Source organism: Phragmites australis, chromosome 18 (genome assembly GCF_958298935.1).
Source record: "Phragmites australis chromosome 18, lpPhrAust1.1, whole genome shotgun sequence".
NCBI lineage: Eukaryota > Viridiplantae > Streptophyta > Magnoliopsida > Poales > Poaceae > Phragmites > Phragmites australis.
The window spans coordinates 2,816,467-2,876,352 of NC_084938.1; the positions used below are offsets into that span (position 1 = coordinate 2,816,467).

General features: G+C 42.0%; 6 protein-coding genes and 2 non-coding genes across 8 annotated transcripts; 4 read left to right on the top strand and 4 right to left on the bottom strand.

Annotated features, from left to right (window-relative positions):
• Positions 1 to 9,498: 9,498 nt before the first annotated feature.
• Positions 9,499 to 13,076, bottom strand: LOC133899056 (RNA polymerase sigma factor sigA-like). Its single transcript, XM_062339968.1, has 10 exons — positions 12,799 to 13,076; positions 12,058 to 12,728; positions 11,552 to 11,750; positions 11,323 to 11,415; positions 11,060 to 11,188; positions 10,832 to 10,885; positions 10,658 to 10,735; positions 10,500 to 10,562; positions 10,117 to 10,235; positions 9,499 to 9,906 (listed from the first exon to the last, which is right to left on the bottom strand). The coding sequence occupies exons 2-10, from the start codon at positions 12,717 to 12,719 to the stop codon at positions 9,798 to 9,800; spliced, it is 1,506 nt and encodes a 501-aa protein (XP_062195952.1). The 5' UTR covers positions 12,720 to 12,728; positions 12,799 to 13,076; the 3' UTR covers positions 9,499 to 9,797.
• Positions 13,077 to 21,568: 8,492 nt separating this feature from the next.
• Positions 21,569 to 22,544, top strand: LOC133899156 (uncharacterized). Its single transcript, XM_062340115.1, has 2 exons — positions 21,569 to 21,899; positions 22,000 to 22,544. The coding sequence occupies exons 1-2, from the start codon at positions 21,758 to 21,760 to the stop codon at positions 22,212 to 22,214; spliced, it is 357 nt and encodes a 118-aa protein (XP_062196099.1). The 5' UTR covers positions 21,569 to 21,757; the 3' UTR covers positions 22,215 to 22,544.
• A 126-nt stretch (positions 22,545 to 22,670) lies between these two features.
• Positions 22,671 to 28,180, bottom strand: LOC133899155 (MOB kinase activator-like 1A). Its single transcript, XM_062340114.1, has 7 exons — positions 28,027 to 28,180; positions 27,470 to 27,518; positions 26,267 to 26,375; positions 25,991 to 26,084; positions 23,449 to 23,582; positions 23,182 to 23,345; positions 22,671 to 23,034 (listed from the first exon to the last, which is right to left on the bottom strand). Exons 1-7 carry the CDS (start codon positions 28,047 to 28,049, stop codon positions 22,960 to 22,962), a joined length of 648 nt encoding a protein of 215 aa, XP_062196098.1. The 5' UTR covers positions 28,050 to 28,180; the 3' UTR covers positions 22,671 to 22,959.
• Positions 28,181 to 31,791: 3,611 nt separating this feature from the next.
• On the bottom strand, positions 31,792 to 32,575 carry LOC133899434 (uncharacterized). The gene is made up of 4 exons (XM_062340420.1): positions 32,560 to 32,575; positions 32,399 to 32,480; positions 32,153 to 32,285; positions 31,792 to 31,996 (listed from the first exon to the last, which is right to left on the bottom strand). The coding sequence occupies exons 1-4, from the start codon at positions 32,573 to 32,575 to the stop codon at positions 31,841 to 31,843; spliced, it is 387 nt and encodes a 128-aa protein (XP_062196404.1). The 3' UTR covers positions 31,792 to 31,840.
• Positions 32,576 to 52,273: 19,698 nt separating this feature from the next.
• LOC133899524 (small ribosomal subunit protein uS3x) lies at positions 52,274 to 54,710 on the top strand. Its single transcript, XM_062340516.1, has 5 exons — positions 52,274 to 52,436; positions 52,528 to 52,847; positions 53,917 to 53,971; positions 54,069 to 54,200; positions 54,321 to 54,710. The coding sequence occupies exons 1-5, from the start codon at positions 52,407 to 52,409 to the stop codon at positions 54,468 to 54,470; spliced, it is 687 nt and encodes a 228-aa protein (XP_062196500.1). The 5' UTR covers positions 52,274 to 52,406; the 3' UTR covers positions 54,471 to 54,710.
• LOC133899846 (small nucleolar RNA snoR143) lies at positions 53,123 to 53,291 on the top strand. Its single transcript, XR_009906453.1, has one exon. It is a non-coding gene; the product is annotated as a small nucleolar RNA snoR143 (small nucleolar RNA).
• Positions 53,532 to 53,690, top strand: LOC133899845 (small nucleolar RNA snoR143). Its single transcript, XR_009906452.1, has one exon. It is a non-coding gene; the product is annotated as a small nucleolar RNA snoR143 (small nucleolar RNA).
• Positions 54,711 to 55,312: 602 nt separating the features above from the next.
• LOC133899523 (probable polyamine transporter At1g31830) lies at positions 55,313 to 59,108 on the bottom strand. Its single transcript, XM_062340515.1, has 2 exons — positions 58,853 to 59,108; positions 55,313 to 57,056 (listed from the first exon to the last, which is right to left on the bottom strand). The coding sequence occupies exons 1-2, from the start codon at positions 58,853 to 58,855 to the stop codon at positions 55,581 to 55,583; spliced, it is 1,479 nt and encodes a 492-aa protein (XP_062196499.1). The 5' UTR covers positions 58,856 to 59,108; the 3' UTR covers positions 55,313 to 55,580.
• Positions 59,109 to 59,886: the final 778 nt, after the last annotated feature.

The window sequence follows — 59,886 nt, forward strand, 5'->3', positions numbered from 1 at the left end:
TATGATCTTCAGTCGACATCTTCTTTGGCTTAGAACTCAGCTCCAATGGTCGAGATGTCCTCGAAATCCTCATCTTCTGAGCAGTATCAATAAGTTGAGAGAAAGCAAGCATGAGTATATGGAGTACTTAGCAAGTCTGAAAAAATATGATATGAAGGCTTAAGATAAGGAAAAGCTTGACTCTGGTTTACTGCATATATGTCAATCTAAATTAGGACTCAAAAGATATAGCAACCCTATTTACTATATGTGACGATACTAACATTTAAGGGATAATTTATTGGATTCCATCTAACTACCAGACTCACCAGATATCCCAAATCCAGCTACCAACTCATCGGGGTTCCACCACCCGACTACCCAAAACCAACCATTCAAGGTCCCCACTAATTATGAAGAAGTCCAAACCTGCTCTTGACCGTGACCACGACTGATCGATCAGTTTTATACTTTGCAAAGTTTGCATACTTTACCCACCAGTCGTGATTCCCGTTTTGGCTTTACACTTCCGGGGTGTAGAGCCGGGGTCTCACTGCAAGGCCTTTACAAAGCACCTCCAAATTCATATGCACCCACTAAGTTTTCACCGCTAACAGGGATTTCATCCACTGAAGATGCCCCCTCTTGTGTCACTCAACCGTTCATTGGTGCATACAGAATAAGAAGGACATCTAATTAATTGGCCAGACCGTACCCACATAAGCCTTATGGTTACGCCGTTATACCAGATTACAGGCTTCACAAACCGGTCTTGAGGATCTACAGCAGGTACTTGCACATCACCCAATATGCACACAACATCTATACCAATCAAACCAACCTACCTAGATCCCTATGATCGGAGTTGCTACAAAAATTACCCAAACCGGTTCATGTTGCATAGAACATTATTCAGATCAATATTTAATCCACCCGACTCGACAGTACAACTAAGCATTTCTACCCTTGATACTCAAACTATAACACAGGTGACAAAGACAATAGCGAAAGTACTAATAAAACCCTAAACATGGGATTCATATTGACAAGCATGTATCTAAAAAAATAAAAGCTACACTTTTATACAATGGAGTCAAAGTGATCAAAGACACTTGCATTCAACCGCGGGTTATTCAAACTACTCGAACGTCTGGTCCTGCAAGTTCACACACTGCTCATCTTCTATAGCAATCGCACACATCGGAAACAAACAAACACAAGTATCTAAGAATAGTATACAAAATAGTAGCAATGCACTATAAAAAGATTACTAACGGATAGTATTCGCTGCTAAGATCGTGGGAGCGCAAGAATCGTCTAAATCGGAGCTCGTATGAAAAAGTTATGAGGTTTTTAAGCTGTAGGGGCTTTTCTGAAAAAGTATAAAGGCTAAATTATAAAACAGAAAGTTTTAGGGACTTATTTGTAAAATTTAGGGACCTACTTGTAATTAAACAAAAGTTCATAGGGCTAAAAGTAAAATAACAGTACTGACCAAGGATATAACTGTGAAAGCAGAAAAGTTTGGGGGCCTATATATAAAATTACTAATTTCAGGGAATAAAAGAATTATTTTTTATTGAAAAATTCTAATTATCGTGTCAGCATGCTGACTGGGCTAAAAAGGGGTGACGTGGCCATGCCACATGGGACAAAGGTGCACGCGTGGCATGCACACGCGGCAAAGCTAACTGGATTAGGGCATTTAAATCTAGGGCGCACGATCTAGATTGGACGGCTGAGATTTAAAACGCGAAGGGGTATCCGGGCTTCTAATCTCGACCGTACATGATACATCGGACGGCCGACAACAAAGGGGGAAAAACGGGCAGCCGGCGGCGGCGACGCCTCGGACATCACCGGAAAACGGCGAAAACGTCGTCGCTGGGCACGATTCACGACGACGAGTAGCTGGGGAGAAAGAAGAGCGGACGGCGAACCTGTTTTGGCGCATACCTTCGACGGCGGGGCACGGGAGGGTGGTCGACGGCGGTGAAGGCAATGGTGGCGCTCGAGTTGATGTCGAGGAGGCGCTTCGATGGCTGAGAGGCAGTGGGAAGGAGTCAACGGCCTTGCTCTCTAGCCTGCGAAGCTGGTGAACCGGTCGGCGAGGGCGGAGCGGCACCAGAGCAGTGGCGACGCGAGCTTGGGGGTTGTGCGACAATGGAGCTAGGTGGCGACGGCTAGGGCTGCGGAACCAGATAAAAAAAAGGAGGGGAGACGCGCACATATATAGAGGAGGAGATGGATAAGTGCGTGGGAGTCGAATTTGGTTGACATTCTGTTGGGATTCAGGTTCGGGGAGGCGGTGGCACGAGCTCAATTCGACTCGATCAACGCGGCACAGGCGGATACGATGGTACTGACAAGTGGGCCTAGCGAAAAGACATCACATCACACATACTTGTACCTGTCAATTTTTACATGTTCATAGGTATACCCATGAATACTTGCAGGGGAAGAGTGACCTCGAAACCCGTCACCCATAGATATCTGTCACCCGTGAATATACCCATTTACTCGATGGCCATATACGTACTTATTTGAATATTAACTTTGTATTTGGACTTGTCACAATAAAATTCATAGAATTGCTAACAAAACTCAAAAGAAAAATAAAGACTACGACCTTTTTAGATACTAGTATTGTTCATATCAGTTATCTAAATTATTTATCCATTTCATGTAAGCATATCAAGATTAATTACTTGCTGGAACACAATCTATCAAGATTCAAAGTAGTAGATGTAGAAACACATTCTACAAAGACTACGAACACTAATTTAACATATTTCTAATATTGACTGCACCCTTATAAACTTTAGAAAACAAATTGCTATCCATACTGTATTGTACGAGTCATGAGAAAAAATAACAATCCAATCGGAATGGATTCTAACTCAACAAACCCACCCCATCACCCCATCACTCTATGCACACCAGTGAGATAGCGTTGCAATCCCATGGATCCTCCACGCACCCCATCACTAGCCCCAACGCCATGTACGAGATCCCAAAGCTCACCACCCGCCTTAGCTATCATTCCCCGTTCTTGCCCTCGCCGCCCATCGGGCTAGCTGAGCTACGCCTCATCGCGACCACCCACTGATCTGCTCCCTCTCGCTCTTGCTACGGATTTGCATGGGGTGGAGTTGGCGAGGAAGAGTAAGAAGATGATGCCAAATCAGTTGAAGATGGCGGCGGGGAGCTAGGTGGCAGAGTGTTGGGTAGTGATGGAGAGCTCTTGGGTGGCAGGGATCCACATAACGGGTTGGGGTGGAGGGGGTGGTGGCGGTCGACGGAGGGAAGAAGGGGACCGGGAGAAATTCATTGTGGCCTGATGGGTGGCGGTGGGCGTGAGGATTCAAGTAGAGTTGGACTCGGGAGTGGGAGCATGGGGCTATTGGATTGGACCCACTTGTCATATGGATAGATGGGTAAACAAGTTCCCAGGGTATAAATAAGTCTTACTCAAATCTATACCCGTATACTCGTCGAGTAGTGTTTTTTCCTATGAGTATATCCATAGGTACCAAATATGATACATATATGATCCTATTAGTGTATTTATCTACGGGTAAACGGGTAAAATTGACATCCCTATATATAATATTTTACGTTGGATTTTGTAAGATCATACGTGATAATTATTACAACATCAATTATTATAACGTCGTGCTATTTAACAACGGCACCAACAGTCACCACTCCGGAAAAAGGACTCAATTTTTTTACATTGTATCCCGTAGCGGCACGTGTAGAAAAAGATTTTGAAAAGAACCCAAATCTAAAAATTCCCTTGTTTCACCGACATGTGGCTCCGGCCTAACACCCTCCCTTTGGCGGTTTTTGACCTTTGTACACACGTACACCCACCCGCAGATCCTGGTATAATCTCTGACGGATTCGATTGTCCCAATAGATTTATGCTACAGCATTATAGGGAAAAAAATCCAACACTTTAGCCCCGACATGATATGAGCTGCCACCGATGATGAGCACACACGTGTACCCATGCTTGAACACAGATGCATCGTGTTCCTAGTTCCAAGGGTGCTTGGCTTCTGAGTTTTCTATTAGTAGAAGGGGAAAATGCAAGCCCTTCAAAGTCACTTTGATTTTAAGATTCCTCTTTAAAAATTGTTTTGTTGCAAAGATTTTCTTGATTTTATGTTAGTTTAATAATATGCATGAATTTGATTTGAAAGATTTCTTGATTCATATTAAACCAATATAAAAGCTAATTATTTTGAAATATATTTGAATCCAAATATGTCTAATTATTAAACCAACATAAAATCAAGGAAATATATAAGAATATATTTATATACATGTATGTATATATTCAAATATATTATTTTGGCTAAATGCATAAGCTCAATTTATTGCAAGGATTAATTTAGAATTTAATTTGATGTTCTTTGGAATACTTAGCCAAAATAATATATTTGAATATATACATACATGTATATATATATATATACACACGCACATATATATTTGATTTTATGTTGGTTTAATAATTAGATATATTTGAATTTGATTCATATGTTGGTTTAATATGAATTCTTGGGGGGGGGGGGGTCTCAAAACCAAAGTGAATTCTGGGGGAAAATCAAATTCATATATATATATATATATAATATATGAATATTTAAAATCAAATTCAAATATATTTTAGTTGAATTTCAATCAAATTCAAATTAGGAGAATCTGAAAGCCAGACTAACTTTTGGGGGTTTTTTGCAACAAAACAACTTTTGGAGGAATCTCAAAATTAGAGTGACTTTTAGGGTGGGGGAGGGTTACATTTTTTCCCTTAGTAGAAAGTTTTGAGATTTTGTTTGTTAACTAAGTAAGGGAACTTTCCAGAATAATATGCATCCCTCGTCTAGACAAACCTTTGATATGTTTATGGAAGCTAGCTAAATCCCCGTGAACTGATATGGATAAAAAAAAAAGAGATTGCTATACTCCAATCAGGTGTTTCTCACCCCTTTCACACCGGATTTCTTTTCTCCCTCATCTTCACCTTCCTCTCCAACTCAGGCGATCCGACCACATCTCCGTTGAGATATGTGCTCATCTATGACGAGCTTAGGGTTTAGGGTTCGAGCTCCAGCAAGCTCCCTCTAATCCCCCAGTTTAGAGGGAGGTCGTGGGAGGCAGGCTAGCTCGATGGTAGTTGTGAACGTGAGTGCGGGGCGGCGAGGCGATAGAGACGTTGCCAGTCTCGAGCGACATAGGACAATCGGTTAGGAAAAGTTAGGACGAGGACAACAATGAATCAGATTAGCACGACGCACATGTGGCAGAAGCGGGTTCTACGGCGGGAGCCATCAGAGATGACTTGAGAAGGGCAGGACAGGGGCAACAGCGAGTTAGATGGGCCTCGGTGCCAGACACACAAGAACTGAGGAAGAAGACCGGAGGAGAAGGAAAGAGAGAGCGCACTCAGATGAGCAATAGATGAGAGATCAAACGATCCAAAATGAGTTGAGCCAAAAATACCCGGATGGGCTATAGGCTGGACCTAAAAATATATGGAGTATTATCTATGGTTGTGCCACAATATTTTCTTTGAGCAACGCACGGCCGCGCTTGCCACGGTTCGCATAGAACCGTAGGCATTGGGGAAAAAACTCCCCTGTTCTTCCTACTAGCTAAATGACTACACTTTGCAGCGAAACAACAAATATTAAATAGGGTAACATCAAATATAAACTCGACGTATGGAAATATGGATGGGCTATGAAAGTACTGCCAAACAAATAGTTGGGAGCGATACCGTAGGTTAATTTTAGATAAGATTAAAAAAAGAGAAAGATATTAACCGCTAATTTTCTTCTCAATTTCTTTATTTATTTTCATTTGTAAAACTGATCATATATCTATAGACAGTAACGAGATAAGAGGTTAGAGAACGATAGTGTACGATAAAAATAGATAAATTATATGAATTTTAGGATTATATATGAAAGGGTGACATGAAAACCAACAACTTATATTTTCTATGGTAGATATTTTCTTTAGGGTTTATACGGTAGATATTGATCGGGACGTGGTATGTTCCACGCCTTCAGTTCCGCTGCTACAGAGCCAACCGAAGCTGCCTTGTAGCTTCTCTCAAAAAAAAGTCAATGCGGCGCCATGATTAATGTTCAGCTTATGACCGATGAAAATGCAATAACCATAAGGAATGCGTGAAAAGTAGGCTTACAAATTTTGAAAATTTCTATAAAAATGACTAGAGATAGGTTCGTTATATTTTATATATCCAAGTAAAGTCTCAGGATAGAAAACACTTACGTAAATACTTAACAAGCAGTGAACACTCAATATGCACAAAATGTTTTTCTAACTTTAATCTTCCAATTGAAGTTGAGTTTGCCCTTGAAACTCTATGGAGATATAAATATGGCGCCCCCCAATTTCAAGTAATTATGTGAGAATTTCTTAGAACTTCTACCCGGAGGTAGGATTGCCAATGAGCCCAGCTCAAGCGAGCCCGTTCTCTCGAGCTTGACTTTAATAGAAACTGGAGCAAGTTTGATAAGATATTAAGATTTGGTCGAGCCTATAACCATATTTGAACTTAACTTGTTAGGTCTTGAGTCGAGCTCGAATTGAGTCTAGAGTAAGTCAATCTTGAGTAGCTCGCGAACCTTAAGCTTTTTGTAAATCCGATCTATAAGGCATATGTGTATATAGCTACGTGGCTTTCAGTTTGAGCGATTGAACTTTGAGTTAGATGGTAAGATTAAAAAAATAAACTTGACTAAAGTGAATGGATATCGGCTCTGTCTCGATGGATAATAGTTGGAGTTAGTCGAGCTTTTGACAAATTATTTGAGCTTGAGCTCGACAGGCTCGTGAGCTTATAGCTATGCTTGAGTTTGGCTTGTTAGGGTGTCGAGCCGGGCTCGAATCTAACCTATAATGAGTTGAGTTTGAGTAACTCGCGTGTCTCAAGTTTTTTTTATAGTTCTATCTAGTGGTGTACCTAACCCAAAAATTAAGGGGAGCATATCAATAATGAGACTTTTACAACTTCAAAAAGGGCTAACTGCATTGAAGTTCACTAAAAACAAGAAATTAAGCGGGACGTATGCCCTCGATCGCTATACGCTGAGTCCACCCATGCTTCTACCTTGTTCTCAAGCATTTACAATAGCTAATATATTTTCACTGGATATGTCACACGAATCAGAAACTCCATTTTTTATAGTAGCAAGGAAGATATACTTGATACTATTCACTATTCATAGGATGTTGTCGAGCGCTTTTGCCTTTCCCCCCTTCCAATCCGCACGTGTAATCCAGTCGTCGCCTGTTATAATTTCGTCAAGTTTTGTTGGTTATATGGTCCCATCGTTTGGATCAGACGGAACTTTTTTCCTTTAAGGAAAAGATGAGATGGAACATAAGTACATAACTGTCATTTTCTGATGAAATAACTGAATAGGACCTCCAAATGAGCATGGAATAAAGAGAAAGTTACACCTTCATCATACTTTGAGCGCATGTTAGCCAGTCCACCCTTTCTCAAGATAGTCTATTTGAGAAAGCTCTTTCTGATTTAAAATCTTTAAGAAAGTGATTATGTAAAGAAAGTAATTTTATGGCTAAAATTAATTATTTAGAGTAAATTCTATGAAGAAAGTGATTTATAGAGGAAGTGAATCAGGATAAACTAATTTTTTAGCTCTTAATATCTTGTTCATTTCAAAGAACCACTCAAACGAAATTACTCTAGGAGCTAAAAATTGTAAACTATCGTTTGACAGAGCTTCCACTGATTTCACTCTAAGAGCTGATTTGAGAGCTCTGCAAAATAAACCTATAAGAATTTTCACAAAGGGTTCACAATTCTTAAGAAACTTTGTAAAATTTTGCACCGATCCTAGCCGGGCTTGAGGTTTAAGGTTGTATCCATCTTAGTTTCAGCTATGTCCCCTTTGTGAGGTGTCGAGTTGATCATTCTTCATCGGTGTCTCGTCTCCTTCCGGGATATGTGTTTGTGTTTTTTACTTCTTTTGCTGTGTTTCCTCTCTGTGGATGGTGCATTCTCTTCTTTCTGAACCTACCCTAGGTTTTTTTTTTAAAAAAAAACTCAGTTCTGACCGAGACCAGTCTACCGACTTCTACTAGTCTTCTGAAACTGAAAGCAAAAGGCGCATGTGTCCAGGACGACAACGGCAGGGCGCGATTGGCATGAAGGGCAGGTGCAACAGAAACGTATGCTGCCGGCCTGCTGCTTCTGAATGATTGGGTATCTTCGTTTTCCACACCAACATGGATATAAATTTGCCTCCAGCTGAAAGCAACAGCTTCACAATTGGACAGTTACTAGCTTCACTTCCTTGCCTCTGCTCCCCCTGCTAGTTTTTTCATGTGCTGTTCAGTTCAGGCACTGAGAGTGAGAGTTGGAGAAACACAAACTGATGGATTCATGGACAAACATGGTCACTGGTCAGCTTGTTTTTCTCCAATATCTCACCTTCAGTTAAGTGCTTGATGTTTGTCTATGTATACTATAACATATGTGTATGACGGTAGTTTGCCACGCGTATGCGCAATCCCCCGATATACATCTACACATATAGAAAAAGAAACAAAGAAAAAAAGAAGAGAGCCGGCCGGTCTTTTGGCTCGCTCGGCCCGGACATAATTAACCAGCGGCCTCACGAGGCCCTAGGAACTAGGACAATAGTCACCGAGAAAGTTTAGTCAGATAGCGTGTGCGTTTGTATGTGTGCGTGTGTATGACATTGTAATTGAATGAAACCGTACTTTATGATTTCGATAATGAATGAATAAAGTTACATGTTTTCAATTACAATTGTCTCTGTTTCTTTCGTATACTGGCACACCTGTAATATATACAGTTACAATATAGCAATTCGAACACAATGACATGTTCCGGATCCGCGAAACAATATGAGCTGATTAATAGGACTACGTGCCATTTGAAGTTTGAAATAGAGGAAACTGAACCGTCAATGGGAAGCAAAAAGAGTGAGGGTTCAGTTTCCTCTAATATCTCACCTTGAATGGTCCATCCATCTGGTAACCGGTTTTAGCATTGATACATATGATCGAAACTGAAGAACTGGAGGAAAATGAACTCTAAGCACTGGCACATATTTGTTGATCTACCTGCAATGTCCTGACTATATTCGTTGAATTACTTGATGTATCGACAGCCCTGCAGCAAAAGATGAACACCAGATACTGCAGATACATGTCAGTCATGCTTCAGGCTGTTAACTCTATCATCATCTTGCAAGAATTTACTTTGATAAAACTAGGAACAGAACCAAAAGTTCAGGCATAAATGCTGCATCATACGCACATTATTGCAGAATATCCACCCCCTGCAAAAGTTCTCTGTTTATAAATTCCTCCATAGCTTATATCGCAGCCACATGCAAATACCCCACATTTACTAGCAAATTTGCTAGCCGCGTAATCTTGTAAGCATTTTCTTTCATGTAACTTGAGTAGAACACAGATCCAGGACAGAAATGTTGTTGCTCTACTGATTAAGGTGCTAAATGATTACATATACATATACATATATTACAGAAAATTTGTAAACCTTCCAAGGAAAAAGCCACATCTCTTTTTTCTGGAACGCCTTAATGACTACGCAAGCATAGGTATCTTGATCATGCACGCCTATTGTCACAAATGTACATGTATAATTATCTGCAGAGTGAGTGGCGGTAAAGCCTTTCAAGGATGATGTACCCTATGTTTCCGAGTATATACAACCACTGCTGTGTGGAACTGACTCAAATGAAAAACATCTCAACTCAATAATCCTCAAGCAATGCATCCAAATGTTTCCTCCTTGCGGCATGCTTCAGCTTCTCCATCGCAATGAGTCCTATTTGCCTCACACGCTCCCTCGACAACCCAAACCTGGACAATATATTTTCCATGCAAGGATTATAACATCATATTCTGAGAAATGCTCTGCAAATTGTCATGGTTGTGCTGATGATACGGGCAGACTGTAAAAACCCATTTAAGAACTTTTTTAAGGTGAGCAAATAGACCTGCTTATGGGTATAACAATGCACAAACAAATTGCTCTTCATCTGTCAAGACTCAAGAAGACTAAATACTTACTGTCTGCTAATATCTTCCCATGTATGGCACTGTTTTCCTAATCCTATGCCATGATATAACCGGATAATGTCCATCTCACGCTCGTTGAGAGTTGAATTTATAAGATTGTTGACTTCCTCCTGGCATCAGCAGAATAATTATGTTAAAACAGATTTGGTAGTGTCTTGGAAGGACGATCTTTAATTTGCTAGGTATGTCAGAAACAAAATGGCGTAATTCTCTGTGGATACTAAGGTAGGGTCATGAATCACAACCGACAATGAATTGGAAGCTGTAATAATTGTTTGATACTAATGGACATATCGTTGCCCGAAAAAATAAAGAAAACTATAGCTAGTTAGTAGTCAGAGGTATTCTCTTTGGAAGAACGTTAGTATGCATACTTTGAGATACCCCTCCTCAAATCCGTGCCACGGATCATTTGCGACGTTTTGATCCTCTATATACTGAAAACGAGGAGAAAAGGGGAATAAAGTTAGTTTCTAGCATGTCTCAAGTCAAAAAGATAAAACACTTTTAAAGTGGTTATATAACAACTTACACTATGGAGTGTCTCTCCAGGTAAGCCGTTTAAGGAGGGGAATGCCTGTTGATCCAGTGAAAGAACCTTGTTCACAGCCTGCATTTGCAACCAGAAGAATGCTTGTAAGAATGGCAGGATGTAAAAAAAACATTGACCACAAGAAACTCCACCAGGTACGATGAAGATATTTACCTCTGTAGCATTGTGTACTTTCTTTTCCGATATATTGAGCGACTCTGCGATGTTCTGAGGATAACCACAAAGGATAATAAGAAACCATGAAATAATTGTGTTTGGAATTTATTTTTTATTTGAGAACCATATAAAATTGCAGCTAAATTAACAAAAGCAACATGGTAAAAATACACGAGTTTGCCGAAACAAAACTAGCCAAAATTTTGAGCAATATAGCCTCTTTACCTCTACTGTAGGAGCAATTCCTTGATCTTCCAATGTATACTTTGCACCACGAATCGCGATCAGCCTCTCATGCAAATAAGTAGGAAGCCTGAATGTTTTCGAATTCTCAGCCAATTCTCTTGAAACACCCTGGTAACAAAGCAAATGAACGAAAATCTCAATTGAGTTATGCTGTCATTAGCCCGATTGACATAAAAGATTTAGTATTCCTAGGCATTTATGCGACCACATGGTACTAATGAAATGAGAGGAGTTGCTCTCACCTGACGAATCCACCAGTACACATAAGTGGAAATCCTAAATCCCCTTGAGGCATCAAATTTTTCGATCCCACGGAGTAACCCTATCAGACCACCCTGCAGCATCAATGGAGATTGCAAGACGTGCCATGTTCAAATATTTATTTCAAGTAGACTAAATGCCTTAGTGCAACAAAGAGAATCGGAGTGAGCAGATAACAAGTCAGCTGATCAACACAGTTGATGTCAATACCTGAATAAGGTCTGCCAACTCGACGCCAAGGTTATCATACTTCTGGGCAATGGATATGACCAAACGGATGTTGCTCATTGTTAGCATTTCCCTCGCGAGAAATGACTCGCGCATCCTCGCGCGCAGCTCGGGAGCTGATATCCGTAGCGATTGCGCCAGCTGCTTGTATGACGGCTCATTCCCCAATTTCTCCTTCAACCTGAATTCAGAATTGAGGCATGGGTCAACCAAAGAGGGAACTGAAATTCCTTAGCAAACTGCAATAGTACATTCCAGCATAGATAGCTAAATTTAAACAGAACCTACAAGATATCGTTAACTAAAATGCAGAATGGCAAGTAATTTCAGTGATTCTTTATGGCAAGCATATGCGCAATTCAGTTTCAGACTCATTGCATTGTAACTATGTTTTTTTATACGTTGCATTGTAACTATGTTGATGATGCAAACACTGTCAATTTTCAATTCTCATTGGCGTTGAGAGTAATGGGCAGTTTTTGGATTACTTTGATCGTTGGTGCTGGAGCCACATGCCGTCCTTGATCTTCTTGGAGAGTTGGACGACCTGCTTGTGCGTGAGGAGCTCCTTGCTGACGGTGCCCCTAAGGTAGATCCGGTTCCGGCTCTGCATCAGCTCCGGGCTGATGCTCACGCTCTTCCGCCCAGCACCCCGCCGCCGCCCGCTCATCCGCCGGTGCCGCGCCGACACGCCCGACCGTGCCAACACCACCGCCGACTTGCTAGCGCTCTTTATCTCCTCCTCGTCCTCGGTGTAGGAGATGTCGTCCTCGAATGGGAGCTCCCACTGCTTCTCGAGCATGGACCGCTGCAGCAGAACGATGGCCTCGAGCGACGACTCGAACTCGAACTCCGCCTCCACCGTCGCCGCGGCGGGGTCAGCTGCCGCTAGTGGAGGCGGAGGAGGCGCCAGAGCGGGCGCGGAGTGGTTCCTCAGCGCCCGGACGGTGTGCGCGCGGGCGCGGCCGGCGGGGGAGGAGCCGCCGACGTGCGGGGAGGAGGAGGGGCGGTGCGCGACGACGGTGAGCTTGGGCGTGGCGGTGGCGGCGAACTGCAGCGCGGGGGGGTGGGCGTTGTCGGTGGGTCCGAAGGAGGTGGTGAGAAGGCGGTTGCCGGCGCTCAGCCCGATCACCGCCGGCGTCGCCGTCATGATGCCCACCTGCGCACCCCCCCTGGTCGTAAGCTATGCTTATATACACCTAAAGAGAGAAAGAATCGGCAGGCGTTACCTGCGCGACCGAGGCGGTGGCGGCGGCAGCACGAGGAAGACACCTCAGGGACGACGGCAGACAGCGCAGAAGCAAGGTGCGGAGGCAGCAACCAAGAACTGAAGTGAGCCGAGCCTAGGCAGGGGAAACAAGAGGACAAGCGGAACCAGGGAACCTGTGGACGCCACACGCCGAAAGGCCGAGAGTGTCTAGAGAGAGAGGAGAGAGAGGGGGGGGGGGGTGCTGGTCCGCTAGTGTTTACGGAGGTGTTACCGCGGCATGGAGGTTGGGGGGGGGGGGGGGAATGCTCGGAGCCGGCCGGGGGAGGGAGGGAGAGGATAGGGTGGGGGGAGCGTGAGGGCGGGAGAGATTGTGGCTGCCCCTCGTCGCTTTCTGCCCTTCCCTTGCTGCGGTCGCGCCTCCGCCACGAGATCGCCTGCGCCTCTGGCTGGCCCGCGCGCGGTCACCGCACCGGCACGCCAGCGCCAGGGAGGGAGAGGGGAGGCAACCAAAAGATCGCGCGCTGCCTCTACGCGTACAGTCTCCCCGTGCGCTTTTGCCTGGTCCAGTGGGACCTTCCGCGCGGTGGGCTGCTGATCCAACGGCCCACGGGAGTTGGCCTGGCCTGGCCTGCTCTTAATGACGAAACCAAAAGCCTCCTCGAGTTTTTTTTTATTTTTATATTTTCTAACTTAAAATATTAAATAAATAGACTCAGTAAAAAGATTTTAAAAAATAGACCTACCGCTCTCGCACCTTACCGCTCTTCGAAGGGCGGTTAGCCTGTCGGATCAATCGTAGAAAATACTGTTCATGGCTATTATTTTGTCTCACATATGCTCTATTTAAAATAGTAGTTTTGTTTCATAATCCATGTGCAATCAATTTTAATTGGATTCATCCAAAAAGATTACATAGAATTTAAACTAAAATTCTTCAAGAAAAAAGACTAATTTTATAAATTCTAACAATTGTTAGGGTCTCAAATAAATTTTCAAAAATCTGAAAAAATTCACTAATATTCTTTTTATATGATGGAATAATTTCTAAAATTATTTCCAGCCATAGTTTATATAGTGAAAACAACATCACATGGAATTTTGTAAAAGTATTTCCATCCTATACATAAAAATTATTTACATTTGATATATTTCCAATGGCTAAAATTTGTATATGTTTGAATTTTCTTTGAATTCAAATTGAATTAAAAGATTAATATCACATGAAATGATAAAAATACATATAAATAGAGTATTATAAAGGAACTTACTTTTCACCATATAAACTATGGCTAAAAATAATTTTAGAAATTATTCCATCATATAAGAAGAATATTAGTGAATTTTTTCAGATTTTTTAAAAATTATTTGAGACCCTAACAATTGTTAAAATTTATAAAAGTAGTCTTTTGGAGAATTTTAGTTTAAATTCTACGCATGTTTTTTTGGATGAATCCAATTAAAATATGTTGCACATTGATTATGAAACACATTAAAAAAAGTTATAGAATTTTTGAGTAACAGAAGACTAATTTTTTTAATAGAGCATGTGAGAGACGAAATAAGAGCCATGAACAGTAATTTTGACGACTATTGTTCATCCGATGAGAGGGTCACTGACTGCTTGCCACCCTCTCAGGGCCATAAGAGTTTAGCCACTCTATGAGAGGGCGATAGGCGTTTATTTTTTAAATCTTTCTATCATAAGTCTATTTATTTAATATTTAAGTTAGAAAATATAAAAACAAAAAAAACCTCAGCCTCCTCTTATGTTTTCTTTTCCAATGGAAATAGCTAAACTAGCATGGAAAAAGTCCATATTATCTTCCTCAACTATTACTCGAATATGTTTTTTTCTCTCACATTCTCTAACTATTCAAATCGGTGCAATTTACCTCCTTAACTGATATTGATCGTGGTTTCGTCCTATGTGGTGCTGACGTGGTAGTGGGACTCACATGTCAGATGGCATCTCATCATCTTGTTCCTCTCTCTTCTCTCTCACTGTCTTCTGCTCACGCGTGTGGCTTAAAGAGAGGAGGAGACGCCTCGTCCCACGTCGTCGTCTCCCATTGTCTCCTGTCACAACACCGACACGCTGGGCTATGGCCACATGCCCACGACATTGTTGCCCTATGAGCATGTGGTGCGCGCCGACTATCTCGGTGTAAGACCACCACTCTCGGTATCTCATATGCCTCTTGTATCAATCCATAGATCAAGTAGTTGATACGCACAATATAACAGTTGTAGTATCATAGTCAAATTTTGTACATATGTATTAAGGTTTAGAGTAAAAAAGTGTACAAACCATACAATATATTACAAACCTATCGAACGGTCAACAAAACAAATCAAAAATAAAAACCCAAGCCACAAGCAGCTAAGGTGCGAACGCGGCCTCTAAGACTACTCTTCATCCTCGCTTTCACCTCCGACGAAGTTTGGCATCGGCTTCCTCATCTGAATGACAACAAGAGTGATAACTGAAGGTACTTAGCAAGTCCTATACTACTTCAAGGGGTTGATAGATGTATAAAAAGGGTAATTCAAGGATAAGACTTTATGGTTTTAGTTTTAGTTTTAGCGTAAAGCAGTTTTATGCAGGTATTCAATTACATCATCTATTATTGACTTTAAAATAGTTTGAATAGTTCAAAACAAAGTTACAAGCTATATCTCAAGGGCGGGGTTTCGATCCTGGGAGAAGCTACACCTCGCTTCGTAGTCTCTATCATCATATTTGGTAATACCTCTAGTATCACATAGCCCATGGTGGGTTGAGCCATCAATCTCATCACACGGACATCTAGTCCACACACTCACTCATCAAGATACACTCACCTAGAGTCTAATCAAAAAGGTTCTACATTCGCATGTCCATGCCCATGGACATGGCTATTTGAATAGGTTTACACTCTGCAGAGGTTGTACACTATACCCACGTGATGTGCTCAGCCTCTAACCATTATAAGCAGATGAGCGAATCATACCGAGACCCTTCAATCACCTTTTCTATCGGACTTTTTTACGATATTTATCCCTAAGTACTAGTGGTCTTGTACTAAATACCAAGTTTCCTTTTTAAGCATTCGCCGGTTTCTACATATTCAAACCGAGGGCCACATAGTCACTTGACTGCTCGCTACTCCCAGCGTCCTAATATGATGCCCAACTCAGTTCGATGAAAGAGAAGTCAAGTCCTACCCATTCAGGACGCATGGTTGCACGAGGTTGCTTAAGCATTGCGATGAATTGACTCGGTCCTTAAGCAGTCAGGACAGGTATCTTCTAGCAATGAATACCACAAAAGGTAACTCAAGCCCCCAGGAGCATCATCGTCCAGAGTACTACTCCACCTGCCCCTGCCAAAACAATTTCACTTATTTCTACACATCACCCTCCACATCCCACATGGCATCAAGAATTTCACAACCATCATGGAATTTACAACCATCAAGGATTCATGGTTTATAATTTTTCATTGATAACAGTAAATCTCATCTCCAAGGAGAGATATTTTAAAAGCGATGTCTCTAAAGAGAGGTATTCAATCCTAAGCATGCTAGATATCAAGTCGTTGTCTATTATTAATATAGATAATAACATGTTATCTGAAAACATAGGTTCAATATGATCAAGGAGATATGACATGTCTTCTCTAAAGTTTTCTTCAATGTATTGGTTGTAGTCAGGATCCTTCTCGCTCCTGACGCTTCTCGCAAGCACACGCAGAATTCTTGTGGTTCTGCAATTGTGACTACGATCAATAATGAACTATACTAGAAAAAAAACCAAATAACACCAATGGGAAGCCAAATGAGCCCTAATGGATATCACATTGTGATAGTTGGGTGTATCTCAAATTTAGATGAATTTCAGCAAAAGAAGCGCTGAAATCGAAGCCAGAACGGAAAAGTTAGGACTCCCGAAAGATGTAATCTAAAATTAAATCAAGAAAATATTAAATGATAGTATTTATGAGTGGGACCCACATAAACAGTGCCCAGTTTGGCCGAATTGGGCTTGGATTTGGGCCAGGTCTGGGCTGGGCTGGGCTTGACCTGCATAGTATTGGGCTACATAGTATTGGGCCTGCTCGGTTCGAGCCGACTAGTTCGCAGGCTATGGAGCTGGGCAAGCCCACTGAGGTGTGCCCTGTTGGCGGCTGGGGTTGGCCAGCACGATTGGGCTGTGCAGGCGCGAGAATGGCCTGGCCACGCGTTCACATGCACGCGGGCGCATTGGCCCGAGCAGAGCGGTGAAGGGGGGATCGACGGTGAGTGATTGTGGCGAAGCGACGCTGGAGGGCTCGCCGCAATCACTCACCTGCCAGGGTTTTACAATGATGGATGGTCGTATGGCTTCTAAGGGCTTAGCGATGGCGGGTCAGGGCCAGAGCGGCGCCAGACAGCTGCTGGAGTTGGCTTAAGCGGTTGCACAAAAACCAGGCAACATCTCCCCTACTCTAGCATGCTCTGGGCCACCTGCAGGCCTATAGCTCGGTCCATGTGACTAACATGGTGCGAAGGCTAGCTTAGGAGAAGTCTAAGGGTCACCAGCGGCGAGGAATTACTGCGGCAGTGGGGAAAACTCAAGGCAACACGTGGTTATGCGAAAAGAAGGCACGGGGATGGCTATACGTTAGCTAAGGGGATACGTGAGGGGACGAGGATGCTCACCAAGTTCAAGGCCGGCAAGAAGCTGGACGGCAGCTGGCAATGTGACGTAGCGGTGGAGGCGAAACAGCTCGGCTACCGGCGCGGGCGGGCTCTGGTGGGCTTCTGATCAATGGATAGCAACACAGGGACGGTGGCGTTCTTTGGGTGCTCCTCAGTATCTCACGGGGGCAGAACAACGACGACGAAGATACTGCGGAGAGGAATGGCGTGATAGTGGTTGAATAGGGAAGGGGGGAAGAGATAGGACCGGGGGCTCTATTTATAAAGCGAGAGGGAGCAATGAGGTGGTGCGACGCTAGTGACGTCGTGCAGTCGTCAACGAGCGGTGCGGCAGTGAGGCGGCGCCCATCTCATTTCCTACAGCATGGGTGCACTGCGTTGTCCATGCACGTGTGTGGGCGCGAAATAGTTGTGCAGTTGTAGGTGCATGGATAGCGTGCTTAGAGGGTAGAGAGAGAAGGGAGAGAGAGCGCAGAGGGGTGTCGCGGCAATATTTCTTGGGGAGGGAAGGGAGAGGCGGCTATCGTGATGGCGAGTGTGTGGTGCTACGTTGTGCTGGAGGAGGAAGGAGAGGGCACAACGAGCGACAGTTGGATGGGCGACATGTGGACGACTGAGATCGCGTGTGGGTAGGCATGCCAGCATGCATGAGCGGTCGGGGAGGTGAGCTGGTGGGCTGAGCGAAAAAAAACGGAACCAGGCCGGTTGCTGGCTTTCTAGGCCGCGCAAAAGAGAAGAGGAGGGAGATTAAGCTCGGGTGGAAAAGAGAGACTGAAAAGGAAAAGTGGTTTTGAGATTAATTCAAATAAGGAATTTGAATTTAGATTTAACTTTGGACTTGACATAAATTCAAAAGGGGTTTTTGAATTTGGATTTTGGAGTAAAGCTCTGAAGTTTGAAAGATGATTTGAATAAAAAAGATTTGAATTCCAATTGGATTTGAGGTGAATGGAAACTAAGAATAGATTTGAAATAGAGAGACATTCAATTGTATGTCTCCACACAAAGAACCATAAAACCATAAACCAACGTATAAGAACCAATTTAATGCATGGATCATTTTGCAAATAATTCTAGTGCATTTTGGAATACCTAGTGAACTTAACATATTTGAATATATATTTTCCTTGATTTTAGTTGGCTTAATTAATCACAAAAAGTTTTTATTTGGAGTGAAAATTGCAATTAATTAGTATGCTAAAACTCATGATGTTACACTCATAGTGGTCGCGCCCCAGGGACAGGAGCTCGGTTCGGGAGGCGGTGCTAACCACTACTCTCACGGGAGAGCAAGAGGGTGTCGGGCGAGGTTGGCGGGAGGAAGAAGATGAACATGGCAAAAATGGACTACTTGCGATGCCCTACTTCCTCCGGGTTATCCACGGCATCTAGTCCTCCGAGATTTGGTAGAGAGATAGAGGAGGGAGAGAGGGGAGAATTTGATTGGTGTGGATCAAACTATAGTGTGTGAAATCACAGCGAGCGGCAACAGCTTGAATTTTCAGCTGCCAGAGGGGAAAGGGGTGACCGGGGGTCCTCAGCCAATTAGGCCTGGATAGAGCAACTAGAGGCCAGGATAAACGCATGTCCGAGGGCTGGATTAGGTCTAGGGGTTCTACAACGAGCTAGCAATGGTGAGCTACATCCGGCCATGTCGCAACATGGTGCAGGCTCTACTCGATGGCACAATGTACAAATTGAAGCTACGAGGAGCTCACATAGAGGAGGGGTGGATTGGGAAGTGGAGCTACCTTTGGCGGATAATCAATTTCCTTTTGTCGAGGGTTTTTTTCTGACAATATGTTCGTAAGAATAATGGAGTTATCTTCGTGATCTAGGAATCAAACAAGATACGAGGCACACGTGATGTATACAGGTTTAGGCCCCTAATTGAAGTAATGTCCTACGTCCTGTGTGGTTGATGATGTACCTGTATTCACTCGAGTACAAGCAATATGTCTAGATCTATTACAAAGAGTAGATGGGATCTAAACTAGACTAATGACGAAGTCGCTGAGTATCTCCTATGCTCTAGTGTTTGCGTCGAGTTACATATGAGTTGTGTTCCACTAGAAAGAGAGCCTCCCTTCGGGGGTCTGGGTCCCTACCTTAAATAGGGGTTTTGTACTGCCTCCTATCTTGCCGTAGTCGATAGGGAGTCCTTCATCTTATCCAACAAGAAATATCAGATGAATTCGGTTAGGATGCTAGTTGTTCTGAAGTTGGGTAACCAATCGAGACCTTTCTAATATGCGCCTACTAGATCTCTGAGAGTATTAGATACGGTAGATTCGATTATGTAATATCCAGAGTTGTTAAGTATGCATACAACATACATTATCCGTATATGATATACTCTTTATGCGTATATACCCCATAGTTAGATATTTGATGGTAGCCCCCTAACTCTGCCCGAGAGGAAGGGTTTATGCAATTTTCCACTTGAGTACTGCCAAGTCTAAGCCTGGTCCGCTTGGTCTTGTGATAGGGGCCTGAGCATGAAGAAGAGGAGATTTCTGAAAGAAAAAAAGAATGAATCTCCTTAGGGAACAGGTTTAGGCTTGCAATTAAAAGAATCAAGTAAGAATGGATCCTATTCTGAGTATCGAGTGAAAACATAATCGAATCAAGCACCCTGCTGCTAACCACACTCAAAGCTGAAGAAAGGACTAAAAGCTCAATTAGTTAACATCCGATTTTGAGTAAAGTTAAAAAAAACTTTCAAAATTTGAATCGATGGGTATATGCGCATTTAATGCGTGCAAAGATTAGCATGATATTATCACTTCGCCTTTCACGCCAATCGAGGCACCATAGAGATGGGAGTGGTTGCCAAAAGATAATAAGTTTTGGGCTATTTACCCATACTAACCAGAACTGTAGAAGTTATTCCTTGCTCTCATCGCCAGCCTTCTCGCATAGGCCTCCATCTTTCTTCGCTCATACACTGGCCGCCATCGGGAAACCATGTATTCTGGTTCTCCTTCGAAGACCCCCGCTCCCTCCTCACCGAAGGAGGGGTCCAACGTGAGGTCCGCTGATACTTCGCCCAAGCAGCTTGACGAGACAGAGCTCCTAACTGAGACATGGTCAGCCTCTGTGATGCAAGAATCAAGGCTGAAGGAACAGTGCCCCATCGCGATATGGTTGAATGGAGGCTTGCATCCGGTGAGGAGTTCCCAACCTGCAAAATTGATCATGAATTCGTGGTTTTGGAATCGTTTTTCTGTGGTGGGTTCAACGTCCCTCCTTCCAAGTTCTTTTTGAATGTACTCGATTGGTACCAAATCAAGTTTCACCACCTAAACTCGAACTCCATCACCATGCTTAGCATTTTTGTTCATCTCATTCCTCGGCATTGAGCCAACTTTGAATTTGTTCCAGTACTTTTACCGGATGAAAAGGTTTAAGGAGAATAAAAGTGTCGGGAATGTGGTTTTCAATTGAGAAATGGAAAGAAGAATTCCTATATCACAGTTCCTCTAATCTCCTCCTGGTCTAAAGATAGGAAAAAACTTTAATTTTTTTTCTCCAATCCTAACCCGATCGAGTTCCCTTAATCTATAGAGGCCTTTTCCCTATCAAATCCTATCTTGGATGAAGAAACATCGTGAGATCAGTCACACCTCCTACTATGCCAATCGAATCGGCATGCTCAAGCAATTCAGCCTAAGAGGGTGGTATGTAGCCAAAGATTTTATCAGTTGGAGGTTGAGCGGCGCGGGAACACTTGGCCTGGGAGGACAATGGAGTCAAAGATAGCTCCAGGGATGCGACCGAATGTAAAATTTAATTAGCACTTTGCAGCATTTATTATTGCAGTGAGCTCTTTCAAATAATTTTCTTCATTTCTATTTCAATTCTGTCCCCGCAAGAAGTTACTTGAAGATCGACCACAAACGGATGGAAGTTCATGAACGTCGCCCAAATCGTTCTACCGGACGCAGAGCAACGACACGTGAGGAACGTTGTGCATCCGGGTTTTCTTTTTCTTTTTTGAAAGCCATGTGGATAAGCGTACAGAGGCACAAAAATTGACGGTCGGATGGGATTGGATTATCCGAGAAGGAACCCCATCCGTCGGTCCGCGTTCCAGCACACGAGAGTCGAGTAGGGACGAGGAGACGCCCATTTCAAAATTCAAAATTCGAATCGATTGCCGTCCATAACGGCCGCAGCGCCGCCGCGAGCCACCACCATATAAGCCGCCTCCCCCTCATCACCGTCCCTCATCTCCACCTCCGTCGCATTCCGTTCCCACCAGCTTCCTCCCAAAGCACCACCACCTTCGCCGGAGCCATGACGAGGGGTGGCGGCGGCGACATGAAGTCCTTCTTCCGGCAGCAGAAGGCGCACACCGGCGCCGCCGCCGCCACAAAGCCCACCGGCGGCGTCTCCAAGGAGGCGTCGCGCCACCACCAAAAGCCAGCACCCGCCCCAGGTGACCCTCGATTCGCCCATCCAATCTCTATTCGCCGATCGCTATTCACCGCGCCATCACCACTGACTCGACCGATTCGATTCAACTCTCGTCACCGCAGATCACGGCGCTGACGCCGACGCGAGGAGCCGGCAGGAGGAGGAGCGGGAGAGAGCGGCCCGGGAGTTCGACATGGACATGCGGTACGGGCCCTGCCTTGGCCTCACCCGAGCCCAGCGCTGGCGCCGCGCCTCCGCGCTCGCCCTCGCCCCGCCGCCGGCCCTCCTCGCGCTCTGCGCCGACGACCAGCCCTGCCTCTGGGAGGGCCGCGTCTAGGCCAAGGCGTGCGCCGCCCTCGCCTCGCTCCCAGTAGCAGCTTGTGTTAAGCCGCAGCATCCGATCCATTCTGCTTCCAGCATCCACACCTCGTGGTAGTATCACTGGTCCCAACCATCTCTAGTAGTTTACTGTACCGTCGTCTTTTCGTCTCCATCTTGCGGTTTCCTCCATGCCAATCGAAGCTTATGTGATGCCATGCCATGGCAAGTGATGTGATGACCTCTTGTACTTTAGTGTCTGGTGTGTTACTGTGATCAGAATTCAGAGCAGAAAATGGCATTTCTTTCTTGTGTTCTTGTTGTAGCAACATGGCATTTCTTTCTTGTATTCTTATCGCAGCAGCCATGGCATTTTCATTGGATTGACTACTATTTCTCCATTCTTCGGGCTGTGACATTCTTTACATAAACAGCTTGGAGAAATGAAGAAACTTCCTTAATGAAACCCCCCAAAAAAAAAACACTTTGCCACACTTCATACATTCATTGATTGGACCGAGCTGTTTGTGTTTTCTTTCATAGTACATCAATTGCGCTATGGCTGATACAACAGTACAGGCACACTTACATGACCAATATAGAATCAGGGAAAGAGAACACGGGTACACGCAAATATAGCATTAGCAACGTCACATGTCCTTTTTATGTCTAATAATTGGAACAATAAGCTCTATGCCAGTAAGTGTTGTCACGAATAGATTATTTTCTCAGTCAATCAGTTCAGTACAGTCGGAGTACTCTTCTCAGTAAGGAACGATGATGGATTCGATGAGGTCCTGGAGTGGAGCCAGCTCTTTCTTGTCAATCAAGCCAAACTCCTGCATCACAAATCATGGCGTGTAAATTTTGATGCCGCTTTCCTTTTTCTCAGCTATGAAAGTATGAAACTATTATGTGACATTGTGATGAATAATGATAGCGTAAATAATGATAGCGTACAATTGTGATGAATAATGATAGCGTACATTTGTAAAAAGAATGAAGTGCTTGAAGCAGGTGTTGAGATGAGCCTCCTCCTTGAGGCTGACAATCTTCTGAAAATGAGAATGATATATGTGGGCATAAACACGAAACGAGCGCTTGAATATTGTCTTTACTACTTCCTTGAAGTTTGGTGGGAATGGGGTGCCTGGAGAAAGGGGAAAAGATCAAATCAGTCATGCTCGAATGCTCCAATATCAAGTTCGCATGAAACTACAGGTGCCCCATGCATCATGATAAGAGCAACATACCAAGCTTTTGAGGAAATATGGATTCATCATCAAGCTGGCCTTCAATCCAATCCATTAGATACTCCACATATTTTGGCGCTGAAACCTCTATGGGCTTCTTTATCTGTACACCATCAGCCCATCTGTATTCATACCTACATAAAAATCATGTCTGTTTTAGGTGGGGTTATGGTGTACATAATAATTTACTTCCTAAATACTTGGCACTACAGAAGACAACTGACGCCAACAAAGTTTTTTGGGAAATTTCCTATCAGGAAAGTTCAGACCTAACTATAGCAGGCCATGTGCAAAGGAGCAAGGCACTGAAGAGAAATGCCAAGTGCAAAAATAATAAAACGCAATCATGAAGCACACATTACTTGGTGCACCAATATTTTTTTTAACTATAACTTTAATGCCCTAATCCTAATAGCTGATAATTAGATAAATGCTGAATCAAAAGTAACAGCAGAACATCTTTTTTCTATACTTCAATCATGATAAGTTGCCACTTGCATAACCTTTATATATAATCATTTTTCACCCACTGCTAATTCAGTGTCATTGCGAAGCCAGAAAAAAATTTGATGATAACATAGTCACCTGTTAGTTGTTAGAATGGAAAATGAAATTAAACAGGTCAATAGTGGGAATTGATCACTAGGCATGTGATCAGTTTCTCATAAGTTAAATATTGTGGAACTGGATAACTGAGATAAATAGATTGTCCTGATTATCACGCTCTGATCCTTTCTTTGGTTATTTCTGGCTTACCTATTATAAACTAGACTCCTCTTTATATAGAGGCTAAAGGCTCTAAAACATGGAAAGTTTTATCTATAGAAAGACTAACAATAAAAGGACGGCTAAGGATATAAAAGGACTATTAGTCCGAAACTTGTAAAAGGAAACTAATATGTCGATTGCTTTCCATAACATTTCTCCCTTGCCATGAAATAGCTCGTCCTCGAGCTGAATTTCTTGCGCCTAAGAATCAGCCATTATCGTTGCATTGATATGTAGCCATATCTTCTTCTAATTCCAGAAAATGCATTTCCTTGATTGAACATTGACATAGGTGATCTTTAGAAAATGGCTCAAGACAACTGAAGCATAACCCTTTTGCATGGCGATCAGCCATCTTATGTGTAGTCAGATGGCGCATGCATTGTCCAACAACGGGAGTGGGAGAAGGAACTGCAAGAATTGTAAAGGATTGACAACCTTGCTAACCTTCATGGTGAACTACTGGAGTTAACCTTAGGCTTGCTGCTACGGCGGTTGTTGTTACTATTGTTGCTTGTGTTGTTTTTGCTGTTGTTGGGCGAGAATAGCCTTGATGAGAAGGGTTTTCTGATTCCTTGCAAAGGTGTTGTTCATATGCACTTGACAAACTTATGGCTTTCTCAAGATCAGATGGATTCTGAAGCTCAACATCGGTGCTAAGAGGTTTTCCAAGTCTCACTGTGAATAAGTTGGCTTATTGCTTGGGAACGAGAGATGAAGTAACTCGAGAAAGAAGGGCCAAAACTTCTTTTGATATTCATGCACTGATTCTGTCTTCCTGAGAGTAGCCAACTCATTGCGAATTGGAAGACCGATGCGCATGTTGACGTAATGCTAAAAAAAGGACCACTTTATTGTGCCATGATCCCGTTCAAACTACCTATACCACTGTTGAGCATTGCCGGTCATATGATAAGAAACTAGCCATACCTTGTCATTCTCCGATGTCTGTTGCCCACAAAAGAACTACTCACAACTGTTCAACCAAGGCAAAGGATCTTCCTTTCCATTGAAATTGAGAAAGGTAAACTTATGAAAGCGAGAAGCGCACCGAACATCATCTGAGCTTGCTGACTTGCCCTTGAAAGGACCCGAGGTGGCGGAAGAAGCCAAACCTGAGGTGCTGAAATTCTTCTCCTATTCATCCTAACGAGCCTTGATTGTTTCAACCTTCTTCAAAAGTTTCTCCATCATCTTGCCGAGAACTTCTATGGTGTAGGTGTCGTCACTCATGATGAGGGGTGCAGGACGGCCGTGTAATGATCAGCGACGGCGGCAACGACACAAAGCAGTGGTGGGGGAGTGGCGGTAGTGGACGGTGTGGAGAAGCGGCTGCTACAAGTGGAACCAACGGCGACATGGGGAGCAGCGGCGGCGGTTGGCGCAGGATCAAGGTCTCTTGATACCAAATATTGTGGAATTGGGTAACTGGCATAACTAGATCGCCTTGATTATCAGGCTCTATTCCTTTCTTTGAATATTTCTTGCTTACCTATTACAAACTAGACTACTCTTTATATAGAGGCTAAAGACTCCAAAACATGTAGAGTTTTATCTATAGAAAGACTAACAATAAAAGGAAGACTAAGGATATAAAAGGACTATTAGTCCGAAACTTGTAAAAAGGAAATTGATCTGTTGATTGTTTTCCATAACATTAAACATTAAATCACAATCACACAAACAAACTAGTCATTTCAAATTTGCTTTGGATTAAAAAAGATCACTTGCTCTTCTGACAAGTCCAAAGAATGATATTTATGGAAAGGCGTACTTTGGCCCTGCAGTCATTGTTGGGCAGCTCTCAGGAGTGCAGAATTCTGTGAGTGTGACATACAGCAGATTGACTTGGTTAAAGAAATCCACAGCTGAAAAGCAAAATAATCATGTTAGCTTTGATAGCAAGGTTCCAGTAACACTAGATGTTGTTACATAATTCAGCACTAAACCACAGGTTAATGCTACATTCAATAAATTCCAAAAAACAAAAACCAAATGAAATATCTCAAGTGCAGGTAAAGGTGAAGAAGAAGAAAGGGAGCAACATTACTATTCACAGCAAGCCATTCATTAATATCCTCTCCAGGAGGCAGCCTCACAGCTTCCCTAAGGTTTCCACTGCCGAGAGTGGCATCTATGTGCTTTCGGAGCTGTGCTCCCTGCAGACAAAGAGGGAAGGTTAACATAAAACGGATAATAACAATTATATCAACTTACGTAAGGCATTATTCACAATGTAACCTATTGGCTATTATTTAATGTTTATTTATTATTTCTAAATGCATGCATAACATGCAAGTTCTGCAGAAAGTATTGAGGGAAGACCTTGAAGTGTGCTCCTCAGAGGTGACCCATGAACCAATGGCATGTACTGAAGATATAATGTGCTAAGCAATAACAACTACTCCAACTAACATAGTCCAAGTATAAAAAAACAGAATAAGCAATCCGGCATGCTTAGACTAAACACACCCTATGTTGTAGCATGGTTTTGCATGACATTCATTTGTCATGCAACCACAGATGTGGCATAACATGAGTCATGAAACCTTTTAATCATATTTATGATAACGGATCAATTGGACACATGATATGCAAGAAATAGAATCTTGGTAGCAGATGTGTCAAAATGTTTCATACAGTGTTTTGTAACAGACGGAAGGATACAACAATGTGTTTAAACTCTTTTTGCTGATGTGAAGAGATGTTAACAGAAACACTAAGCTCATGTCAAACTCGGTGAAAACCAACAGGAAGGTCAACTGAGAAAATGGCCTTTGATTATGGACACGGCCGGAACCAGAAAGAGTGAAGTCAAAAGACTCAAAACAGACACCTTGCAGTTTGTCTACTTCCCGAAAGACACACCATTCCCTTATTGGATCCATCACCAATCCATGTGCATCATATATTCCATATTTCTGAAATTAACCCAAAGTTCATAACAGATGAACTGCACTAGCTCTGCTGCATATTTAGGGAAAGCCAGCGATTGCAATAGATTGACACCTAGATATCTTGCTCAAAAATTTAGTCATGTTCCTAGCAGCAGTGCTTAGCCTTAGAAAACTATCGTACATGACCGCCTATTCGCCTGGTGACATTGAATTATGTCCGATGGCCCTGAGTAGCATGCCAGCATCCAGCGTCCATACACACACCTCATGCTATACAGAACGACCAAATAATGGTACAAGCTCGATTTGTTCCTGCTGGTACCAAAGAGGGGCAACTCGGTGGCCAGAATTCCTACCTTGCTGCCTGATGGAGCACTCTTCTTGGGACGGAATGTCTTCTGGTTCCTGCCAGAAAAAATCAAACTACTCAGTCTGATTGCATCAGAAACAAAATTAAGCAGAATTTCTCAGTAGCTCATGAACGAAGCAGACAACCGAGCCCACCAAAGTGATCAAACTCAACATGGTGGCCTGGTGCTCGAGAACTACTTCTCGTTGGGAGGAACAGGAAATCAAGCCGGGGAAAACGGAATTGAGCGCGGCAGGAGCTCCCGCGGTGACACAAACAAGGCGGAGCGGTAGTTAATAGGGCCGTAAGCCCGTAGCAAGAGAGCTAAACCCAACTAGGGCTGCGGATCAAGCAGACTGCCCCTCGAATCCCGCGGCGGCGGATCCGGCACGGCGCCCCGAGAACCCGATTCCAACGGCGATCGCGCTGGATCTCACGCTCCCGAGCTCGCCAAGCTCACCGGTCCAAGAAACAATGACCCGAGCCCCCAACCAAGAACGACGCGAAGAGAGTAAGCTGAGGGAGGAGGAGCGGGGGGATTCGGTCGATATCGCGCGCGCTCACCGTCCGAGCCCGAAGAGACTCATCCCTCCTCCTAACCTTCCGCCTGCCCTCCCTCGATCCGGTGGGCTGCGGAGCAGAGACGGCGACGGGCTGCTGCGACGAGGAGGAGGCTGCGAGCCAGACGAAGAACGATATGTTAGGCTGGCTTGTCAGAGGCCGCGTGGGTCGGCGCGGCGAGGGGACGGCAACGGGGCCGTCGGATCTTTGTAAATTTATCATTTAATGTGTACTATCAAATATAGTGTACATCTCATTCGTATTACTATAACTTAATATTTAACATTAACACTAAACTAAGCCGTGTGAGAGAGGGAAGTAATCTGGATGGACAGACGATGGATGGAGGCAGCCTGGTTGGCATCCATGATCCGTCTCTAGGTTTGCGTTGCACTGGGGCTGTTGCCATCTACAGTGCCCTGTAGCTCCCATTCCATCACTGTTCCTCCTTCGGCAATCACTGTGCATCGTACAGTGTCTCGTCCTAAGTATATATGAATTAACTGAACAATTTGTAAAAAAAAAATACATTTCCTAATTATCAGGCGCATGAAAACGAGCCCGGTCTCTCACACAATGAAAAATAGCGACCGTCGGCGGGGGTTATGGGAAGGGGTTTCCTTCGTCGCCAGGCAGAGGAGGCGAGCACGGGAGCTGAGAGTCGATGCGGCAGAGGCGTTGTTGGCCGTGGACGACGAAGGAGCTCTAAATCGAAGAGGTTAGCGTGGCGACGGGCTGTGGGCGCGGATCCAACACCGAGAGGAGGGGTGGGGCGGGACGGGGGAGCGTGAGGTTCGCTTCGTTGGGGTCTCGTCTGTCCATTAGGAGATTAAAGAAACGACACAACCTTCAACTCTCCATTCGATGGTCATGATTCTTCACTGAAAACAATAAAAAAAAAAAGGTGCATGTAGAATAGTGTATAAAGACTACCTGTTCAATCGAGGGTATTTCACCCATATAAATTGCTTCTATAGTCATGCCTACTAGAATCAACCCTACAAACGTAAAAGTTGGTCCTTAATCGTGCCCTCAAAGTACATGACTAGCGGAAACCAAACATGACACCGAAGAAATGTAGCGAAATCTAGATCATCTGCCCCCTCCCTTCCCGTCTACGAAGACCTCACCAGTGGCCGGAGGGAGATGAGCTGCCCCCTCTATTAATATAGCCTAGTAGTATTATTTCATGATAATTCCTAGTGTTAAGATGTCGTCGCTCATGGTCTGGGCGAGATAGAGATTAGAGCAGGATCGGTAATCCCGTCCGGTCCCGACGTCTTATCGGGCAACAGTTGTTTAATGGTCTCCCATACCTCCTCAGTGGTAAATGGTGGCAAATACCAATAGGCGATATCATGTGAACGAATTGTAATTTCGATTCGCATTCAGTCATGCTGTGCATGCTTGACAGTATGTATTAATCTGATAAGCTGCATATGCATTAAGTTCTTCCTTGTGCCAAAACAAGTGAAAAGCTAATCCTATATCTGTTCCAAATTGACTGCTTTGGACTTTGGAGGTGTGCACCTGAATCCCTGTTTCTATAATAACTAGTGAATTGCGCGCGCCTTGCGCGCGGACGATAATAGTATTGTAAAGTGTAAAATTATGTTTTGTGGAGCAAGTTTTTTATTTTTGTTTTAATTGCGAAATGAAGAGATAAGAAAAGGAGTAATTATATTGGGAGGAACCAATGTGAGTATTTTTTTTGGCGAGGAGGATAAGAAGGTTCAGGACGTTCTTTTAAATTGTAATTGTTGCATGAATACTACGATAGTGTTGAATAAGATGCTGTTATGTTTTTATGCAAATTTGTCTTTTGATGAAGCTCTTTGAAAGCAAAGTGAGGAGCTGCAGTGGAGCTTTGTAGTTCACAAAGCAAGGTAGATGTGGACCCATGCGAGGTTATTCAACAACTGGCTGAAGTAACTAAAAGTGTGATAAGTTACATTGAGAGAAAGGTAGCAATTATAGGTAACAGCGTTAGAGATGCCACTGAATATGTTTATATATTGGTTATCTAGAGTTTACATATTGATGGATACTGATATATACATTGTTGATTTATACATGAGCAAGATCAGGGAGCTTCATTCTTATTTGTTCACAGCAGGCAGTATGAAGAGAGTACAGTAGTAGTACGTGGTTAGGATTAGCTCCTTCAATTTGTTTGGTCTTCTAGCAGATATATATGTACATATAATATTATAGAAAGAGGACTGATAGTTTCTGTATGTACAGGGGGATGAGCTAAGAGGTCTGTTACAGCTGCAAAAGGAAGTTTCAGCAAAAGAAAAAGGGCAGAGCAGGTTGTTTCTTCTGGAGGTGTGGCTGGTGTGCTAACAGCGTGGTCATCACAGTTTCAAAAGGCACGATCACAAAAACAAAAGGGGAGAAGATCAGATTCGTTCCTGTGGCAAAAGGCAAGTAGTGTTCCAAAATCAAAATATGGTCAGTTTTTTTGGCTGCCTGCAGGTAGAAGAGAGGGAAACAATTAGCAAGTTTCTGCTATGGTTGTAGAGGCAATAGATAGAAAAGTAATATATGATTGAAGCTACCTCCATTATTTGTTTTTCTGTGTACGTGGAGTTTTAAGATCAGGCACTTTTGTGGCTCCACTTGTGCTTTGTTGGGAAGCAGGTCTGTGTGAATATATAATGGTGTAACAATATCAATATTAGAATTGACTGTAAATGGTGTTATATAAATTGTAAGGTAGAAGAAAGTCTATTCTGATACTGTGTTGTGAGGTTGGCTGATGCACTGGTTGCTGTTGCAGGGGAGTTGCTTTTGGTTTTTTTGTGAGTGGTAGTGTCCTCCTGTATAAATAGAAAAGTATATTTGTGTAAAATTGAGTCAGGAAGATGATGCCTTATATGCACAAATGATTATGTAAAGAGGAGAACAATGAATGCTTGCCTTTGCAGTATCTATAATATCCTGGAATAATCTCTTTTGAGCAGTGGGCTGTTTTGATGAAGCAACATCATGCCTGTGGTCATAGAGATAATCATTTATTATTCTGTATAGTGGAATAGTAAGAGTGTTTATTTTGTTTGCAATGTTGATGGATGGTTACGGGAGTTCAGTTTTCTTCAACGGTGTTTCATCATGCTCCAGTGAAGGTGGAGGGGTCTACAATATAAATTCAATATATATTGGTATGCAGTCACAGTATAAAGGTGCTGGTTGTGTTTATGTGCTATTCAATAGGCTACAAGGGGGAGAGCAGTCTTACAATATCTGCTGGCATGTTTTTGGTAGCCGCTTTTTGAAATTCTGGTTTTGATGATGGAGTGATGTTTTTGGATCCAGATGGTATGCTAGGATTGGGTGTAGTGGCATAAGGATCTATAGGAGAGGTCACTGTGCGGGATGTTGCACGGCTGGTTGAAGATGTTGGGTATGTGAGTGCATGAACTGGTGTGAGGGAAGTTTCTGGTTGTTTATGCTGCTCATCTCTTGTATGTGGAAGTGCGTGCTGTCTTCCATAGGAAGTAATCACAGAGTTGACTTGATATATTTTTTGAGGGTTGTAGTAGCTTTGTTCTGTTAAAGTGATTGCAAAAACAAATTTTAAGGATACAATGGCTGCGATATCTGGTGGAGTGTCATTCGCAAATCTTGATGTCCGCAAGACTTGTTGGACAGGCTTGCCCACAATACGGCGACCAACATCGCCAAAAGCTATCATTTCAGCTTCGGCAGTTCCATCATTTCCGATGAAGCACAATTTGTATCTGTGTAAGTGAATTTGTATGGGGTATTAGTCAGTGTAGCTGCAGTTGTATGGTAAGGAAGGAGAAAGTAGTTTTTACTTGAACCGGTAGCCTGTGCAGGAGCATGTGTTACACTTATAGCCATCACCATCTGGTGTGCAACTTCTGCTGCATCTATTGCATGATGGGAACCACCATGGGGTGGTTAGCAGTACACGGGTTATAGTAACAGTACATCGGCATCCACCATCCTATTATTGAGTTTGTATAGCGATTGTTAGGAGATGCAGGTAATAATTAAAGAATAATTGATTTTACTTTGTTATTCAGAGATAGAGGGTAGAATTATGGCTGGGAAAATAAATGGGTCAATATGCACCAGGAATGATAGGATGAGTTTTTTATACCGGGAAGTCGTATGGGTCCATTTTCTCCAAGTCGCTGAGACACTTGTCTTCGAGGGAAAGTGCTGTTTGCAGTGGTGCTGTTTGTTCTGCAGGAACAGTGACACGTCTGATTGACAGACGTTGATTGTGCAGGCTGCATATGAATGCTGATGAGTAAATTATACAGTAAGAATGGAAGAAAAAATGAAATAGAGAGCGAAATATGGATGTTATGGGTTGGTGTGGAGGAGTCTTAGTAGTGCTTACGCGTTGTAGAAGTCTTCAGCCTCTGGAATTGCGGGGTTAAAATACCATCGACATGCAGTGTTTCCACTCAAATATTCTTCACCTATTTAAATAAAGGAGCTAGAAATGGTGATGTGTGATTATGAAGCAGCTGTTGTTGTTATGTCTATGGCTATGATTACCTGCATAGGTTTTCATGAGGCTGCCAACAATGAGTATAACAATTGGCCTAGCTTCTTCTTCATTGTAAATATCATCGATGGTAAATTCAGTGGCTCGCTGCCCCCATAAAGTTAGTCTAACTTGAAGATTGCTATGGGTAAAAAATGGTCAGGTTTGTATAAAATTTAATTGGTATTATGTGTGTTAAGGTATTGTGAGCATCAGCAGATAACATTGAAAAATATTGGTTGTTGGAGTGTAGTAGATAGCAGTATGTAATATTGCAGAGATATATTGATTACCTGAGATCTTTAAGGACAAGATGTCTGTTTAGGGTTGGTGTTGGTTGATTTGGAAGTTGGACCAAGCGGGTGCTAGAAACTTCGGTGATTATGGCAAGGACATCTGCAAGTGTTAGATCAGCACGTGTTAATCTTCTAGTTGAGAAGTGGAAAAATATAATTATTGAGTTAGAAGGTGCAATGGTGTTAACCTAGGAAATTTCTATTCTCGCCAGCGTGTTTTGAAAGATCAATAAAAGGTGTAAGCTTGTAGATGTATGTTGGAAATGTTTCTGGCATGTCTTTTGCTGGAGTTATTTTTGTGTAGCAAGTAAATTCTATCATGAAATGCTCATCAACTGGCCTATAGAGGGATTTAGCTTTTGATACTCTAAAACGGCTGATGATGTAGATGCCCCCCTCCTGAATCAATGGGCTTTTAGTGTCAATTTCAGAACTGGGTATCTCAGCATAAATGGCATTTCCCTGCAGTTTCAGATTCAATGTAAGTGTTTTAAATCATCAAGCAATTATTTTATAGATGTGTCTATGAATTTGGTGAGAGTGGTATGGATGGATAATACAGTAAGATGCATGACGGTATAGCGTGTAAAAAAAATATAAAGTGATGTGGTAGGATATCTGTATGTGCAACAACAAACTGTATATTTGCAAAGTAATTTTAATATTTATTTAAAAGTTGACTATTTCAGTGTATGTGCTGTGCTTTTGTGTTTTGCAAATTAAAGGTTAGTGTTTTGCATCATCAAGCAAGTATTTTGGAGATACGTGGGTGAACTCGGTAAGAATCATATGATGGAAAATACGACAAAATGCATGACAGCATAGTGGGTGGAAGATGTAAATGAGTGTATTAGTATATCTGTATGTATAAGAATAGGGTGTATGTTGGCAAAGCAGTTGTAGTATTTATTTGAAAGTCGAGTGTATTTATAAGAGTAAAGCGCATATTTGTAAAGTAGTTATAGTAGTTACTTCAAAGTTACCGTGTTAATATATGTGGTATGTATTTGTGTTTTGAAGGTAAGTGTTCTAGGGCATTAGGCTACTATTTTAGAGCTATGTATGCAAATCTGGTGGGAATCATATGGGTAGAAAATATATAAGATACATGACAGTATAGTATGTAAGAGATGTAAAGTAGTATGTTAGGATATCTATTTGTGGAAGAAGAAGATGTATATCTGCAAAATAAGTTTACTATTTATTTGGAAATCTGTTATTTCGATACATGGGATGTGTCTCTGTGTTTTTCAAGGTTAAGTTTAGTGATTTGCAGTATGAAGCAAGTATCTTAGGGCTAAATGTGTAAATCTGATAAGAATTATATGAATGGCTAATATGTTAAGATGCATGAGAACACAGCGTGTGAAATATATAAAGAAGCATGTTATTGTATCTGTATGTGCAAGAATAAGGTGCATGTTTGCAAAGTAATATCGATATTTATTTCAGAGGTGGATATTTTAGACTATGTGATATAGTAGTTACTTCAAAGTTAGCGTGTTAATATATGTGATATGTATTTGTGTTCTGAAGGTAAGTGTTTTAGAGCATTAGGCAACTATTTTAGGGGTATGTATGCAAATTCGGTGAGAATCATATGGGTGAAAAATATATAAGATACATGATAGCATAGTGTGTAAGAGATGTAAAGTAGTATGTTAGGATATCTATTTGTGGAAAAAGAAGATGTATATCTGCAAAGTAAGTTTACTATTTATTTGAAAGTTTGTTATTTCGATACATGGGATGTGGCTCTGTGTTTTTGAAGGTTAAGTTTAGTGATTTGCAGTATGAATCAAGTATCTTAGAGTTAAGTGTGGAAATGTGATAAGAATTATATGAATGGCTAATATGCTAAGATGCATGAGGACACAGTGTGTGAAATATATAAAGAAGCATGTTATTGTATCTGTATGTGCAAGAACAAGGTGCATGTTTGCAAAGTAATATCGATATTTATTTCAGAGGTGGATATTTTAGACTATGTGATATGTGGCTGTGTTTTTTTCGAACTGGCGGCTAGTAGTTTGCGTTATTAAGCAAGTATTTTAGAGCTATGTGTGTAAGTTCGATAAGAGTTATATGGATGGAAGGGATGCTAGGATGTACGATGGTCTATCGTGCAAAAGACGTAAATAAGTGTGTTTGTATATTTGGATGTGCAAGGATAAGGTGTGGATGTGCGAAGTAATTTTAGTATTTGTTTTGAACCTGGATATTTTAGCATCTATGGTATGTTTTTGTGTGGAAGTAATTTTAGTATTTACCTGAAATCTGCGTGTTTGAGTATATGTGATTTGCTTTTGTGTTTCTGGAACTGAAGATTAGTGAAAAAGTAAGCAAGTGTTTTGTAGTATGTGTGAAAATTGAGTAGATTTAACATCTTCATACGTGAAAGAATAAGGTGTACATTTGCAAAGCAATATAAGTCTTTTTAAGCTGAAGAGCAGTGTTTTGTGTGGTGAAGCATGTATTTTAGACTGTGTGAAAATGGACCGAAACTTTGAGTGGAAGATATAGTAAAATGTAGGACAGAATAGTGCGCAAGATGCATGGAGAAGCGATTTAATACCTTTTCATCTGCAAGGACAAGATCCATGTGCGCTATTGGCCCATTATCTGTGCCACCACGGTACTCCCATTTGCGTGAAACACGCACACAAATAACCCAGTGTTTGGATTTTGGGTGTAGTGTGGGTAGCAAATCAAATGCCATATTGGAAACCTGTAGATTCTAGATCAATTGGAAATATTAGATAACACCAGGGGTACTGCATTGGTTTATGAATGTAAACCAGCTGTATGAAGTAGATATAAATAATTGGCACTGATGGAAAACATCATTGTATAAATAATTGGTCAACTGTACCTTGTGTTTTAGAAATAACTGTTCAGGCATATATAGGGTATCTGAATATTGTAACGGGAAAAGTAATATTGATACTTAGTGTGTGATGTTGCAATACGTAGGAGTAAACGATAAACGTAGGGAATTCCCATGTCGTGACAGGTTTTTTCTTTCGATGTGTATCATGGGAATGATAGTAATGTCTCTCTCTCTCTCTCTCTCTTTTTGCTCCTGGTTTTTCTATTTCTTCTGTTTTCCTATGGAGAATGTATGTTAATTCTATGATAAGGTACATGGAGGTACGATACATTGCAGGACTTCCTTATAAACTATGTTGCGTGTTGTATCAGCACAATTTTTGTTGTCATCTTGTATTAATAATTTGAGGCCACTTTTTGAGGTAACACGGGATACTGCGACATATAACTGACCATGGCTGAAAACTGGTTTCTTTAAATACACACCTACTTTATCTAGCGTCTGCCCTTGGCTTTTATTAATGGTCATAGCATAGCATATCTTTACAGGAAATTGACGGCGTTCAAGTATGAAAGGTAATTTGGAGTTCTTTAGTGTTAAACAAATGCGGGGAATATAAACGATTTGGGATGTATGAGTGCCTATGATTATTTGTGCTTCGATAATCATATCGCCCATAGCTGTAACTATCAAGCGCGTTCCATTGCATAAGCCACCAGATTGGTTTAAATTACGAAGTAGCATTATAGGAACTCCTTTTTTAAGATGCAGTCTATGAGGGGGGAAATTATTTCCATTTAACGAATTTAAAAATTCAATTGGATATAGCAAGTCGTATGAATGATGGACACTTTGCGCTTTTGATATTTTGTCACAACTAAGATACTCTTTTTGATTCACAGGAATAAGAGATACTATATATGTATTTATTTCATCAGCCAAGTCGTTTGTTGGAGTTAGTATGGCTCTTGCACGAAGGTATGATATATCAGAAAAATTTATTTTTAAATCTGGGTATATAGCATCAACTAAACAAGCAATTTTGTCATCACTGGTGAAGAGCAGTAGGTCATGAGGTATTTTTATCCACGTGGGTTCTAATTCACCTTCATGTGCAGTTGCTTCTAGTTTACCTTCACCTAGATCTAGCACCCATTTGCTGAAATTAGCGATTTCTTGCTGGGCTAGTGAATTTAAACCTGGAGAAAGGAGCCTCATATTTTTCTTTAATGTTAAGATAGATATATTATTCCAAAGAGGTGAGTTTATTATTGTCGCATTTACAATTTGAGCTCTGGAACCACCCTCAATAACTGGTAGAATTTGCCTAAAATCGCCTCCTAAAACAACATTCTTGCCACCAAAGGGAATATGTCCCATTGCCGGTGATTGGAACGACAATAAATCACGAAGTGTTCTATCAAGGGTTTCAAATGCCATTCTATGTGTCATAAGGGCTTCATCCCAAATTATTAATGAAGTTGCCTCAATAAGATCAGCGAGCATGGTTCCTCGTTTGATATCACAAATAGTGGCCTCGTTTATGTCGCAAGGAATTTTAAATCGAGAATGTGCTGTTCTTCCACCTGGCAATAACAATGATGCAACTCCAGAGGAAGCAACAGTAAGGACAATTTTCTTTCGTGCTCGTAGGTGTGTGACTATAGCGTTCCATAAGTAGGTTTTACCAGTACCTCCATAACCGGAAACAAAAAAGAAGCCAGGAGTATTGTTAAGAACTGCATTGGTTATGCGTTCGAAGGCATGGTGTTGCTCATCGTTAAGATTTGAAACCAAGTGATCTGATTCGATAATTAGTTGTTCGGTGTTGTACGATAACTCTTCGTCTATAAATCGATTGGCGCATGTTGCCTCAAAGTTTCCTGATCTTTGTGGCAAATTGTAGTCTCTAATTCTACCTCCATTTTTTGCAAATATGGTTGAAAGGTCATCTAGCAAATAGTTGCGTAAATCAGGATCAGGCATTTGGTAGTTCTGATTGTTGATGGCCTGTCTAAATCTATATTGGATATCATCAGCTAGTGTTCGCCAAACTTTTTCGAAGAAAGTATACTCGTCATTCACCTCACAAAAAAGCAACATTGTTACAAATAGTTGTCTTAGTTGTGTGGAAGTAGCCCAAGCTGCTGCTTCGTCGAAAGCATTGAACCATTCTTGATCATTACCAAGTAGGCCACGAGAGTTGCATGCGTCTTTAAATGTTGGATATGTAATAGTGTTATATGTTTTGACATCATCATAACTTTGTGCACCTTTAACTATCATTAGTAGCATTCTGAGGTAATAACGTTCGCCAACAGATGGATGCACATAGTATAAACGGCCTATTTTTGATCCTATTTGTCTAGGCTGCCATTTTCGTAGAGTCTCATCCCATCGCCACTTTGAAGGGAATTCGCAATATGTTAGGTTTCTTCCTTGAGGGTATATTTGGTTAGCGATGAACCATTCAGTTAACATTGTCTTGCGCAGGAATTCTTGCGAAGTTATTACAGATAAGTTAGCATCAGTGTTATATGTTATGTTATTCTCATGTGGTAAATGGACAGGGAGTCGTTCCACTGCTGGGAAATGTCTATGGATATCAAATCCGAATATGCGCCAACATGCGTCTTGTTCACAGATATAGCGGCAATCTAAATATTCTTTAACTTCATTTATAGTTTGAGTTTCATTATCGTATGGTGCATCATGACCATTTTTTATTCTCTCGATATAGACTTTGCCACAGTCTGGACCTTTTGTTATGTATTTGAATAGATACTTGATAAAGACGCCTTTGTTGCACCATTCTACATTTATATGGGCCTGGAATTTTTTCAGCAAATACATATTATACGGAACTATCCATTGATTGTTTAGTTTTGCGTTTCCTTTTCGAATGTATCTGTCATTGATGGATCTTTTGTACGCTGCGAAGCCATTGGACTCAACTGTAGTTTCAGATTGCAAGGCTTTAGGATACCCTTTGGAACATTTGCCATTTTTCATGCAGGGGCTATCACGGTAATTTTTACCACATGGGCCATGTGTCATGTGCTCAGCGACTAATGCATATCCTAGAGGATCAATTTTGGGGTCAGGAATTTCTGCACTTATGAATGAGTCAATGAATGTAGATGTTGGTTGAGAGGTGTCTTGGGAAATCCATAGAATAATGTGTGCATGAGGGAGGCCACGCTTTTGGAACTCGACGGTATGGAGGACTGATGTAGTGTGCAGGAAGGCAAGGGGACAATAAAACAACGAAAATCAATGTTAGCACCGGTGCAAACTAATTTGTTATGGGAAAACTTGAGGCTAAAAGATATTTTGAATAGAAGGACATACTTGCAACAATGGGCCCAAAGGCTACACCGGTTTTAATGTCCTGTAAAAGCTCCTCAAGTTTCATGTTGTATACTCGTACGACAATATCAGCTCTATCTGTTGCTTTCTGTCCTGGCTCGATACTTACAGCTTCAGTAATTTCTGGCCACTTGGGATCACATGTAAATGTCGTAAAGAAGTCTGGTGGACCATATACTCTGCATATCGCTATACTGTCATGGTAATTTTGGATCATGTATCGTCTACCGCCCGTGTGTGAAGCCGGTAAGACTGTTTTGCCGATTTCATTGCCATCTATACAACCGCGGCTGACAGCGTCTGCTATACCTTGTAAATTCTCTATTCTAAGCTTAGTTTGATTTTGAAGGATGAACCACAACCTTATTTCGTCTATGCAAGCGCGAGCATCAATCTTCGCCTGGCTTGATAAAGGCCCGTAACATAGATAGGGATTTGACTGATCTTTTTTATAGTGTAACATATAGCGATAGTAGTCCTGCATTGTCATTTTAGTACGGCCTCTATTATGAGTTGTGTCTGTATCATTATAGGGTATTCCAACTTGGAAACCACGCTCACCATATGGAAATAGAAGAGGATATTGAAGTGCCATGAATGCGGGGTGTAACACAGATATTTGGTGAAGTTGGCCAGCATGTGTCTCTATCACTATGTCTCGTTTGAATGTGTCTAATGTGAAGTCGCCAACAACAAGCATGGCAAGTTGATCAGTCGTGGGTAAATTGTATTGCACTGGATCACCTTCCCTCGCGCCTATGATTCTAATGATGAATTCTTCATTGCCATGATCTTTCAGTCTATCTCTTGCAAGCCTAAATTTTCTTGCAAATGGGTTGTGGTTATCCAGCATCTCTGTTAAATCTTTAATTATTCTTGTATCCAAAAGATTTGTGGGTATTTCGTTTGGATCTAAAGCGTGCAGCCTGTTTTTAATTTCATTAGCAGTATCGTATATGTATAGCTGAATGAACTTAGGAGGCATTCCATTGTCTGGAAGCAAGGACCCAATGCGGTGGTGAACCTGGCCATTGATTTTGAAAACGGGGGGGGGGGGGCCTCGTCCATCATTCATAGATCGGTCTATCTTTGCTCCCATTGATGTAAAGGCGAATAAACAATTATATTGACGGATATGTTTTATAAATTTCTTGGAATGAGCGTCGCTATTGAATTTAGCCAAGGTATTGAGGGGTTCAGGTCGGGTTGTAAAGGGTGGTATGGAAATCTTGCCTCCTTTACAGCAAGAATTGTAAATAATTCTATTATTTCTAATGGATGAATCAGATTTAACCCTTTCTCCAAACCAAAATATAGCATGACAATATCTGCACTCATAGTCGGGTGACCCAAAGTAGGAGCGATGAGGATAAGAAGCTATATAGCGATATGTTTGAATTAGAATATTTCGTGTGTTGTGATAGGGAACAGGTTTTGCCATAGCCACGAAGGAAGAGGGGGAAAAAATAGTTAGTTAAGTTATAAGAACACTATAATTGTATGTGGCTAATTATTTATTTGCATTAGGTGGAGAGAGAGGAACAGAATAGGCGAAAGAATCGCAAAAAGGGAGGAGCAGTAACGAATTAGAATATGTAGCGATACTATGGGAGATTCTAGTGTAGTATGTAAGCACGCATACCTTTCAACGCGTCGATATAATCCTGGCTGAAACGACCAAATTCTATAGATGAACTGTTACTATCTAACGCTCCTAGAAAAGCATGGAGGAAAACGTGGCTTAGACAGGGCAGGCAAAGATTATTATCAATGGTAAGAAGCACCTATTATCAATGCCATAAGTTGGTATCAATCACCTGATAGTCTTAGTCTTTGCTGATCTAGTAATCTGCGCCGTTTACGACGACACTCAGCTGGGCTAAGAGTTAAAGGGCAGTGATATGCAGCGCCTTCTCCAGGGATTCCTATTTATCAAATAATGAACAGGGATGTTTAGTCCTGTAGGACTGTGCGTTTTAAATTTAGGAACAGTCAGGAAAGAAACATACTTTGTCTTCTGCGAGTTCCACTTCTAGAGCATGTGTGGTGAGTAGATGAAGACGCTGGGCGATATGAAAATAGTAGGTGTAGAGAGCAGGGCAAGGAGAAGAAGCAGAAAGGTATAGAACGGTGTCTACTTGGTGAGATTGGAATGGACACATATCAAATGTAGAATAAATAGATGCAAAACCAAAGGTAAAGGTTGATGGACGCACATGGGAGAGGATCACTGGCATCACTCGGTTGGGATGAGCGTGGCTCCATTAGCTACCAAATGCGTAAAAGATGCGTCTACATAGCATCAATGAGACAGCAAAACAAACAACAAAAAAAGAGGCAACAGCAAGTTATTTAGGATAATCATACAGGGAGAAATCTCTCTCTGTGTGTCTCTCTCGTTTTGTTTTGTTCTTGGTGGGTTGAGGCAGGGGGGGGGGAGGGAATAGCACATAGCAATACTGATATATACTTATTAATTAACAGTGCAAGGTTGAGAAAAGAAAAGATACAGACAATTATGGAAATGAATCAAGAAAACTGTCAATTCAAAGGAGTAACTGAATAAACAAAATTAGCCATGGAAGCTCCTTACATGAAAAAAAGAGGAGGGGGGCGGGGGACTATAGGAATTAGCAAGATCTAAGAAATAAAATGTCCTAATGTGCACATGCATACACGGTGGACATACGGGCTAGCGGGGAAAACATGGGCATTTTTTTTTACATAGAACTAAGCTTCCAAAAGTGTAATCAATCACAACAAAACCATATATGCTTTGAAGGCAGATAATAGCCTGTAGTGCAGCTTGTTCATAAGCAGCCATGCACTCTGCCTCACAAGGTGACCAGAAAAAGAGCTGCCGCGGGGTATTCTGGAAGCTCAACAGAGGCAACTCAATCTCTACTCCACAAAGGGTGGTTCCATCGTCCATAATTTCACAGAGGAGTGAAACGTATGGCAAGTGACATCTAGCCGCGGCAGCTTGCAAAAGGGAGATGTAGGAGGCCCTAATGACAAACATATGGTCACTACTGGTTATGCTGCTTATTTTTTTTCACCATGCAAGCAAAAATAACAGAATATGAAACAAAAATAGGGGGAAAAAGGGCGGGAAAGCAAGAAGAGGGGGGGGGAGGGGGAAAATAAAAAAAATAAAAAAGGCAAAAGGATAATATATCAGTTACTACACTCTGCATAATGGCATATTGTAACAAGCATAATATAAATATAATTAATAACTTTATGTGTAGGAGAAGAGAATAATAACAACTTTGTTGCTCTCATAATACAGGCAACAATAAATTAAGCAAGGAGAGAAAGGAGAATATATCTTACCGTAAATAGCAAATCTGGTTTGGTACCAATTCCTTCGAATGAAACAACACAAAGGGCTTCAATTTGTAAAAACCTGTAATGGCACGTATAAGGTGACAGACTGAAAAAATATCTGCATGTTATAGGCATGTATGAATCATTTGAGGAAAATAACAAAGGGCAGGCACATTCTATTAACACCGTTTTGTTTCTCTTTTTTTATAAAAAAAACGTAAAACAAAAGAGACCACAAGGGAATGGTGGTACAACATAACAGGAAGGTTAAAAATATAGTACAGCATAATGACTGGAATTAATGTGCCAGTTGCTATACAATGCATGGTGCTATGATGCAAGGTTATTTTTCTGTTTTTTTTAAAAAAAAAAACCTGTATGGTAATGAAGAATGCCTATCAGTTTAACACACAACGTCGCATTCAACATGAAGGGCCTATAAAAATACAACATGGTGCAATACGTGAGAGAAGCGTTTTACATACTATACCATGCATAAACAATTCCCGTAATAAAGTCAAGAAATAATACGTTTCATAACGGTGCGCATAAGGTGGCAAACTGAAAAAACATCTATATATTATAGGCATGTATGAATCATTCGAGGAAAATAACAAAAAGGAAGCACATTCTATTAATAGCATTTTGTTTTCGGTTTTTCCCTTAAAAAAAGATGTAAAAAAGAGACCAGCCGGCAATATCACACATAAATCAAATATCAATTTGGCCCCCAGATAATGCACGCACGAACATATTACGTAGAAGCAATAGAAGGACAGAAGGGGTTATATCTTGCCAAAGGCAGCGCCCCATCATGTAAGGGAAAAGAACAGAAAATGAAGTAAAAATAGGAAAGGAGAAAATATGGAAAAAGGAGGGAAAAGAGGGCGAAGGAAATTAAAAAATACAAAAAATAAGAGGCTAATATATCAGTTGCTGCATTCTGCATAATGGCATAATGTAACAGGCACAATATAAATCCAGCTAATAATTCTATGTGTAAAGCAATTGAAAGTAAAATGACCTCATAATATGGGTAACAATGAATTAATCAAGGACAGCAGGGGAACATATCTTACCGCAAATAGCAAATTTGGTTCGGCACCAATTTCTTCCGGATCAAACAACACAAAGGGAGAAACCCTGCCAGTTTAATACACAATACTGTATTCAACACGAAGGAGCAATAAAAATAGGTGATAATGTGGTGGGTGGGAGCAGCATGTCAGATACTATACCATGCTTATATGGATAGTGCAATAGAGTCGACAAATAAGATGTTTCATAACGACACACATAAGGTGTTAAGGTGGCAAATAAAAAAAAGCCTGTATATTATAAGCATGTATGAATCATTCGAGGAAAATAACGAAAAACGAGGTACATTCTGTTAAATCCATCCTTTTTATTTTAATAGGAGCTGTAAAAATACAGGGCATAAAAGAACTGCGGCACAGCATAATAGGTAGACTAAAAATTCTGGCACAGTATAATATCCAGGTCTAATGTGATGGCTGCTATATAATGCATAGTGCCATGATGCAGGGGGGATATGTTTTTTTTTCTTTTTCCTTTTTTTTTTAAAATACAGCCAACAATGTCACACATAAACTAAACACAAATCTCGTCCCCACATAATATACGCACAAACATATGATGTAGAAACAACATGAGAGAGGGGGTTATATCTTACCAAAAGCAATGCTTTCGATTTGGTGATGAGCTCGGTGCGAGCGAAACAGTTGAATCACCTGAAAGAGATGAAAAACCTATATACAAGAGAGAGCGCGCATCAGTTTAATAAGCACAAATCAGTGTATCAGTGTAATATACGCACAAACATATGATGTAGAAACAACATGAGAGAGGGGGTTATATCTTACCAAAGCCAATGCTTTCGATTTGGTGATCAGCTCGGTGCGAGCGAAACAGTTGAATCACCTGAAAGAGATGAAAAACCTATATCCAAGAGAGAGCACCCATCAGTTTAATAAGCACAAATCAGTGTATCAGTGATATCAAAAAGCGCTCTCGCTGTGGATCAGATTATGGTGGGACAGCAACAATGAAAAAAAGGGCATGTATGAATCATTCGAGGAAAATAACAAAAGGGAAGCACATTCTATTAATAATACGCTGTGAATCAGATTATGGTGGGACAGCAGCAATGAAAAAAAGGGCATGTATGAATCATTCGAGGAAAATAACAAAAGGGAAGCACATTCTATTAATAATATTTTGTTTTCCTTTTTTTTTCCAAAAAAAGATGTAAAAAAGATATCATGAGGCAATCACGGCACAACATAATAGGAAGATTTAAAATATGGCACAGTATAATGTCCGGAACTAATGCGGTGGTTGCTATACAATGCATGATGTCATGATGCATGTTTTTTTTTCCTTGTTTTTTTCCCTAAAAAAATATACAGCCAGCAATGTTACACATAAATTAAACATCAATTTCGTATCCAGATAATAAACACACGAATATATTACATGGAAGCAATAGAAGGACAGAGGGGGTTATATCTTGCCAAAGACAGCGCCCCATCATGTAAGGGAAAAGAACAGAATATGAAGTAAAAATAGGGAAGGAGAAAATATGGAAAAAGGAGGGAAAAGGAGCTGAAAGAAATTAAAAAATAAAAAAATAAGAGGATAATATATCAGTTGCTGCATTCTGCATAATGGCATAATGTAACAAGCATAATATAAATCTAACTAATAACTCTATGCGTAAAGTAATTGATTATAAGCAATATTCTGTTAAACCCATCCTTTTTATTTTAATAGGAACTGTAAAAAAACAGATCATAAGATAATTGCGGCACAGCATAATAGGAAGATTAAAAATTCTCGTACAATAAATCTGGTCCTCACATAATATACGCACAAACATATGACCTAGAAGCAACATGAGAGAGGGGGTTATATCTTACCAAAAGCAATGCTTTCGATTCAGTGATGAGCTCGGTGCGAGTGAAACAGCTGAATGACCTGAAAGAGATGAAAAACCTATATGCAAGAGAGGCCACCCATCAGTTTAATAAGTACAAATCACTGCATCAATGATATAAAAAGCGCTCTTGCTGTGAATCAGACTAAGGTGGGACAGCAGGAACAAAAAAAAGCTGGTGACAATGCTGTCCATAAATTGAAACACAAGGAATTTTTTTTATATAAGATAAGCACGAGTCAATTAACATAAGAGCAACAAAAAAGGAGGGGGGGGGGGAGGGACCTACAACTTACCAGGAAAGACACCTGAATCTTGCAACAATCTACCTCCGCTCCAAATAAGGGAAAGAACTGCAAGAAATAGAAGTACAAGCATTCTTCAAAAAAAGATCTGAAGCATCAAACATGATAGGAACATAAAAAAAAAGGGAGCAAGCAAACCAGAAGCCACGAGCAACACCAGACTGAGGTAGTGTCACGCTCGAAACTCCTTGGCTGCAATAGACACGCAAATATAGACAGGAGCAAAAAGATTTGGATCAAAAATGTGTTTCATTGGTTAGCGGCATTTTTTCCATCTCCTTTTATTCTCTTCTTCTTTACCTCTCTCGCTCCTCCAATCTTGCACACAGAAACAACGTGAAGCCGTGGGAAATTAAAGCTTCACATAGAACCGACAAACAATAACAAAGAAGCAACATTAGAGCATACGAATGGGATCACAATGAGAAAGAAACAAGCGTGCACTTAGACAAAGGAGGGAAGGGGTGAAGAGGAAATCCGCAATCGAAAGAACACGTGCAGGCAAAAAGCGGCAAAGGGTGGAAAAAATGGCACGGGTGAAAGCAAAAGGGGGAAAAGCTCCGGGTGGAATGGAAAGCGATGGCTAAAATAGCGTGAAAATAAACAAAATAAATTCGTCCAAGAGCGCAACCACCAAATGGCATGGGAGAAAGCGAAAGGGGAAAAGCTCCAGGTCGCTGCTTATGGCCTTTACCACGCGAACAAACAAAACACAATCAATAGGTACTGCAAATCAACAAAAGGAAGTGTCGGGAAGTGTTGCGTAGAGGCGAAGGAGGGGGGGTGTAAAACAACGAAGCACGCCATCTGCCGACCACATCGCCATACAAAAGCACAAACCTAAACGGAAAACAAATCCGAAGCCTGGAAGGGAAAGGGCCATGGATCTAGCAATACTCAAAGCAACCGGCAGAGTGACTCAGGCCAGAGCGCGTGGATCTAGCAATACTGAAAACAACCGGCGAAGAAACCCAGCAGAAAGAAAAGCGCCAACAAAAGCAAGCAACGCGATGTCACCACGGCACCGAGCAGAGCAAGGCAAAAATCACCATCGCAACAGATCCGAAACGCAAGAACAGGCACTGACCAAAACAAGGAAGACCGCAATCACAGAAAAGTAAGCTCAGCAAGGCAACGAAAAGGGGAGGAGAAAGGAGCAAGGAGGAGGAGCCTGGACTCTATCGGCCGGCATCCAGGCCGGGCAGATGGCCACCGGAGGACACGCATACCGAAGCCACGGCGCAACACACCACAACGGCTGCCAGGACCTCTTGACCAAAAAGTAACCGGTGGACCAGACACAGCCGACCGGCGCGTGGCGAGGGGCGGCGTTACGCGCGAGGCGCAGGAGCGAACAACCTCTGGAAACGTCGCGACCAAGCAGGCACCGACACGCAGGTCCAGCGCAGGCGTGCGCTGCGGAGCGCGCCGCGCGCAAGGCGAGCCCGCGCGCACACAGCCGCCGACACGCAGGCCCGGCGCACAGGCGTGCGCCGCGGAACGCGCCGCGCGCAAGACGAGCCCCACGATGCGCATCGGGCGACCAGTAACATTCTGGCCGACGCGGACGCTGCGACTGGCCGGTAAGGCGCGCTGCTTTTATAGTATCTAATATGGGTAGCTGAGTGTTGTAAATGTGTCTCTTATAACTGTGCGTTTGCACCATGACTGATCATTGCTGAAATTCACTAGCCAGACATACTATATATGCTGTTCAATCTGATTGCATAAAAGTATATTTTTGCGTTATGAAACTTGGAACCTAATGCTCATGTGATACTCCCTCCGGTCATAACTTTGATCAATATTCGGTTAAATTTTAAAAACTTTGATCGTCAATAGTTTCCAAAAATTTAGTTTAGAAACATAAACAATCGCACGCGTAGATTTATCTTAAAAAATATTTTTATTAGATATTATAACTATGTTTTAATAGAAAACATGATCAAAGTTGCATATCGAAGATCATAAAAAGTCAAAAGTGACAAGTATTTATGACCGAAGAGAGTAAAACAAAATAAACATAGCAGAAAATTAGAAATATCTGCAACATGATTCCTTTCATCTTTTTTTTTCAAGAAAGTGGGTAGAACTATGATTTGAGAGCAATTACTACAAAGGAAATCCTACCTTCTCTCATTGTTTTTTATCCATATAGCTATGTCGAAATAATATTATCTTTAATAAAAAAAAACTACTATGACTTTGACGTAGGAAATTTTTAAATGTACCTTTTGGTTGCGTTTCTGGAGACTACTGCAAAAGGAATCAGAAAGTGAAGATATTATGAAGGCTTATCACAGTTTGGAGGTGGTGGCAATGTAAATCTTCGTTAAGAATGGATGACCGTATAATTATAGGTTATGTGATTCATGATTTATAATCTTTATTTTAAAATGATGTAATGATGAATATGAGTTGTATGTGTTGAACGACCGAAATTGGTTTCCTTTATAAAAAAACAACATATTTGATAGATGCTGCCACAAATGCCCTGCTATTTGATAGCTAGACATAACCTATTTGCATTTCCCATCTGCTATTTCGTTGAACTTTGTGGTTCAAAGACTATACCTTCATTTTAGCTTTATTGTATCAGGTGGTACTGTGTAAGATAGTGAATTAACCTGTGAACTTGATTATCAACTGCTCAGATAGTTATGTACAGCAGTTATAAATGACCAAATGAAATTGGCTATTTAACAAAAATCATAATGGATAAGATTATCTCTATCTTTAATGGTGAAATAACTGAATTTTGCATCTAATTGTCAACTGCCGTGTGTTAGTTATTAATTTTTAGTATATCTCTTTTTTTTCCTCATTTGTTCGATCACCAACAAACAAGCTTGCCTATTATCACTAAATATCAATGAAAATGAGGCCAAACATCACCTATTCTACAATCAATTGGCAAATAATGTATGGATTGTTTTTAGATCTGCACTTTCGTTCCTTTTTCAGTATAGTTAATGGTTCATTTTGATCCAGTCGAATAAGAGAATGAAACTTATCCATGACTCGATGGGTTGACAGGAAAAGTCTTACCCTTAACTTGGAACATTTCTGATCCCTATAGGGCAAGATTAAACTCAAGAGGTGCCATTGTCTGTCATCAAAAGTATGTTGTGCTTATAACTCATTTTTTAGTGTTTTTTTAGTTCAAACAGAGCATTATAGTTTAACTGTTAGATTTTTATGACTATACATAGTTGAATTTCTAAACATGTTAACAATTTACAATATGATGTATCACTTGGAGAAATTAAAATGAAATTAGTTTATTGTACAGTAATATAATTGGTATATAGTTATGGTGGAGTCTGAAATCTTGCTACCTGTGATGACAATCAACTTCATAGAAAAGCTTTAGTTTATATTGTTTCTTTGGAAATCGAACACTATATATTTGGAGTTCCAGATGAATTTTTGGAGCCACTAAGGTCTAACAATACTCATGGTGCTTCATGTAATCATGCGCATACCCCAGAATGCTACGTTGATGAGTGCTCTATCAATCCTGCATTAGCGCAGTTATATACTTGAAGTGTTATTATCACATCAGCTGATCCAGCGACATTGCTCGCTCCTAGGGGTGAAAACGGGCCGAATTTCCCATGTGCCCGAGCGTCTAAACCGTTTTAGATGTCAATTGGATCTCGGATACCTGACTCGGATATCTGATCCGGATATGGGGAGCCTGGTATCTATCAGATATCGGATATTCGATAAAATTATCGGATATATGCAACGAATATCCGAAGAGGTGTCCAAAGCCTGGCCCAAGTCATCGAGTGCCCAGCCCAACTCAAGTCGCCATTCAGCAAACCCACCACTAGTCCACCACGCCAAACAAATGAGCGCAACCCTACCTAGTACCCACCAGCCACCAAATCCCCAATCCATCAACCGTCTCTATTCTCATGTTGTCATCCCGCTCATCACCACCGCCTCCCCTGGATTCTCACCGCCAGGAGCATAGATCTCTTCAGTCCTCATCCTCAATCCTCCCTGGCCACTGCTGAATGGAGCCACCTTGACCTCGCCATTGGTCATCCCAATCTCAACCTCGCCGTGAATCCCTCCCAGGCTGTAGCCTCAGTCTTGCTATGACACACGCCTAGGCCGTAGCATCAACCTCGCCATGATGGCCGGCCAAGGTGAGTAAGAACAATCTATTTAGTTTCCTTATTTTTGTTATTAGTTTGCTTTGGCTGATGAGATTTGTTGATATCTTTGCCTCCACTCTCTAGTTTTGTTTGGTTCAAATATCTAAGTCTTGCACTGGGTGGGAATTGTGAAACTTATTCAATGGTGTCAATCTATGTGTTTCTTATGTCTTCTTCATTGGGTTTATGGCCGTACAATTAAGAGGTAAACAAAATACATGTATAAACTAGTATTATATTTGATAGAGATTTCAGACTTATAGGTTACTTAGGTAGTTGGGTTGATATTCTGTCAAGCTGATGCTTGGATGCTCCTAGTTAAAGTCGTATTTGCTGCTTGTGGAGCAGCAACATGCTATTGCAATCCCAGATGAGCTTGCTTGCATATGCTGATAAGTGATATGCCTCTTAATTTAGATGCTTGAATGCATGCTAGCTATAAATTTGTTAGGCTGGCTCACTGCTCTGCAGCACAACCACTTTCTGGGTGGTCTCTTCATTGAATAACTCCACCTTGTGTTTTCTTTATATTCATTTGATTTAGTTTAAGATGTACTCGTGAAATTTTGAGTGAAAATCAATGTTGGTCTTTTCAATTAGGATGGCTGCTCTAAGTATTTAAGAACACTACACTAGATATGTAGAGAGAGACAAGAGAGAAGATGGTGTGACGGAGGAATAACTTTGGACGAAATGCAATCGATGCAATTGTTTTGGAACCACTTGAAAGTTGCTCGCCAGTACGATACCAAGCTACACCAATTCCAAGCTCCTTAGAGCCATGCAAATGTTCATAATGAGGATGATGCAGGTGAAATTATCGATTGAAATGTCCTATTTTTTGGCATCTGCTAATTGGCTATTTGCTATGGATTTGTAAGATCATCTATTAGTTAATCTATTTAATATAGTATATCATTGTCGTGTATTCAAGTGTCATGACGGCACTAAGTCACTAACTATGTCTATGTGCTACTTGGACTATTTGTGGTATGTGGAGCACAGAGTTAATTAGATTTTGGACTGGTGGAATGGTTGAATCATCATAACATATGTCATATATATGGATGTTGTTTTTACTCAATATCTGAGGCAATATTCAAAATTGACATTGTTCGTATATGACAACATCACGTATTCGTTTCGTATGATCCGTATGTGTGACTGAGACTATCCATGTTCGTATCTGTATCTGATACTATTCGTGTCTGACTCTGAACTCTGAGAAAAAATATAGGATAGAATATAAGATCGGTTATATCCGTCCGTATCCTATCCGATTTCACTCCTACTCACTCCACTCAAAATTGCTAGCATATTTCCGGATATTACCATACATGGTTTTGACATTAAAGATATTGGATCCAGTGCCTGCCTCATGATGCCAAAAGCCAGATACTGCAAGGATGGCCTCTTTGCTTCAGTCACCAGAACATAGCAGATGCTGAAATTGTTATACAACCATGGTCTCCAACGTTTAGATCAGAAATTGAGATTATAGAAAAGACCAAAGCAAACATATACCTTTTTTTCTTCTTTATATGAGCAACATACAAATTTGAAGTAATGGAAGTCATGCAGTGTTGTAAATTATGGAGGAAAAAATGTATTCACGTGTGTACTTGTGAATATTTTTCTATCATCATCATTCCCTACAGTCATTATTTATTTGGATTCATGTATCTCAAGTTTTTTAAACAGTACAATCTTTTGTGGAACAGTATTTGCAAGCAGCGTAATGTATGATAACATAAGCCCAACAAGGGGCTGGTGAGCCAAGTTGGTTCCTCAAGCCAGCCCCTAGGCTGCCGATCCCGGGTTCGAGCCCGGCGGTAGCCCCCGAGGCACTCTCAGTTTCTGAGGGCGTGGCGCCTCTTTGTGAAAAAAAAAAAGCCCAACAATGGATGTACAAATTAAGAACCGTTGCAATGCACGAGGCACTTTACTGGTCTCTACTGTATAAAACACGAATTGATTCTCGCATCACTTCTTCCTCTACTCTCCTCCTATCTAATAAACATTCATAAAATTTGAATAATTTAGCCACTTTATCAGCTACGAATATGTAACCCGTTTTACTAATAAAAATAAATGAAAAAATTAGGAGAAAAATTAGTGAAAATCTCCTTCTTCTTTTTCATATTTTATCTAAAAATAAATTATGATATCACTCCCAACATATATATTCGATAACATTCCCATAATATATCCATATCTCATATTTGTAATATAATATATATAGCAGTTGCATCCCTGTATCTTCTCAGGATAACTATCCAAATCTGTTTTCTCCATGACATTTGGGCCTCCATGGCTCAAGAACAAAACCCAACAACCACTCTCCATCCCAAGCCCGCTAAAAGCCCATATTATCATACACCCAATCACTTATAAAATGGGCCTTAAAAGCCCACACACTGCCTCTCGTCGCTTCGCTTCCCCAAACCCTACCACGGCGCCCCACCTATAAGATCCATCTCCCCCTTCCTCTCCGCCTCTCGCGCCGCCACTCCCCTTTCCTCCCACTCGCCCAAAACCCTATCTCTTGCGCGCACCGCTCGCCGCCGCCGCCGCAGCGAGCATCTCCTCCTGCACCCTCAACCATGGCGACCCAGATCAGCAAGAAGAAGAAGGTACGGATCCTAACCCCAGCAACCTCCCACCCCCCCTGAATCGGTGGATGGCGTCGGTCGATCGATCGATCTAACGAGCGTGCCTGCGCAGTTCGTCAGCGACGGCGTCTTCTACGCCGAGCTGAACGAGATGCTGACGCGGGAGCTGGCGGAGGACGGCTACTCCGGCGTGGAGGTGCGCGTCACGCCGATGCGCACGGAGATAATCATCCGCGCCACGCGCACGCAGAACGTGCTCGGGGAGAAGGGCCGCAGGATTAGGGAGCTCACCTCCGTCGTGCAGAAGCGGTTCAACTTCCCCGAGAACGGCGTCGAGCTCTACGCCGAGAAGGTCGTCAACCGCGGCCTCTGCGCCATCGCGCAGGCCGAGTCGCTCCGCTACAAGCTCCTCGGAGGCCTCGCCGTCCGCAGGTATAACAACATCGTCGATCGCTGATAGATGTTTGCTTCGCTGACTTGTGTTGTTTGTATATATGCTGCTCTGAAGTAGACCCTATATAGAGCTTAGTTGTTAGTATTGTGCTGGTGATGAGATCTAGACAACCAATGAATAATTTTGGTGGTTGGAGTAGATAAACCTCGTTGAATAGCAGTGTTTATGCTTTGTTATAGGAAGAAACTATTTTACTGGCCTGTATGTATTATACTTGCGACTTGCAATGTTTGTGTGGAAGTTGGAATTATTGCATCAGTGATTGTTAAGTTCTGCCTCCTAGCCATGTTGGTGGGATATTATACTGGTGCTGAAACTAAATGCTGCTCCTTGAAGCAGTGGCGGCCAGACAACCGTTGAGACAGATCCACAGATAAATGACTGATCTATTGTTGTTTGTCTACTAATTCTATCTCACATTTCTTGTGCCATTGGTGGCACCTGTTTACCCTTATGCTAGTAGTGTAGAATTTTCCCTGGGAGGTTTTGGGACTAGACTGTATTTTTGAATAATTCTATATCTGACAGTGAGCAGTGTTTGCTGTACGTGAAATCATGTTGTCAATAGTTTGGCCTTACCTTGTTTGCAAACTCAGTTGCGTGTATCATGGTGTGGTGGTGTCAACAGTGCATGTGAAATGTGGAATTCTGCATAAATGCCCCTGTATTCTTTATGTCCTGCTTTCTTATGATTGCTGGGTGTTAAAACTGGTGCACAGAGGAAATGCTGCTCTTGAAGTAATGGCGACCAGACAACCGTTGAGAGATGGATCCACAGATGAACAATCTTTCTGTTTGACTGCTAATTCTATCTCATATTCTTTGTGCCAAGGATGTTATTCATAGCCACTGGATATTTCTTTGCATTTTGTGCTTGTGTTATTGTGTTGTTTATTGATTGATATCTTAATGCTATGATTAAGCGTCATTTGTTTTATGGGATGTCATTGGTGATCCATATGTTTCAAATGTTGCCTAGGTTTCTGGACATGGTTTATATTGTATTTAGTCTAATTTTGCATACTAACATGCTTTTTTACATGGCAGGGCTTGCTATGGTGTCCTTCGCTTTGTTATGGAGAGTGGTGCCAAGGGTTGTGAGGTAAGTGTTCTTATATACTTGGAGATTCCATGTACATCGATTTATTTTTCTACTGTTTGGCGAAGGTATCTAAACTGATTTATTCATGTTCATTCAGGTCATTGTGAGTGGAAAGCTCAGGGCCCAAAGAGCCAAGTCCATGAAGTTCAAGGATGGCTACATGATCTCATCTGGCCAGCCAGTGAACGAGTACATTGACGCAGCTGTGAGGCACGTCCTTCTCAGACAGGTCTGTTTACTGTACAACCGGTGTACTGTTTGTTCATCATCTGGTCAGGCAGTTCTGACTGTTCTATTTAAATCGTCTGCATGTTATGAAGTATGTCTGAACAGGCTTGTTAATTTGCAGGGTGTTCTTGGCATCAAGGTGAAGATCATGCTCGACTGGGACCCGAAGGGCAAGGTTGGCCCGATCACCCCGCTGCCGGACCTCGTCACCATCCATGCCCCAAAGGAGGAGGATGAGCTGCGCCCTCCGGTCTTGGCACCTGAGGTCTAAGCTCCCAGTAGAGCGAGAAATGTCTGTGAAATGGCAGTTTAATCAGACCTAGCTAGGTTTCTATCTTATGATAAGGGCAATGCGACACTTGGTTACCTTAAGTTTTATGGACAGAGGCTATGTACTGGTGCTATGTTATTTTTGTTTAAACTAAGTTTTGCCGAGACAAGCTACCTTGATATGTACCGGATGCAAATTTGTGGTTTATTATTTTCAGTGATCTCTTGTCTTTGTTCTCAAGTGTCTGGGGTAGCACTTTGGTTCTGAATCAGCTGTCTTTTGGGAAAGCCGCAATTGGGTCTGTTATTGCCCTGAAAGTTTCAGAACAAATGACCTTGATCGAATGCCCATTTTGTTGGCCGTGGTTCCTCGTGTTTATTGTTGTCAGCAGATTGAATCCATGTGCCCGTAGAAATATTGCTGTTGTTGCAGGTTTGAGCTGAATTTTGTCCGGTCCAATCCCTCCAGAGTCCAGATACTGGCAAGTTGCAGGAGTTGCAGAGTTTGCTGGATTTGAGCAGCAGAAATTTTTAGTGGCCGCATCCCTGCATCACTCGGGCATCCACACATTTGGTGAATTGTTGTCAAATTCTCTGCACCAGAAGCCATGAGTTTTTCTTTTTCCCCTAACGAAAAGTTAAACTAGCAGCTTATGGGTTTAATCTTCATGTTGATGAGTCCAGATTTGTTGGCGAAACTTCGATAACCAGTCCTTCAATTGTTTGCTTCCTGAAGGTTCGAAGCAAACTTCAATTTGCTGCCTCTGTTTGCTCCAGAATTTTGTGTTTGAGAGCAAATAATCTTTCTACAGTAGTAGCATGTAACCACGGTGGCTAACTACAGATCAAGAAACAAAGAGAGTATTATTTGTTTCTGTTCAAGAGTCCGCGTTCTTTCTATTATAAGCTCTCCATTCACCACAGCTGGGATTACATTTATATCTGATGTCAACATGTTATTCAACAGCATGATGACTACGTAATGTAACATTATACAAGGCCGACTAAGATCCCTGCAACTGATGAGGTGAAACAAGTCGGAAACCCATGATCCTACCATTTCAAGCTGCTCTAACTGAGAATTACACCTCCAGAACAAAATGCGAACGATTCAGAACACAAGCGGGACAGCGTCATCTTCAGCTTCTCGCGAATCAGGCAAATCAGGCAGGTCCGCGCTTATGGAGAACCTCAGCCACCGCTTCTTTTCCACATACATCAGGCACGGCTGCAGCACGAACCCAACGACCATTGCCAGGATGCTGACAGCCATCACCTTGAAGGATGCCAGGGCCATCACCACCACTATCAGGAGAGTAGGAGGGGCAATCATCAGAACAGTGCCAATGGTGCCCAGAGGGATCTTGTAAGGCCGGGAGGCGTTCGGATGGGTCACCCTTAGCTTGATGAAGGCGATGAATTCCAGAATCATCCCAAAGCAGTAGAGATAGTTCTCTGCTGCGATGATCTCTTGGAAGCTCATCCAGGACAGCAGGATCACACCAAAGGCGGAGAACAAGATGCCGATCAGTGGGGTCCCGTAGCGTGACCTCTTGGCAAAAAATTCAGGAAGCATGCCACGCTCAGCCATTCCGAGAAGCTGGTAAGAATCACTGCTCATTTCAGTGACAAAGTTGCCCATGTTGGACAATGCAGCAGCTGCTTGAATCCATGAGTGCAACCAGAAGCCACCAAGAATTCTTGCAATGTCTGAAAAGTACCCATCTGACCAGTACTCCCGAGCAACTGGAAGTGCTGCTGTACAAGTGATCAGCGGGTAGAGGTATCCCCCCACTACTAGAACTAGAGCATAAGAAAGCGCTCTCGGGAGGGTTCTCTTTGGATTCTCGACTTCTCCAGCCAATGTACTAATTGAATCCCAATAGTTGAGGTTCCAAAACAGTGTATTCAGATACAAACCCCAATTCACGCTCCCCAAGTCCATTTGAAGCCACCTTGAAGGTTCAATCCGAGGAATAGCAATCAATCCCATCACAAAGAATGGGAGGAGAGAGAACACCCCAAGAAAGACTGCCACCCAGCCAACTATGGTTAGCCCTCTGTAATTCATGTATGTAAGTGCGACTGTGAGGATAAGCACCGCCAGGGTCCTTGGTAGCCCACCCCCAAGAGCCGGAACACTGGACTTGACATAGTCCAGAAAGAGGACTGGATACAGGGCATTATCAATGACACCGCTGAGCCACTTGGCCCAGCCTTGCTGAAAACCCCAAAAGGGACCAAGAGCCGAAGAGACCCAGACAACATAACCACCATTCTCTGGGAACATAGTGCCCATCTCAGCAGTGATTAGAGCTTCTGGAATGCTCCATATGAGCGCAAACAGAAGAAAACCCACAATTGCTAGCAGTGGCCCAGCAGCCTTGACACTATCCTCAATCCCAAAGGGACCCCCAGAAACTTCATAGAATATGAGGAAGACAAGGGGGAGCATGGAAACTTTTGGGATGCCATGACCTCCCTTACGCTCTTCGCCCTCACTGACACTGTTGTACTTGGCACCAACACGATCCCCCATTGGAAGAGAGGCTGGATTTGCTCGTGTTATTGCTGTGTTCCTCAATTTCTGCAGTTGGAAAGCCAAATAATCAATATATATGCAAGCACATGGTTGTTCCATGTTTCGACATGAACATGACGAACATAACGAAAAATTCCTATTTTCACTTCATTAATGATAATGCTCAGAAATACTAGGTTCTGAACTATATGTTCACAGCGAACAAAGGGGCACTGCTATTAGTCAGAACCCAACCGCCTGCAAAACAAATTACTCCCTCTGGTCATAAAACATGACGTTTTGGACAAGGTTAGGTCAAACTTTTACAACTTTGACCAACAATAACTTTCAAAATATTTGATTTGGAAACATTGCAATCATATGTGTAGATTTGTCCCCAAAAATACTTTCATAATATCACAAATTTATTAGATTTTATAAATATATCCTAGTAGAAAATAGTGGTCAAAGCTACGCATTGGAGGCCGTTCTTGTCCAAAGCATCATGCATTTATACCTGGAGGGAGTACTATTTTGGTCAATGTGGAAAAGAATGTTTACTCATTAGAACCAACAGTGATAGTAACCATGGCTTGCTTGCATAAATTTTTGCTCCCAGATAACTAACATAGCTATCAAGATTTCTATAAAGTCAACAGGACGATTTGGCCTGCTTTGAAGATTCCAACTTGTTGAATCAGCATGCTTAGTCAGAAAAGATTACATTGCACTTATCGTATTCAAGCTCACGATTGCATTATCCTAGCAAATTCTAGCTATCCTGAAGTTTAAATAAACAGCTAGGGATTTGGATGTGATTCTGCATGTGTTCCATATCTGGACTGAAAGCGAGGTACTATGTCAAACTTCCTGATGCACAGTAGCATGAAAAGGACAGCAAATAAAAGAGAACCTCGTGAGCAAATTATGGGAATATTGTCAGGAGAACTCAAATTAAAATGCTATGGCACCTTTAAAAGATGCCACATCATACTATTAGAATCCCATGAGTACGTGAAGTAAGACCACACATCACATCGCTACAAAACTCATTAGCAAATGGGGAGAGTCATTAAACAGCTACAAAACTATGAGGAAGCTCCAACTATAGCAATGGATGGCGATTTCTTTTTCATAATTTAAACAAGATACAAAATTTACTAAGTCTGCCAATAATTGAGCTTGCCATAAAGAGCCAAGACTCCAGCTTGCCACGACTTTCCAGCTTGAAAGGCTATGAAATACAGTAGGTTACTTGGAGTCGAAGGATTAGTTGGGATCTTTTTGGATCAAAACTTAGACTTTGCCGGTGGCGCATGGTGGGTGACATGGGTGTAGAAGCGTAGAACTAAAACATCTTCTCGTCACAAACTCACTTGGTCAATCCGGAAGCGGCACGCAACATCAAACTAAGCCTCAACGAAGCAAGAAGCGCTGCATCTGTTCATCAGAGGGAAGGAAGGGACAAGTTGCGAGAGATGCCAGTACGGGCCCGGATCCAGGGGCCCTCGCCGGTGGCGGAGACACGCCAGGGATCGGGGCGCAACAGCGATGATTAAGGCGAAGCAGCCTGAGGCCACGCCGCGACGGGAACCGGAGCTTGGCCGGCCTGGACTCGCCGGAGCAGCGCGGCAAGCAATTGGACCCGCGATCTGGACTGGCAGTCCAAGAATTAGCCCGAATTCGACCGAACGAAGATAAGCAAGGGATCGTGAGGAGTCCACGAGCCTAGCAGACGGCGCCGGAAAGGAAAGGAATCCAAGAACGGAGCATGGGCTGGGCTGGACTGGACTGGACTGGGCATCCCCACACAAGCAGGACGCGAATTGAATCAGAGAGAAGGATCGAGTGCTTGTGCTCACCATATATCTACCGCGCGGCGATCCGCATGCTTGGACTGGATCTCCCTCCGGCGGCCCGGGCGCAAGTCCTGCCTCCTCCCCCCCTGACGCCGAGAACTCGGAGAGAGAGGGCGGCGCGGACGAAGTCACCGATGCCGCCGGAGGAGGAGGAGGAAGGTCAGAATCGAGAGGGAGGCCTTGCCTGATGGCAAGAGCAGACGACTTGAGCGCAAAAATACTCGGCAGCGCCGTCAGACTCTCTCTCTGTTTTTAATACAAGTCGCGCCGACACATGCAATTCTCATATTCACATCCGTACATTATAGGTCTGATTAGTTGTTCACTGATAGATATGTATAATTACACATAGAAATGTGATTAATTACTCGTATATATTGTTTTAGTCTAGTTTGATATATACAAATATACGCTCGTAGCCTAGCACGATAGATACATACTTCTACATCTGTTTATTCAGATAAATTCACATATCAATATCACAAAATTATCTTACTACGAGCAATCAAACACAATATTAACTTTTATATCCGCTCGTACAATCTCAGATTTGATCAACAAAACACAAACTCAGCTCGATCCGACTAGATAGATATAACCAACTAAATATTTTTTTTAATAAATATGACTTTATTAAAACTCTTCCTTCTTAAGCTATATATAAGGTCCACACCAGTAAAGCCCGTATAAGGGACCAATCATACCCTATATTCACGTCTGTACATTCACGTGGGTGCCTGCTAGCTTAGCGCATTTGTGCATCATGCACATATTATTTTGTCAGCGTTGGTAACTTTGCAAGTGTAGTTCCTTTGGAAAGAAACTTTGCAAGTGTGGTTACTGGTTAGCGCAAGCTATATTTTACAGTCGAGCACCCGGGCATGATGCAATTTACGACCATAATGTGTTTGGCACAGCTTCCGATTTAGCTCAAGAAGACAGCTTCAGTTTTATCTCAACTTTTGGTGCTATGAACAACTCCAACAGCCTAGCCATTGCTCTCTATATGCCAAAACGATCAAATGGTTTGAAAAACC

Coding starts and splice junctions, on each gene's coding strand:
- LOC133899056 (XM_062339968.1), bottom strand. CDS start 12,719: ATGACGGCGACGCCGGCGGTGATCGGGCTGAGCGCCGGCAACCGCCTT. Junction 11,189..11,322: donor TGTACTGGTGGATTCGTCAG/GTGAGAGCAACT, acceptor CTTTGTTACCAG/GGTGTTTCAAGAGAATTGGC. Junction 10,886..11,059: donor GAATTGCTCCTACAGTAGAG/GTAAAGAGGCTA, acceptor GGTTATCCTCAG/AACATCGCAGAGTCGCTCAA.
- LOC133899156 (XM_062340115.1), top strand. CDS start 21,758: ATGACGAGGGGTGGCGGCGGCGACATGAAGTCCTTCTTCCGGCAGCAG. Junction 21,900..21,999: donor AAAGCCAGCACCCGCCCCAG/GTGACCCTCGAT, acceptor TCGTCACCGCAG/ATCACGGCGCTGACGCCGAC.
- LOC133899155 (XM_062340114.1), bottom strand. CDS start 28,049: ATGAGTCTCTTCGGGCTCGGACG. Junction 27,519..28,026: donor AGTCTCTTCGGGCTCGGACG/GTGAGCGCGCGC, acceptor TTTTTCTGGCAG/GAACCAGAAGACATTCCGTC. Junction 23,583..25,990: donor ACAATGACTGCAGGGCCAAA/GTACGCCTTTCC, acceptor ATTTTTATGTAG/GTATGAATACAGATGGGCTG.
- LOC133899434 (XM_062340420.1), bottom strand. Junction 32,286..32,398: donor GCTGAAGACTTCTACAACGC/GTAAGCACTACT, acceptor ATTCATATGCAG/CCTGCACAATCAACGTCTGT. Junction 31,997..32,152: donor TGGACCCATACGACTTCCCG/GTATAAAAAACT, acceptor ACTCAATAATAG/GATGGTGGATGCCGATGTAC.
- LOC133899524 (XM_062340516.1), top strand. CDS start 52,407: ATGGCGACCCAGATCAGCAAGAAGAAGAAG. Junction 53,972..54,068: donor GTGGTGCCAAGGGTTGTGAG/GTAAGTGTTCTT, acceptor ATGTTCATTCAG/GTCATTGTGAGTGGAAAGCT. Junction 54,201..54,320: donor GGCACGTCCTTCTCAGACAG/GTCTGTTTACTG, acceptor GTTAATTTGCAG/GGTGTTCTTGGCATCAAGGT.